The sequence below is a fragment of the Rattus norvegicus genome, chromosome 19 (genome assembly GCF_036323735.1).
Source record: "Rattus norvegicus strain BN/NHsdMcwi chromosome 19, GRCr8, whole genome shotgun sequence".
Classification (NCBI taxonomy): domain Eukaryota; kingdom Metazoa; phylum Chordata; class Mammalia; order Rodentia; family Muridae; genus Rattus; species Rattus norvegicus.
Window position 1 is genome coordinate 69,841,511 of NC_086037.1, and position 71,117 is coordinate 69,912,627.

Below are 71,117 nucleotides of genomic sequence, written 5' to 3' on the forward strand. Positions count from 1 at the left end.
AACTGTGGGTCAGTGAATGTCACCTCATGCCAGTCTTGAGCATGAGCCCTCCCTCCCTTGTGAGGTGTCCATTCCGTGAGAGAATGGTATTCAGCTTGAGGGTAGTGAAGCACTTTGAAGAAAATCACGTAGCCTAGTTGTAAGAGCTGGGGTTCTACTTATTACTTTTTTATGCCTAAGGATGCTTGCATGTGTGTCTGCGCACCCGGAGCATGCAGTGCTCAAAGCAGCCAGCAGAGGGCATTGGAGCCTCGGGAATTGAAGTTCTAAACGGTTGTTTACCATGTGGGTTCTGGGAACTGAACTCAGGTATTCAAGGGTAACGAGGACTCTTAAATGCTGAGCCATCTCCAGGCTGGAGCTGGGATTTGAACCAAAGTGATCCAGCCCCAGGTTTATTCCCTGAGCTGAGAGGAGTCAGCTTCATAGGCAGTGGTCTGGGTGGCTTTGCAGGGCCTCGCACACGCCTTAGTACCTTGCTGTTGCTGTCTTCAGGTATGTCGTGGGTTTTGCATGCAGGGTCCTGTGCTTGGATTAGGCACTGGCCTCCCCCCGTTTCACAGCTGCCGAACTGAGACAACAAAGAAGCTGTAGCTAGAGATGGACCCAAAGCTTTGTGCATGTAGTCAAGTGCTTCACCACTGAGCCACACGCTCAGCAAGAACCAGTTTCTTTCTTTTTAAACCAAGATACTAAAACAATTATTTTGGGGTTGGGGATTTAGCTCAGTAGTAGAGCGCTTGCCTAGCAAGCGCATGGCCCTGGGTTCGGTCCTCAGCTCCAGGAAAAAACAAAAAACAAAAACAAAAAAAACCCAATTATTTTACCTAAAGTGACTAACCCACACTATGTTTTTTTTTTTTAAAGATTTATTTTATGTATATGACTGCACTGTCCTTGACATACCCAAAGCGGGCATCAGATCCCATTACAGATGGTTGTGAGCCACCGTATGGTTCCTGGGAATTGAACTCAGGACCTTTGGAAGAGCAGACAGTGCTCTTTTTTTTCTTTTCTTTTTTTTTCTTTTCTTTTCTTTTTTTTTCGGAGCTGGGGACCAAACCCAGGGCCTTGTGCTTGCTAGGCAAGCGCTCTACCACTGAGCTAAATCCCCAACCCTACACTTTGTTTTTTAAAAGTAGGGTTTTTTTTTTTGTGTTTTTTTGAAAGTGCTGCCATCACCAAATGTAAAGGGAGTAATATCGTTTTGTGTGTCTTCAGGTTTTTTTGATGTTTGACTTAGTGGAGACACCCGTGTTCTTTTGTATCCTGTGATCTGTTGTGAAAATCTGGCCTCGTAATGTATATTGGCAAAGGAAGTGGTATTTCAGTATTCTACTTAGACGGTGGTGACTGTTGTCATTTGGTATTAAGCTGAACATCTTGATAGGGCCAATTTTTTTTAAAGATTTATTTATTTATTACATATAAGTACACTGTAGCTGTCTTCAGACACACCAGAAGAGGGCGTCGGATCCCATTACAGATGGTTGTGAGCCACCATGTGGTTGCTGGGAATTGAACTCAGGACCTCTGGGAGAGCAGTCAGTGCTCTTAACCACTGAGCCGTCTCTCCAGCCTACAATCTTGAAAACTCATTGTTTTCGAAGATTTTTTGTTTGTTTGTTTGTTTGATTGAGACAGAGTCTCACTGTGTAGCCTGTGGTCTGTAACTCCCATGTAGACTGGCTGGTCTCAAACCTCAAACTCACAGCAGTCTGCCTACCATGGTCTACCAAGTGCTGAGATTAAAGACATCGCCCCCACACACAGTTTATTTCTCACTAGGCATCATTCATGCGTGTTTTTGTGTGGGTTTGTGCACATGACTGCACCTTCCAAAGACCATCAGATCCCCACTAGAGATGGAGTTACAGACGGTTGTGAGCAGCTGACCAGGGAACCCCACGCGGGTGCTGGAAAAGAGCAGCAAGTGCTCTTTACCACTGAGCCATCTCTCCAGCCCCTGAAGTAGACTTAAAAACAAAACAAACCGGGGTTGGGGATTTAGCTCAGTGGTAGAGCACTTGCCTAGCATGTGCAAGGCCCTGAGTTCGGTCCCCAGCTCCGAAAAAAAAAAAAAACCATCAATGACAGAAAAAAAAACCCTCAAACAGTTTGAAACTAATTTGTTTAATCAAATATTTCCTACTCTGTAATTTTCCCTGAATCAGAGAAAAGGCAAAACAACCTAAGATGCTCATCTCCGGGCCAGCCTCAGGCCAAAGGGAAGCTCTCTGTCTATCCACAACCCCCACTCCTCTCCCACAGCCTTTTACCTCAGAGCCAGGTATAGCCTCTCCTTTTAGAAGAGGAATCCCCAGTTCAAGTGACCCACTTAAGACCAGGCAGCTGCTTAAAGCAGAAGGGAGAGTGTGGATTGATAGAGTGTTCAAGTCCCCGCCTTTCCCCCTTCCTTCTCCTCCTCCCCCTCTCCCTCCCTCCCAACATCCACACTTCCAATTGTGATGTCACAGGGACAAGGCTGTGACATTTATTGCTAGAAATAATATGGTTCAGTCATCTTCATTCTCAAGATGTCGTTTTTTTCCCTTTAACTCGGTAACTGAGACAGTACGTTTTTAACGATCTGGGGTTCGTATAAAAGCAGACCTCTTCACCACAGAGTAATGAGCAAACGGATGGGGTAGGTGTGGGTCTCAGTGGGCAAGGCCTGCTGTGGCATCTGATGGCAGGTTTGCAGAGTCTGATGATAGGGTGAGATCACACAGAGATTCTGCATACCTGGAACCCTCAACACTCAGGAGCCCGATGCCTGCCTGGAAGACAGCACGCAGGAGGCCAGTGCACACCTGGAACCCAGCAATCTGCAGGCTGAGACAGAAGACAGAGCTCCAGGCCAGCTTGGGCTGTACATCAAGAGCATCTCTGACACACACACACACACACACACACACACACACACACACACACACACACGCACCCATACACCCATGAAGGGATAAGGTCTGAGGGTGAAGCCTGTTCAAGAGCATGCGCAAGGCCTCGGGATCAATCTCCTGAATTGTTAAATGAGTCAATAAATCAGAAACAGTCATTCTGCCAGGCAGGTGTAGCATACATGTAATCGTAGCCCTTGGGAGCTGGAGGCAGGAGGACCAAGAGTTAAAGTCATTGACAGACTAGCCTGGTTTGCATAAAGTCCTGTTTCGAGATGCAGGTATAAATAAGGTGAATGTCACGGTGTTATCTACTAGCTGTATGTTGGTGGGTAGAGCTCGACTGACGCAGGGGCAGGTGTGGGATTCTCAAAACATCATCTCCAGTGGCTTCCTGCCCAGAATGTCCAGGTTGTTCGTTATGAGATGAGTTAAGAGCTGCACGTGAGGGACCTGGATATGCATAGGATAAATAAATCACATGAGCCTGTGAGCACAGCACTGACTGGGAACAGCCAGGACTGGGGTGAGCCTGTTGTTTCTTGGGCATGGGCATGCGGGGACCCAGAGTCCCCATCCCAGACTGGCAGAAGGGCAGGAAATGTTCTGCTGACACAGCCCACTCTAGCCTTCCAGCAGGCTGCAGTAAGTAAGCTAAAGTAAGCTATGATGCCTGCTGCTGTAGTCTTCTTGTTCCAGACAAGTTTCCTCGATATACACATTCACTGTGAGACTTAGAGAGATGGCTCATTGCTTAAGGGCCCCTGGCCGCTCTTCCAGAGGACCTGCGTTTGATTCTCAGCACCCACCTCCAGGAGCTCACAACTGCTTGTCATTCAAGCTCAGGAGATCCAATGTCCTCTTATAGCCTCTGTGGTTACCTGCACACACACTGTGCCTCTCTGTGTCTCTCTTAGTTTGTATCTCTCTCTGTCTCTCCTAGGCACACATACACAGTTCTTAAAATCTTAAAAAAAAAAACAAAACTTTTATTGAGAAATTGGATTTGGTGGTATATACCTATAATCCCAGGTTGGGAGGCAGAGGCAGAGGGGCAGAGGGGCAGAGGGGCAGAGGGGCAGAGGGGCAGAGGGGCAGAGGGGCAGAGGGGCAGAGGGGCAGAGGGGCAGAGGCAGAGCTTGAGTTTGAGGCCAGCCTGGGCTACATATCGAAACTCTATCTCAAACATAACAAAGCAGAAGAAGACTGGGCTGGAGATTGGGCTTAGTGCGTGAAAGGTGTCTGCTGCCAAGCCTGATGACTCATGGAAAAAGGGGAGGAGCTATCCCCTAAAGTTGTCCTCTGACCTCTGCAGATGCACCATGGCCTGCATGCCTGTTCAAAAAAAATATGCTTTAAAATATAATAAATACATATTGAAGTAGGGAGGAGGAGGAGCAGGAAGAGAAAGAGGAGGAGGAAGAAGAGGAGGAAGAGGAGGAGGAGGAAAAGGAAGAAGAAGAGGAGGAGGAGGAAGAAGAGGAAGAGGAAGAGAAGGAGCAGGAGGAGCAGGAGAACTAAAAGAATCAATCCTACTAAAGCCTTGGTTGTTGCCCTTTTGCCTATGGGTATTTTCCCTGCACGTGTGTCCTGTGCTCTGTGTATACTGGTGCTCAAGGAAACCAGCATGTCAGGTGTTGACAATGCTGAGCTGTGAGCTGGGTGCTGGGAACTGAACCCATGTCCTCTGGGAGAGCAGCCATTGCTCTTAACCGCTGAGCCATCTCGCCAGCCTCCTGCTGTAGTTCCTGTCGTTGAAAATCATGTAGACCGTGCCTAATGTCCAGTTTCTAAGGGGCTCACAGCAGACTATCACAGGAACGTACATCACACCCTTCCAAACCTTAGCTGTGTCATGTACAGTCACACAGCCTTGGCCGCTAACTCTTCAGCTCCTGTCCCCATCAACTCTGTGTCCGCTTGGTGCTGGGCTGCTTGTCTGCTGCACGTGCTTCTGCCAGGCTGATAGCCACATACAGTAGGTGGCTTCTGCCAGGCTGATGGCCACATGCAGTAAGTGGCTTCTGCCAGGCTGATGGCCACATGCAGTAGGTGGCTGGGGCGCAGACAACCCAAGTCATAGATAAACCTTTCTGCCTGTTTCTGTCCAGCCCTACGGGCGCGGTCTGCTTCAGTCCTGCCTTCAGGTCTGTCTTGAAACACTGCACTCATTGGCAACATCAACCTTCCCTTCCACCCTCCACCCCAAGCTGTTTTCAAATCCCATAATTCCAGACAGAATGAAAGTTCTTGCACATAGTGCACAACTGGAGCCTTTGAATGTTACCATTCCTCCGAGGTCTCTGGGGCTCTGTCTACTGTTTTGTTTTGTTTTATTAATTTTCAAGTGAGGGGTTCATTGTTTAGTCTTGGTTCTCCTGGAACTGGAACTCGCTCTGTAGATCAGGCAGGCCTTGAACTTGACGGAGATCCGCCTGTCTCTCCTCTGCTAGGCTACCGCCAAGCTTCTCTCTATTCTTAGTATGGTTTTTTTCCCCAGTTGTTTGAACAACAAAGGTCTTATGTGTTTTTCATTAAAACAAGAACACTCTCTGGTACAGCTGCAGTGCAGTAAGAGAACTTGTATGTATTTGATAAAATGTCGCATTTTAAAAGTGTAATCTACAACCTTTATTTGAACTTAACAAGTAGCAGTGATATCTTTGACAGCAAAGTTTGTTTTTTTTTTTTTGTTTGTTTGTTTTTTTTTTGCTGGCTCAGGATCACAGCCTGTTAGAGCGGCTTCAGGTGTGCAGGAGGAGGCGTGTGTATCAAGAGAGTTCAAGATCCCACTCAGCTGCACAACAAGGTGGGAGAGGCTAGCCTAGGCTACAGGAGAGACAGTGTCTCAAAGAGTCAACAACAGAAGGAAGGGAAGGAAGGAGGGAGGAAAAGACAGAAGAGCAGAAATCAGACACCCTTCCCCCCATGCTGTGTAGGTTACATGCAAGTCTACCTCTCTGCCTAGAGCAACTCACACCTGTGTGGTCCCCTGTTCAGCCGTACACCAGACTGACTGAGGACACTCAGGAACCATCCTGGAGCTGACAATGCAGCTCTGTCCTGTTTTACTTTCCGGGGGTTTTGCTGCATCCGTGATGACAGTTCCCACTGTGACAGCACAGGAGGCTCTGTCTCCCTAAAAACCCCAACTGCCTTATCACTCCCTCGCACACAACCTGAAAGCCTTTTCAGGCCAGAGAGCCTTAGTGATCAGGAGGGAAACTCGCCCCTGTCATCCCTGTGTGTTCAGAGCTCACTTTTCGGTGCCATGCTTTCCTCTGTCTGGTTTTGTCCCCTTTAATCTGACCTGGTTTCTTTACCCTCCTATCTTTCGATGGCAGATTTGGAAGAACGTCACGTTCATGTGACGTCAGCTTCACTTTTTGTTCAAGGCGATGCCCCACGTTTATTAGAGAATTTATGTCTGAGAAGTCAAGGTGTCCTTTAATGATCTGGGATTGAATGGGTAAAGTGTTTGCTTGTTAACTGGAAAAAGGCCTGGGTTTCACTCCCAGCACAAGGTAAAACCAGGAATGGTCATGCATGCCTGGAACCCCATTACCTGGGAGGTGGAGGCTGGAGTATCAAGTAACCAAAGCCAGCGTTATTGTCAATATGCACACTGCCTTGAAATGTCCTATAGTTAAGGGAAGGGAGCTGAGGGGGACTTGGGACAGTACAGCCACATTGACATATGACAAAGCTTCAAAAGACCATGAGGGGTTTTTTGTTTGTTTGTTTGTTTGTTTGTTTGTTTTTATTCTTTTGGCTTTTGAGACAGAGTTTCTCTGTGTAACAGCCCTGGCAATCCTGGAACTCTCACTGTAGACCAGACTGGTTTTGAACTCAGAGAGATAGATCTGCTGTCTTTGCCTCCTGGGCGCTGGGACTAAGAGCGTGTCCCACCATGTCCAGGCACCTCAGCCAGAATTCTTAACACTACACCATTTGTGAACCCTTCCTGACACATACAAATTGCTTGATGACTACAGTACTGGGTGTTGCAGGATAGCTGGTCACGCCACAAGCTCCGAGATCGTGTGGTTTACTGGGAAACTCGGTTTCTAGTTGTGGTGTGACTCACCTTAGCTCGCACCTTTGATCCCAACAACGAAGGTAACGTTAGTTTGTAGAAGTGATGTCTAATTGAGTAGCAGACAAAGTGACGAATCAGAGAAAGATCCCACAGAATAGGATATGCCCAGCTCTCACGAGAGGAGAGAGGGAAGCCACTTAAGGGGCAGCATGGGGGAGGGGAGCGCAATTCTATCAGGAGAGTTTTACAGAGAGGTTGAAGAGAGAACAAGCTAGACAGGTAAGGATAGAAGGAACCAGAGAAGGAGAGGGAGTCAGAAGATTAGAACAGAGTGACAGAGTTAGTATGAGGCCATGGAGAGCAATTCAGGGGAGACTGAGAGAAAAGCCAGATTGGATCAGTCAGCTTAGAGAGGAGTTCGATCCAGAACAGCTGAGTTGAACCAGCCAGCCAGAGTTCAGAAAGAACAAGCAAGGGTGAGCTTGTTCAGCAGCAAGTCTCAGAGGCTGACAACATTCTAGGCCTAGGTTGTACAGAGGCTGGAAGCTTCCAGGACTAGACATAGATTAGTAGACAGAGGCAGTAAGTCTCAAGAGACAATTTCATCAGGAGAATAAAAAACACTTTTACAAATGGGTTTCATGAAATATGATTTTAGACGTAACACCACCTAGAACCGGCTAGAGCCAGAGGGATCTGAGAACTTCACCCTGAACTCTGCACCAATGTGCCATTGACTCCTGCCACACATCAGTGCAGTTCTGTCTTGGCATGAAAACCCTCTGGGGTGGGCAGTGGTTAGTGAAGGGTTAATGCAGGCTTGGCTGTGACTGGCCACAGCGATAACACCCGTGAGGCATTTCTAGCAATCCTTCCGATGCCAGTTCGTTTTTGTCAGCTTGACACAAACCCGGACATACTTGGGGAGAGGAAATCATAACTGAGGGAATGTCTCCCTGTAGGGGGCTGGAGAGATGGCTCATTCATTTCCAGAGGTCCTGAGTTCAATTCCCAACAACCGCATGGTGGCTCGCAACCATCTGTAATGGGATCTGACACCCTCTTCTGGTGTCTGAAGACAGTGACAGACAGTATACTCATATACACAAAATAAATCTTAAAAGTTTGGCCTGTAGGCAAGGCTTTATATAAGGTGTTTGCTTGATGTGCAGAGCCCTGCCTACTATGGGTGGCACCATCCCTGGGTGTATAAGTGAGCCAGTAAAGCAACACTCCTTTGTGGTCTCTCTTTCAGTTCCTGCCCTGACTTTCATTGGTGACGGACTGTGATTGGATCATGTCAGCTAAAATACACCCTTTCTCTTCCCTGAGTTGGTTTTGGTCATAGTGGCCCCCCATCCCCCACAGCAATATAAACCGTAAGACACTTCATGGAAAAGAAGGTGGAAAGATGAACGTTAGAGGTGGAGGTGGGGGAGACTGCTGTGAGGTGCCATCTCCTGCTGCTGGAGCACTGTCCTGCCGGGGAGGAGCACTGAATGCTGAGGAGGGGAGCACTGTGTGCTGTGGAGGGGAGCACTGTCCTGCTGGGGAGGAGCACTGTGTGCTGAGGAGGGAAGCACTGTGTGCTGAGGAGGAGCACTGTGTGCTGTGGAAGGGAGCACTGTCCTGCTGGGGAGGAGCATTGTGTGCTGAGGAGGGAAGCACTGTGTGCTGAGGAGAGCACTGTGTGCTGTGGAAGGGAGCACTGTCCTGCTGGGGAGGAGCATTGAGTGCTGAGGAGGGGAGCATTGTCCTGCTGGGGAGGAGCACTGTCTGCTGAGGAGGGGAGCACTGTGTGCTGAGGAGGGGAGCATTGTGTGCTGAGGAGGAGCACTGTCTGCTGAGGAGGGGAGCACTGTGTGCTGAGGAGGAGCACTGTCTGCTGAGGAGGAGCACTGTGTGCTGAGGAGGGGAGCACTGTCCTGCTGGGGAGGAGCACTGAGTGCTGAGGAGGGGAGCACTGTCTGCTGAGGAGGGGAGCACTGTCTGCTGAGGAGGGGAGCACTGAGTGCTGAGGAGGAGCACTGAGTGCTGAGGAGGGGAGCATTGTCCTGCTGGGGAGGAGCACTGTCTGCTGAGGAGGGGAGCACTGTGTGCTGAGGAGGGGAGCATTGTCCTGCTGGGGAGGAGCACTGTCTGCTGAGGAGGGGAGCACTGAGTGCTGAGGAGGAGCACTGAGTGCTGAGGAGGGGAGCATTGTCCTGCTGGGGAGGAGCACTGTCTGCTGAGGAGGGGAGCACTGTGTGCTGAGGAGGGGAGCATTGTCCTGCTGGGGAGGAGCACTGTCTGCTGAGGAGGGGAGCACTGTGTGCTGAGGAGGGGAGCACTGTGTGCTGAGGTGGAGCACTGTCTGCTGAGGAGGAGCACTGTGTGCTGAGGAGGGGAAGCACTGTCCTGCTGAGGAGGAGCACTGAGTGCTGAGGAGGGGAGCACTGTCTGCTGAGGAGGAGCACTGTCTGCTGAGGAGGGGAGCACTGTGTGCTGAGGAGGGAAGCACTGTCTGCTGAGGAGGAGCGATATCTCTGTGGAGAAGCCCTGTCCTGCTGCTTTGCAGTGCGGTCTCCCAGATACGATGTAGTCACTGCACTCATGCACGCATTGCACAAAATCAATTCAAAAGACTCAGTCAACATTCCAGTGGACAGCATAAGTGTACTCAGTGGGGTTGGGGAGGAAATAAAGGGTGGGGGAGAGGAACTGCTGCTGGCGGTGTCAGGGAGGAAAAGGAGGGTGCAGTTGGGGTGGGTATAATCAAAGTATATGTGCATGATATGGCCAAAGAGTATTAAAACAATTAAGCAAACAACTTTAATAAATGAAGTTTTTAGAAAAGGTCATTTTAGGGGCTGGAGAGATGGCTTGACAGTTGCTGCTCTTGCAGAGGACCCAGGTTCCTTTTCCAGTGCCCTCGCGGTTGCTCACAAGGGTCTGTAACTCAGGCTCCTCTGTAACTGGCCTCCTTGGGTAATAGGTATGCACAGGACACACAGACACACATACACACAACACACAGACACGCATGCACGCGACACACAGACACATATGCAGGAGAGACCCTCAGATACATAGGGTGAAAATAATAAAGGAACCCTTTTAAAAGAGCATTGTAGTTTATAATTCTTATATATTTTATTTCTTCCTTTGGAGTTATCTTTATCAAGTCTCAATGGGATATGGCAATACTACATTAATTGTATTACAACATGGAAAGCATTCTTTTATGTAAACATTTTAAGTGAGGCATGGGATTATTATATATGTTAAAATTAATAATTAAAATGTTGAATATATGGCAATGGAAAAATGTTTGGGGGATGTTACAGAGTTCTTTCTTTCTTTTTTTTTTTTTTTTTCTTTCCCCAGAAAGTATCTCACTACGTTGGTTTGGCTGACGTAGAGTTTGCTGTCATATAGATCTCCCCCCCTCTGTCTCCCCAGTGCTGGAATTAAAGGCCAGCACACCCAGCTCTTATGGAATTATTTTTTGTTTTAAATTTTATGTATATGAGTGCACTGTCGCTGTCTTCAGACACACCAGAAGAGGGCATCAGATCTCATTACAGATGGTTGTGAGCCACCATGTGGTTGCTGGGATTTGAACTCAGGACCTCTGGAAGAGCAGTCAGTGCTCTTAACCTCTGACCATCCCTGCAGCCCCTTGTTTGATGATTTTTAAGTAGGTGTGTAGATGTGTGTGTTTGCATGTGTGTTCATGCATTCTTGGGAGAGATGGATCACCAGTTAAGAGCACTGACTGCTCTTCCAGAGGACTCGTGTTCAATTCCCAGCACCCGCATGACAGCTTCCAACTGTCTGTAACTCCATGGATCCAATACCTTCACACAGACATACATGCAGACAGAACATAGAGGCACATATAACAACAACAACAACAACAATAACAATACTAATAAAAGGAGACCAGGGCATTGGATCCCTGGAGCTTGATTTACAGAAGACTGTGAGCCTCCCAACATGGGTGCTCCAATTCATGCCCAGTCGATCTGGAAGATCAGGAAGCCCCGGAGCCATTTCTCAAGCTCTACTGTGGAATTCTTGGTGAATAAGTGTGATCCTCAGGAACGTGTGGTTAGTATGTCACTTCAATGTATATAAAACTGTTAGTGCATCATTCCGGGAATCCCGGATACCTTAAACCCTCAGAGGAAAAGATGGAACGCTCAGCATTTATGCCACTCCTACCTCAGAGTTACGCCGGCAGAGGCTAAAATGCTTGTGTCTACCTTCATCCAGCGCATATATTTAACGTACGTCTTCCCTGCACAGACATGTCTGTGCTGAGTACGTACTTATTGAAATAGCTGGGTCTTATCCTTTCCTGGAACGCTGCACAGAATTCTAACTTAGGGCTTGGTGACTGAGTAGTTCCGTTCAGCAGGTCAAGGGAACTCTCACTGGAGCATCTGTCTATCTGTGCAAGTCACTTTCCACCCTCTTCCCATTAATCATCAACATTATGTAAATGAGGGACGAGAAGCCCAGAGGGAGGAAGCACACGCCCCAAAGCACAGAAGCTTCACTTCCTGGTAGACCCGGGGCTCCAATCAGACCTCCACCACATCTTCCCAGGAAAAGTCAATTCTGTGGCAACGTGGGGGCAGACGTTGACTGCCCCATCATAGCCTTCGTCCTCAAAGATGCCATTAAAACGTGATGTAGGTTTGGAGATTTGAGGGCAGAACCTGACGTGCACGTGACATGCACAAAGCCACGCCCTCTCTCCCCTGGTAGGTACTTGTTGATCTGAGAGGAGGTCGCCACAGCCTCGAAGTCTGCCCGCAGCGCAGGCATGGGGCAACAGTGCTCGCTGCTCAGGCTCCCGAGGCTCATCTGGAGTTCAAGATTTCTGGTGAGATTAAAGGGACGCATTTCATTCAAGTCTCACACCCCAGGGAGGGGTTCTTTCTGTCTTTTTCAAGCTCTCAACAGAACTCAGAGGCAGCTGTGAGATTAAGATCAGATCTTCTCAGGGAGCTTTAATCTGGCTACTGCTGGGTGCTGAGTCAAAGCCACAGTAGGACAGAGATTCCCAAGCCTGTGTACTGGGAACGTGCAGGAAGGCAGGTAGGCAGGCCGCCTCTGCTGGGTGGGAGCTGCTGGAGCCCTGGGCTGATAAACGAATCAGGTTCAAAGGAAAGTTGCCCGGGTAGTTTGTGCTTGGGTCCTGTCGTAACGCAGTCATTCCCTTTGCCCAAACAAGTTGCTTTATTTAGGTATGAATTGGCTTGGCTTGGCCAAACAAAACGTGCTCATCAAACCTAGTCTGGAGTCAGCAGAAGTGGGCTGGGAGTGGAGACAGAATGTAAGATGCAAATAGCTTGATGAATCAAACAAAGGGGCAGCCCTACGCCTTCTCCCAGACCCTGATCAATGCAACACAGGGCAACCATGGCCGGTTGGATCCCTTATGATGAGGCTAACACAGTGGTGCTGCCTATGGGTCTAGGTAAGATAGAATAGAGTTGTTGTAACAGGCCCCAGACCTTAGCACAATGAACTCCATGATGAAAAAGCCATTCGGGCTCTAAAAACTCAGCACGTAGACAGCACCGGCTGCCAAAGTGAAAACAAAGACCTAATCCATCAAGGTCCACAGTTCTGGGAATGCCTCGAAATGTACTAACCCCGTTCTTTGACTTCTGCAGTTCTGCTTCTGGCTAACTGTTCTTGCTAACCGAGGTGTGTCAACCCAGGGTGTGATTTTGTGCTTAAACGCTCACCCTGAGAAAGACTCGGTGCTACACTGATTTCTTTTAAAAGATTTTATTTATTTTATGTGTATGAGCACACTGTCGCTGTCTTCAGACACACCAGAAGAGGGCATCGGATCCCATTGCAGATGGTTGTGAGCCACCATGTGGTTGCTGGGAATTGAACTCAGGACCTCTGGAAGAGCAGTCAGTGCTCTTAACCGCTGAACCATTTCTCCAGCCCCGGCTTCATTGTCTTAAACCCATGTCCGAGAAGTCTTCTCTAGTGGATACCCCACAACAGTTATCAAGCTTTGAAACAAACAAACAAAAAACAAATAAAGAGAACAACAAAACAAAAACAAACCACCACCACCGCCACCAACAACAACAACAAGAATGAAAACCCCTGGGCTTTGAAAACAGACGAGGGCTAGGGCTGTAAGTGAGCAGTGAAGAGCTTCCCTAGCATCCCAAGGGCGTGGGTTTGATGCCTCAGATTAAAGATGATGGGGTGGGCTGGAGAGATGGCTCAGTGGTTAAGAGCACTGACTGCTCTTCCAGACGTCCTGAGTTCAATTCCCAGCAACCACATGGTGGCTCACAGCCATCTGTGATGAGATCTGATGCCCTCTTCTGGTGTGTCTGAAGACAGCGACAGTGCACTCATATGAATAAAATAAATCTTTTAAAAAAAGAATAATTAAAGATGATGGGGAGGGGAAAGACCAGTGTGGACTCCAGGTGTCAACATCCCACATTGGGAGGAAGAACAAAGCAAGATCCATCAGGAAAGCGCAGAGGGACCTTGAAGGGAGGCATCTGCGAAGCAGACAATACATGGGGTGCAAAGAGAAATGACCGGGCAACAAGCAAGCATGCCGAAAAGGAACTCGACCGTCCTCTTCTCCCTCCCGCTGTAGGAAGATCATAAGTCACAGATGCTAGGGCTGTGGCTGCACCTCAGGATGACACCGGGGATCCCAGAGCCCTGCTGGGCTGAACCTAAGTAGCTATGCTCACTCCTCAGTGATTTCTTCCCACACAGCAGCCTTCTTCAAAGACATTGATAGGAAAATCCCTGACTGAAGGAGTCCTCCACCCCAGTGTTGCAGGAAGCAGAGCTGGCTCCACTTCCTGTAAGGTCCCTAGGGCTCTGCCCTGAGAGTCATCAACTCTGTGGTTTTAATGTCACCAAGAGAAAGACTTACATGGGTTGGGGCTTTGCCCCTTCCCTAGAATTCACAGCGAGGCTAATCAGTAAAACAGGCGGTTTTGCAGTGCCATGTGAATTCCAAAGGAAAGGTTGTTAGAGATATAGGCTATTCAGGTTGTAAGCATAAATAATAACGCATATATCACAGGGCAGGCATGGGGGCTAAAAAAGGATCTGTAAGCTGGGTGGCAGTGCTGTAAGCCCAGTACTTGAGAGACAGACAGGAGGATCCCTGAAAATTGCCTCATCTACATAGTGCCAGGCCAGCCAAGACTAAATAGCAAAATACTCTGTTTCTAAACAAACAAACAAACAAAACAAACATAACAAAAAAACCAAGTAGACCTACTGGGTAAAATATGTAATAAAGGTCACAGTGGGTGGTGACAACTTACATTTTCTAGGTATGTACCAGGTGTCTGCCCTACGTACACTTACTTGTGTCTCACCGTGCAGCCCAGGCTGGCCTAGAACTTGTGGCCATTATCCTTCATCCTGCCTCAGCCTTCCAAATGCTGCATTGACAGGTGTGTGTACCCTGACCCCTGACTTCTGCATTTCCTATTTGAATTCACTTTGTCCCTGCAGCACCCATGACGTTCTGCTGTACAGAAATGGAGACACAAGAGAGCTAGAGTAAAACTCCAGAGGCAGAGGTAGAATTTAAAGGTAGGTATTCTGTTTGGAATCAGTTGGAACATGCATAAGTGAACAAGATCAAGTGGAGAGGAGGGAGAACAGAGGAGCCAACGTCTGGATGCGAATCTGTGATATAGAGGGGAGAAGTAAATATAGGAGATGAAATGTTTCGGGCTGATGGTGATGACGATCTGAAAAAAATTAAGGTGAGAATTTCCAGATGGACAGAAATTCAGCCTAAAGGAGACTGATAAGGAAGAACCCAAATCCAGACACAGGCAATGATGGTGACCACAGAGATCTAGAAACTGAATGTGTTCATTTCTCTGTTTTTTTTGTCTTCTGAAAGACCAGGAAGAAAAAGTTAAAAGGCCCAAAGAATATGTGTTAACAACAGCGATAAACAGTCACAGATACTGGCTGTCGGACTAAAAGCAACAGGAGCAGGAAGATGGCGGAGTGATTTCCTCCTAAAGCCCGGACGCGTTGCTACCACTTTGGAACAGTGCGTTTGCACGCATTGGTTTATGATAGAGATTCTGATGCAGTAATGGGAAGCGGAGGAGGATCCAGAGGAGGGGGGCAGCGTGGACGTAAGGAACTCATTTCGTGTGGATGAGCAGGCCCTGAGTTCCATCCTCAACACCGAGGAAGGAAATTCAGATCAAGTAAAAAGAAAATCAGTCAAATCAAATCACACGGAGGTTTGCTCTCTGAACGCAGGTTTTGTTTTGTTTATTTTACTCTCACGACATCTTCTGTGCAAGTGACAAGGGGATTTAAAAACACCGTTGCATTCTTTTATTTCGTGTGCGTGCAGGCATGTGCCTGCCGTGGTGTATGCGTGGAGGTCAGAGGACAACGTGCGGATGTTGGCTCTCTCCTTCCACTGTCTGTGTCTTGAGGATTGAACTCAGGTTGTCCTGTGTGGCAGCAGATCCCTGTATCAGCTGCGCCATCTCACCAACTCCTAATAAAGGCTTTTGTATTCTTCTTCTCATATATTGGAGCCCTGGTGACATTTGTGGTTCAGCTCCCTCAAAATCCTCTTCAGCCATTCTCTTGGCGCACGGTGCCCTTCCTGCCTATTACCACAGAGCTGTAGTAGAGCTGCTCTGACACCAGCCGCTTTTTCCTCGAGCTTTTCCCCAGAGAGCTGGCATGTTTTCAAGTGCTCTTGGTTTCGCTTGGTGAGGTTTTTACTGACACAGCTGATGGGACAGCCTGGTCTAACCATGGTTCCATGTTTTAACTTTTTGAGCCCATTCCCATGTCCCCGGGTCCCCCCACGCCCCAACACACACACAGACACACAGACACAAACACACACACACACACACACACACACACACACACACACACACACACACAGAGAGAGAGAGAGAGCTTTTGTTTTTTTTTTCTTTTTTCTTTTTTCGGAGCTGGGGATCGAACCCAGGGCCTTGCGCTTGCTAGGCAAGCGCTCTACCACTGAGCTAAATCCCCAACCCCCTACACACAGAGCTTTTACAATCCCTGAGACATTGCTTGCCTTCTGGTTTCGGAGCAGTAGTCATGATGGGCGTGGGCAGGCATGGGCAGAAAGAAGAAAGTAGTCTGGTGAGAAGCCAGTTGTGGTAAGATATTTCTTAAATGGCTTAAGATAACTACCCCGGAATTCTATGCCTGGGAGAAAATATCCTTGAACTAGATTGAAACCCGACAAAACATATCACATCTCTCTCAAACAAAACCCAAGAGATCTGGCATGAATAGACCTGCACAGAGGAAAGAATCTGCAGTGTGGTGTTTTTCAAGGAGGAGAAAATAAAGTCCCAGGTGGAAGATGGCAGCTGGGAGAAGAGGTAAGTCTGGAGAGCACTGTGCTCAGTGAAATAAGCCAGGCAGAGAGAGAGAAAAAAAACAATGTGTTCTCACTTGCTCTTGGGATCAAAACAAACCAAACTAAAACCAAAAACAACCCCCCAAAATAAAAAACAAAAACAAAAACCAATTACATCCAAGGAGGGTGAATGGAATGGTGATTGATGCTGCCAGGGGTTGGATCTAGTTCGGTAAGACAGGAGAGGAAGACTGAAGAGACCTAGAGGAGGTGGTAACTGTGGCTGACAGCATCCTATACAGCCTAAGTGTGTGTGACCATGGACATGCTGACTATCTTGCTTCTTTTCAAACAGATTTTTTAAATTAACTTTTATTTATATAGCTGTCTTTAGGCACACACCAGAAGAGGGCATCTGATCCCATTACAGATGGTTGTGAGCCACCATGTGGATGCTGGGAATTGAACTCAGGACTCTGGAAGAGCAGCCAGTGCTCTTAACCGCTGAGCCGTCTCTCCAGCCCTGAGTATCTTGCTTTTAACAAGAATGTAAAAGAAACAACTGAAGAGGAGTGGTTTGAATAAGAATGGCCCCATAGGCTCATAGCTTTGAGTACCTAGCAATCAGGGAGTGACACTATTTGAAGGATTGATTAGAAGGTGTGCCCTTGTTGGAGGCAGAGGGTCATTAGGAGTAGACTTTGAGGTTTTTAAAGCCCATGCTGGGGGCTGTAGACATGACTTTTTCTCAGCCTACTTTAGTAAGGGTGCAACCTCCCCTGTAGCCCACCATCCACCAGAGGTCGTGGAAAATAGAGTTATCAGGACACAGGGGAAGTGGACCTGTTTAGAAATAGTTCTTTGGGGATAAGTCCACTCTTCCGTGTCAGGATATCAGCAGTTCAGTCCATAGCCAACACCTGATACGAGTCGGCGGCTACAGAGCAGTCCACGGGGCAAACGCCACACAGGAACCAGCAGCTGCATCTCAGTCCATATGGCAGACACCATTGAACTGCAAGGGCAGTTCAATCCAGAGAAGAACTGATAGACTCTATAACTGGCTGAGGAAGCGTTAAGAAGCCACGGGAACCTCACGAGAAGTTCTTTGGTGAGTTTCTCTCTATGAAATCACCATAAGCAAAGCTCAACAACAAAATGTAATTGCATGTGTGTTGTCAGCAAAGAATATCGAGGCGGAGCGAACTAAACCAATACTCCGGCTCCCACTGTCTGTGGGGGTCAGATTTATACTCCTTTATCACATGTCCTTTCACGTGTCTGCTGTAGCAAAACATCCTTTCACACGTGTGCCCCATCAAAACATCACTTGACATAACTAACTTTCCAAAGATGCCATAAATTTTCACTTTGGGAGGGTCCAGAGTCTCTCTCTTCCTTCTGTCTGCAGATCAAGATGTAGAAATCTCAGCTGCTTCTCCAGCACCATGTCTGCCTGCATTCTACCACACTGTCTGTCATGATCATGGACCGAATATCTGAAACTTTAAGCTAGCCATGACTAAATCCTTTTTTCTTCCCCATAAAAGTTGCCATGGGGGCTGGAGAGATGGCTCAGTGGCCAAGAGCACTGACTGCTCTTCCAGAGGAACTGAATTCAATTCCCAGCAACCACATGGTGGCTCACGACCATCTGCAAGGGGTTCTGATGCCCTCTTCTGGTGTGTCTGAAGACAGCAATAGTATACTTATATAGAATAAATAAATCTTTAAAAAGAAAAGTTGCCGTGGTCACAGTGTCTCTTCAGACCAATAGAACGATGACCATGACAGACATTGTTAACGGGGATTTCAGAATCGCTGTGACAGACCCGTCATGCTGCTTATTGGCGGGATGTGGAAGTTAGGGCTTTGGATTAGGAAAGCAGTTGAAGACTTTAAACAGACCTTATAGGCCGTGCTAGCAGGAGCATGGGAGACAGCGGTGCTGAGAGCAAATGTGGCTTGTAATGGCTTGGCTCAAGTGACTTGGCTCAAGTGACATAGAGACAGGTCTTGCAATATCTTGCCAAAAAATGTGGCACTTTCTGCCCTTGTCTAAAAAAAAAATCTACCTGAGGCTAAATTGAAGAATTTTGGATTAATGGCACTGGCAGAGGAGAGTTCAAGACAGCCTAATAGAGACTCTGTCATGTGACTATTCACGGTCACTCTTTTTTTTTTTTTTTGGTTCTGTTTTTCGGAGCTAGGGACCGAACCCAGGGCCTTGTGCTTCCTAGGTAAGCGCTCTACCACTGAGCTAAATCCCCAGCCCCTATTCACGGTCACTCTTAATGCAGATCTATAACGGAAAGGTACAAAACGAACGAGGAAAAATAGAAAATGCACCGTTTGAGAAAAGGGACACCAGGAAGTGTGATGTGGGAGCCAAGTACAGGGCTCGGGGGAAGTTAAAGGCTTAGGGAAAAGTCTGCTGCTAGGTAGAATAAAGCGAATGGTCACCTTAGAGCAAGACCTTACCCAGCCAATCCGTGACCTGTGAAAAGAAATTAAGGAAAAATCGTAAGCAGTGAGGGAAACTGCTGCCAACACAAAGCAGGTGCATTGTGTAATTAAATGAGGGCCGTAGTCCAGACCAGCAAGCAGCAGAACTTGGCAGTGTTACTCTCCCAGCTCTGGCTTTAGAGTCAAGGATACGGGCTGGAGAGATGGCTGAGTGGTTAAGAGCATTGACTGCTCTTCCAGAGGTCCTGAGTTCAAATCCCAGCAACCACATGGTGGCTCCCAACCATCTGTAATGAGATCTGATGCCCTTCCCTCTTCTGGTGTGTCTGAAGACAGTTACAGTGTACTTATATATAATAAATAAATAAATCTTTAGAGTCAAGGATACAAAAGGGGTTGTGGAATCTCCCCCTGCAACTAAGGAAAGCCACTAAAGCCAAGCATGTGTAAGGGATGTCCCTGCATGGAAGCCCCGAGAGGCTATTTATTGTGTGAGGCTGTGAAGGTGAAGCCTAGACACCAAGATGTGGGATACCAGCCGAAGAGATCTGAAGAGTGTTTTGACATCAGACATGGAGATGTAGAATTTGAAGTTTGCCCTGCTGGGTTTTGGTCTTGCTTTGACCAGTATTTCCTCACTCTCACTTTCCTCCCTTTTGGAATGGTGATGTGTGCTCTGTGACATTCTGTGTTGAAAGTATGAGACCTGGCTTTTTGATTTTGCAGGGAGTTATAGTTAAAACATCGCCATGAGTCTTGGGAGAGACTTTAAACTTTTAGACATTGCTAAGACTGCGAGATGGTGAGGACTTTTTTGAATTTGGGTTGCATCCATTTTTGCATTATGATATGGCCTATTGGGGGGCCCAGGGAGTGGAATATGGTGGTTTGAATAAGAATAGCCCTCATAGGCTCACAAATTTGAATGTTTAATCATCAGGGAGTGGCCCTGTATGGAAAGGGTCAAAAGGTGTGGCCTTGTTGACTTGTGTCATAGGGGATGGATGATGAGTTTTCAAAAACCCAGACTGGGCCCAGAGTCCCTCTCTTCATTCTATCTACAGATGGGGATGTGGAACTCTCAGCCACTCCTAGAACCCTCAGCCACTCCTAGAACCCTCAGCCACTCCTAGAACCCTCAGCCACTCCTAGAACCCTCAGCTACTCCTAGAACATTCAGCCACTCCTAGAACACTCAGCCACTCCTAGAACCCTCAGCCACTCCTAGAACCCTCAGCCACTCCTAGAACACTCAGCTACTCCTAGAACACTCAGCCACTCCTAGAACACTCAGCCACTCCTAGAACCCTCAGCCACTCCTAGAACCCTCAGCCACTCCTAGAACACTCAGATACTCCTAGAACACTCAGATACTCCTAGAACACTCAGATACTCCTAGAACACTCAGATACTCTAGCACCATGTCTGCCTGCAGGCTGCCACATTCCCCACCATGATGATAATGGACTGATCCTCTGAAACTGTAAGTTAGCCACAACTAAATGCTTTCTTTATGAGAGTTGCTACATCACAGTTTCTCTTCACAACACTAGAAGAGGGGCCATGACAGAGTAATAAAGGGGCATTTTACTAACACGCAGGACACCCTCTGTTCAACTGGTAGGACCTCAAACTATCAGGAAGAAGGAAAAAGAACAACAGAAGCCCTATGTGTATGAGAGAATCCAATCAGTGTTGGTCACCTACACTGATTGTAAGAACAATAATGCTTATGGAATTTGAAGTACACAGAAGTACTTCATTTATGAAGCAACGCCAAACAAAGAAAATGTCTTGAAACGGTCCTCAGGGACTGTCTTGTCCACCAAGAGTGTAAATGCGCCAAGTGCCACTGGAGTCTAAGGCCTCCAAGACTCGTGTTGTACTTGTTAGCATAACTGCTGGTTGAGGGGTAAGGCTGTGTCTGTAATGATTAGAGGCCTGAGAAGAACAGAAAGAGGTGAGAAGTTGTGATGACCCAGGGAGTGGCACTGTTAGTAGGTGTGGCTTTGTTGGTATAGATGTGGCTTTATTGGAGTAGGTGTGCTTGGCCCAGGGAATGGCACTATTAGAAGGTATGGCCCTGTAGGAGTGGGTGTGGCCTTGTTGGAGTGTGTGTGTCACTGTGGGTACTGGCTTTAAGACCCTCATCTTAACTGCCTGGAAGGCACTCTTCTGCTAGCAGCCTTCAGTTCAGCTAAAATTCTCAGCTCCTCCTGCACGCCTGTCTGGATGCTGCCCTGTTCCTGTCTTGATGATAATGGACTGAACCTCTGAACCTGTAAGCCAGCCCCAGTTAAATGTTCTTTAAGAGTTGCTGGGGAAGCAGCTGGGGGTTCCTTGGAGTTTGCTGGCTACCCAGCTTTGCCTAGGTGGTGAGTTCCAGGGCAGTGAGAAACTCTGTCTTGGGCTGGAGAGATGGGTCAGTGATCAAGAGCACTGACTGCTCTTCCAGAGGTCCTGAGTTCAATTCCCAGCAACTACATGGTGGCTCATAACCATCTGCAATAGAATCTGATGCCCTCTTCTGGTGTGTCTGAAGACAATTACAGTGTGCTTATATACATTAAATAAATAAATCTTAAAAAAGAAAGAAAGAGAGAAAGAAAGAAAGAAAGAAGGAAAGAAAGAAAGAAAGAAAGAAGGAAAGAAAGAAAGAAAGAAAGAATCCCAAAAACCAGATGGATGGTGTCTGAGGAACAATACCTGGAGTTGTCCTCTGCCCTGCACATACACATACACATAAACACACAGGCATATGCATGTGAGCACGTGTGTGAAAGCACACATACACAACACACCATTCATAGTGGAGGAAAAGAAGGTTGTGGTTTTTAAAAATCACTTTTTGTGTCTGAGTGTATGTATGAGCATAACTGTGCACTAAGCCTGCAGAGGTCAGAGAGAGCATCAGATCCCATGGCACTGGAGTTCCAGGAGGTTGTGAGGTGCCATGTGTGTGCTGGAAGCCCAACCTGGTCCTCTGGAAGAACAGTGTGCACTCTAATTCACTTGAGGCATGCCCCGGCCAAGAAGGTCTTTCTTTTTTTTTTTTAAGATTTATTTATTAATTATATATAAGTACACTGTAGCTGTCTTCAGACACACCAGAAGAGGGCATCAGGTCTCATTACAGATGGTTGTGAGCCACCATGTGGTTGCTGGGATTTGAACTCAGGAACTCTGGGAGAGCAGTCAGTGCTCTTAGCCTCTGAGCCATCTCTCCAGCCCTAGAAGGTCTTGTCTTAAGAAAACAGTTTAATTTAATACACACACACACACACACACACACACACACACACACACAGACACACACAGAGACACACAAACAGACACTGCATTGGCTGTACAAGATTTATTTGCAACTCACCTGAATACATAGTTTCACTGTTCCCTCTGTGGCCAGGCTGTGCTACCAGATAAAATGTAACAGGACTTTAGTCAAGGTTAAAAGGCAGATAAGTGTCACGCAGAGAGGAGACCAGCACAGCACTGGAGGTTGATAAAAACAGACAGAATGTAAGACAGACACAGGAGGAGAGAAGGAGAGATCACAGACTCACGCACAAGCCAACTTCTTGCACTGCACTGGTCCCCTGGCCAGTGGATATATTATTTGGTTTACTAGGTGACTGTCTGCCCTAGTTTCATGCTGTAGTGAAGGACCCCTAGTCCTCCCCCAACACAGCCAACACAGCTACAATGCAGGAAACTGGAGCATGCCTCAGGGCCAACCATCCAGGCCTGTCTTGATGTAGCTGAAGGGTAGATGGGAGTAAGAGACTGTGTGAGTCTGCCTTTGCAGAGAGAGAGAGAGAGAGAGAGAGAGAGAGAGAGAGAGAGGACACACAGGCACATGACAGGCACACACTGTGGGGGGACAGGGGGATAAGTGATAAGTAGATAAGTCCCTAATGGCAGATTTTCATGGACTTCTCCAAATAAGCAGCCAGTAATAATCCATGTCTTTTCTTGTTCAGTCAGAATATAAAAGATGTGAATGACAGGGAGCGGAGCTGAACTAGAATGTCACCCTTTAAGGATTATTTGGCTACTGATGACTGGTCTTCTTTGGAAGCTGCTCAGGCACTCTGTAACCTTGAATTTAGGAAGAAGCATGGGTAGCAGGTCAGGAGCAGTGATGCATGCTGGCCATGGAGACCAGTGAAGTTTCAATTTGCTAGACTCTGTGAACTTCCTCAGTTCACTTCTGCCCTACTTCCTAGTTAGTATCTGCTCCATAAAAATAGAGCCGCGACTGTAGCAATGTCCATTGTTCCGTGGATACAATCCCTTGAGGTGAAGGAAAGAGCGGCTTACATAAGATAACAGCAAGTGTGGAAGCAGAGACAAGACAGAGTTGTGTCTACAGAGTCTGTAGCTCCCTGAAGCTTACCCAGTGCTCTGTCTGTCCTTGGCTCACTCACACCACCTACTCTGCTGTTGGCACCAGCCACATCTTTGTGTGTTTGGAGCTTGAATCCACAGTCCTGTCTGTGATGGGTTGACCTTCTCCTCATACCACTGGCTAGCCATTGCATGTGGTCTACACTGCAGCATCTGTAGCAAAGGACCCTCAAGGTCCTCCCCTGTTCTGGGTGGCCCTGTAACCACTGTGAAATAGCACCTATTTCCTTTGATGGCGGAGGACGATAGCGGATGCCCCCACCTATTTATTTAGTGTAGGCTTCCCAGTTTCTCCCTGCAACACTATTGATACTCGGAGGTGGGGGAGGGGGGTTGGGCTGGGCTGGGGGTGGAGAATCGTGACGTTTGTCACCTGAGTTGTGAATGTTTAGCAGCAATCTTGACCTTTACACACTGAGTGCTGGCTGCAGGCCTACCTCCCAGTTATAAAAGAACAATTTCCAGACGCTGGAGGTGGGAGTTTCCAGGAATAGCCCGGGTTGTCCTTTTGGTAGGACTGCTAGGAAGACGCACCAGTTTTCTGTTGCTGCTGCAACAATTGTTGCAGACACATTGCTTCATGGAGCGAAGTCTTTCTCATACAGTCCCTGAGGTTAGAAGTTTGAAAATGACACTGAAAGTGGAAGGGCATAGGACAAAGTTCCTTCTTGCTGTTCTCGGAGAGACTGGTCCTTACTTTTCCTCCTTCCAGAGGGTTCTGATATTCCTTGACTTGTGTCCCAACCCCAGTGGTATCATCACTTCCACACTTCCCGTTGCTGACACTCTGGCTCCCTGGCTTTTTCCTCTCCCTTAGGAGGGCATTTTGTAGTTGCTTCAGGCCCGCTGGACGATCCAGGATAATATGTCCACCCCAATATCCTTACTCATCTTTTCAGAGTTCCTTTTGGCACTGGGTTTGGCCACAAGTTTCTGGGGAACAGCATGCGGACATCTCTGGGTATCATTATTTGAATTGGAAGAGAGGGGCTCGGTGAAGAGAGACTTTAGTAAGAGAGCAGCTGGACGAGGTTTCCCACATCTTTAATCTCAGCGCTTGGGAGGCAGAGGCAGGTGGGTCTTTGTCAGTTCAAGGCCAGCCTGGTCTACATGGTAAGACTTCTGTCTTAAAGACAGAGAGAAAGTGGGCAGGAGAGATGGCTCAGTGGTTAAGAGCACTGACTGCTCTTCCAGAGGTCCTGAATTCAAATCCCAGCAACCACATGGTGGCTCACAACCATCTGTAATGAGATCTGATGCCTTCTGATGTGTCTGAAGACAGCTACAATGTACTTACATGCAATAAAAAAAAGACAGAGAGAAAGTTAAAAAAGAGGATGGAGGAGGGGAGAGAGAGGAGGGGGGAAAGGGAGAGAGGAAGTAAGGAGAGGGGAGGGAGAGAGAGAGAGGGAGAGAGAGAGAGAAAGAACATCTGTAGGCAGAACAATCCTAGGTCAGGGAATGATAGCATACCTCAGGTCCAAACGTGTGGATAGGTTACCTCAGTGCCAATATGAGTAAGGGGTGGACCCAGCCAGGCAGGACCAGGACCAGGCTTAGCCAACATGAAAACAAAGTTCAAATAGGCCAGAGCAGCCATACTGAGTGGCCTTGCGACAACTTATACCTTTGCCTTGAGGGGACTAAGTGAGTTACCTTGTGGCGGTTGTGTGGAAAGACAGCTGCGAATTGTGTGAAATGGTAAACAGGAGATATCTACTACTGTGGAACAAACCCCCAAACTAAATCACTCGAGAACAATGCTGCTTTTTGTCTTACTGTAGGCTGGCTGGTGATGTGGCATTCCGGGCTGAGTTCAGCTGGCTGGAATGTTGACCAATGGCTTCAGTTTTATACCTTGCATCTAAGGGTGGGGTGGCTAATCAAGCCTTTCTCTGCCCAGTAAGGTAAGGATTCCATACATGGTGTCAACAGTTTCCAAGAGAGCTGCAGGGGAAAGTGCCTGGAGGTGGGCCAGCCTCATGTTCTTGGCGTTGTCCTCTTACATAGGACAATGGACGTCACATATGGTTAGAGCTGAGACATAGAGGGTGAAAGACTTAGACTCAATTGGTGGAGCCAAGGGAGTCCGATGTAATCCAAGTATGTTTTGAACGTAGAGCACGTAGTCTGAGAGGGTGGTCACAAAAAAGCAACATAGACTAGCGGCTTTAACACATGCTCATGGCCAGGCAGTAGTGGTATACACCTTTAATGCAGGCATTTGGGAGGCAGATGCAGGTGCTTTTCTAAATTTGAGGCTAGCCTGGTCTATAGAGTGAGTTGTAAGACAGCCAGGGCTACTCCAAGAAACCCTGCCTTGAAAAAAAAAAGTGTAAGTTATCTGGGGCTTTCCAGCATGGTCATGCTCTGGTGGTCTCTCTCTGGCTTGCAGATAGACACCTTAGCTTTTCCACATGACCTGTTTTTGGTATTTGTGTATAACAATTTTTATTTTTATTTTTTTCCGGAGCTGAGGACCGAACCCAGGGCCTTGTGCTTGCTAGGCAAGTGCTCTACCACTGAGCTAAATCCCCAACCCCTTATCTTTTAATTAATTAATTAATTAAATTATTTTTAGACAATGTCTCACTATGTAGCTCTGACTAGCCTGGAATTTTCTGGGTAGACCAAGCTGGCTTCAAACTCACAGTGAACTGCCTGCCTCTGCCTCCCCAGTACTGGCAATAAGGGTATGTGCCACCATACCTGGGTTATTTATTATTTATTTTGTTACATTTATTTGTTTTCCTATTATCTATTTGTGTGTGTACACATGTATTTGTGGAGGTCGAAGGATTACTTTCTGGAGTCAGTTTCCTCTTTCCATCATGTGGGTCCTGGGAATTGAACTCAGCCTATCAGGCTTAAAGGCAAGCATCATCTGAGTCATCTCTCTGGCCCTTCCTCTGTTTCCATAGGGCAATCAATCAATCAATACTGGATTCAGGCCCCATCCTCATGACCAACTTAGTCTTCATTATCTCGCAAACGTCCTTGATCCAAATATTCTCACATTGAAGATTAGAGATGCAGCACAATTCTGTGGAATTGCATGTAAACAAAGGGAAGCCAAATATGATGGTGATGAGGTATATGTGTCAATGTGTGTGTGTGTGTGTGTGTGTGCCTGTGCTCACAAGTGAGGTAGACAGATACATAGATAGATACATAGGTAGATACATAGGTAGATAGGTAGATACATAGATACATAGGTAGATACATAGATACATACATAGATACATAGATGCATAGCTAGATACATAGGTAGGTAGATAATTAGATGGACAACTGATAGACATGGATGGATAGATTGATAGATGATAGGTAGGTAGATGGATGGATCAATAGATTGGTAGATGATAGGTAGGATAGACAGATATAGATGATGGATGGATAGAAAGATGATAGATATAGAGATGATAGATAGGTAAATAGATAAATAGATGGACAGATGACAGAGATAAATGGCTGGATCAATAGATAGATGATAGCTATAGATAGATGATGGATGGATAGACACATAGACAGACGAGAGATATCAACTGTCAGAACAGGGACAAACTGAAACAGTGAATGGAGGTGAAGCAGTAGGTTGAAGGATACTTATATTTAATTTTAGACATGCTAGTTTCGAGAACTACATTCGACACTCAAGGAAAGATACTGAATAGGCAGTTGGACCTACATGTCTTTGGGGCTGAAGACGTAAGGTGGGTAATTGTTGCAGTGATCCTTCTGCCTCTGCCTTCCAAGTGCTGGGATTCTGGGTATGTGTCACCATGCCTCCTGGCTCGCTCTTTAATGAATAATACAATTACTGAAACACAGCTGACATACCAGACAATTCCCATAGCGACCAGTGGAAGAGCTGTTAGTAATTCACAGATTTGTGTGACCACCACAGTCAACCTCAGAGCATTTTCACCACTGCAAAAGTAAGCCCACACCCTTTGGCTACCACTTCATGTCTCTCAGCCTTGAGTGACCCTGAGTGACCAGGTTTGCTTATTAAATTACATGTAGTCCTTTTGGACTGGCTTCTTCCAATTAGCTTACTTTCCTCTGTGACACAGCATGAATGACACTCCTTTTTTTTTTCTTTTCTTTTCTTTTTTTCGGAGCTGGGGACCGAACCCAGGACCTTGCGCTTGCTAGGCAAGCGCTCTACCAATGACACTTCTTTTAACTGCCAGATGCTAGTCCATGACAATTGGAGTTGTTTGAATATGCTTGGTCGAGGGAGTGGCACTATTAGGAAGTGTGACCTTGTTGGAGTGGGTGTGTCACTGTGGGGGTGGGCTTGCAGACCCTCTTCCTAGCCATGGTAGGGACAGTTTTCTCCTTTTTGCCTTCACATGAAAATTCTCAGCTCTTCCACACCATGCCTGCCTGGATGTTGCCATGGTCCCTCCTTGGTAATAATGGACTGAACCTCTGAACCTGTGAGACAGCCCCAATAAATGTCCTTATAGGAGTTGCCTTGGTCATGTGTCTCTCCACAGCAATGGAACCCCAGCTGAGACACACCATCTGTCTCCTCACTGTCTGCTCTTTTCTGTGTTCTTGATTACAAGTACCCTAGCAAAATTATTCCCTTGCTAATTTCCCATTGCAAGGCTTCCCTCTCTTGGATGACGGAAGGAAAACATCACTTCATTGACCTCCTGGCGGTGCCTGAAAGTTAAGTCTGTAGGTTGGTACGTGTATGCCTGAAATATGCTTCAGACCCCGTGCAGACCTCGCAAATGCTATGGCTCAAAGGTCAGGGATGTGGCTCAGCAGCAGAATGCTACGTTAGCAGGTGTGAAGTCCTTGGCTCAGTCTCCAGAGGAGAAGGAAGCTAAGGGGGTAACTCAGCCGGAAGCACAGGGTCAGGCCAGGCCTGAACATCTGAAATGTCAGCATAAGAAGCTGAGGCATCAGGAATATGTGAGCTCAGCCTGATCTTACACGGCGAGTTTGGGACCAGCTTGTTCAAAAAAAAAAAAAATGTAAAGACCCTGCCTAAAACACAAAACAGAAACAGAAACAGAAACAAAACAAAACAAAAACCAAGCTGCCACTGCTGTCACAACTCATGTCTGTAATCCTAGCATTTAGGAGGTAGAGGCAGAAAGATTAGTTCGAGGTCTTCCTCAGCTACACACTGAGTTTGGGGCCAGCCTGCAAGATCCTCCATCTCTAAATACTAAACGGTTAAACTGAGCAAAAACCAACTCCCCAAGCTCCCAAACCCAACCTAAAACTTGTCACTCAGTATCCTGATAATTTACCACGACCTCATCCCTAGTTTATGGGATAACTATGTGAAAGAGAAGAAGTCAGCTTCTGAGCACCCCACTTTGTGATTTCCCTCAGCATCTAAACCTATTTATATTTGACGTATCTCCTGTAAAGGTGAGCAGGGGGACGATTATACGGAAGAATAGCAGGTGCCTCCAAAAGGCTTTGGCTTCAGTCAGAGGGACAGAGGGGAGTACGGGGGGGGGGGGGGGACACACGACTGCACTCCAAATTTAAGACAGAGAAATCCTCCTCTCCTTGACTCAGGGTGGTAATGATCTTTTAAAAACAAACAACTGGGGGTTGGGGATTTAGCTCAGTGGTAGAGCGCTTGCCTAGGAAGCACAAGGCCCTGGGTTCGGTCCCCAGCTCCGAAAAAAAGAAAAGAAAAACCAAACAAACAAACAAACAAAAAAAACCCCCAAACAACTGTCTTACCAACACTTGTACCAACACTTTGTGTTTGTGACTGGAACAATAAAACTAGGAGACAGGGGAAGGATTCTGGGAAGGGTTCTCCAGGCAAGGTGCCACAGAAACTGAGAGAAGTTTCCTGACAGAGGTGTAGCTAGCTGGGGCCCTGGGGAGGCCTGGGGTTAGGTACATATGTAAATAAGTGCTGGGAAAATGCCCAGGGGATTCACCTCCATTAAGAACTTTGAGAGGTCATTATTAAAAGTGATGAAACCCTTGCTCTATGGGGAGCCGTGGAAAAACATGTTCAGGTAGCAGAGCCATAGCTGAACCAGGGAGGGGCTGCAGCAGGAAAAGGATGAGTCAGGTACTGGGAGAGAGGCTTTGGGAGTGTCAAGTGTACACTTCCCAGTGTATGGTAAATTAGTATGGACAGTGAGACCATCCCCGATCTTTATCTTTTAATAAACCATCAACTGCTGCCCTGGAATCTGGGAGGACATTAGAGTAAGACATCAATATCTGAGCGCTCTCCTCTCTCTCTCTCTCTCTCTCCTCTCTCTCTCTCAAAGCATGATCAGGTCCCATTTGTTTTTTTGCTTACGAGTGTGTCTCATGCATGCATGCATGCATTGAGCATGTGTGTGTGTGATCTAGAGGAATCACAGACTATCATCTTAGATCATTCTCCAGCTAATAACTGAGGCAGGGTCTCTCACGTGAACCTGGAGTGTGTTGGCTAGTCTTCCCCAAGATCTCATCTTAGCTCTTCCAGAAATTACCGGTGGGAGGCTGCACCCACTACCTGGCATTTACATGGGTGTAAGGCAAGAGCGTTACTCACCTGCTCACTTCTCACTTCTCCCTTCCCCACGGTATCTTTGTGTGTGTGTGTGTGTGTGTGTGTGTGTGTGTGTGTGTGTGTGTGTGTAAGAGAGAGAGAGAGAGAGAGAGAGAGAGAGAGAGAGAGAGAGACTTTTCAGTTTTTATAGTCAGGTCTCTCACTAGATCAGAACTTCCCCACCTGCTAGTCACAAAGCCCCAAGGATCTGTGTGTCTCTATCTCCCCAATGATGCTCTATGTGCATTCTGGGTGATACTTGGGTCCCGCATGCCCGCAGGCCAAGTACTTCACCTACTGAGCAATCCCTGTAGCTCCCACATCATCGTCAATCAAAAAATAGTGGAATACTGGTGTACTGGCTGGTTTCCTGTGTCAATTTGACACAAGCTGGAGTTATCACAGAGAAAGGAGCTCCCTTGAGGAAATGCCTCCATGAGACCCAGCTGTAAGGCATTTTCTCAATGAGTGATCAAGGGTGGGAGGGCCCAGCTATTGTGGGTGGGGCCATCCCTGGGCTGGTGGTCCTGGGTTCTATAAGAGAGCAAGCTGAGCAAGCCAGGGGAAGCAAGCCAGTACATTCCTCCATGGGCTGGAGAGATGGCTCAGCGGCTAAGAGCACTGACTGTTCTTCCAAAGGTCCTGAGTTCAAATCCCAGCAACCACATGGTGGCTCACAACCATCTGTAATGGAATCTGATGTCCTCTTCTGGTGTGTCTGAAGACAGCTACAGTGTACATGAATACATAAATAAATTCTTTAAAAAAAAAAACATCCCTCCATAACCTCTGCCTCAGCTCCTGCTTCCTGACCTGCTTGAGTTCCTGTCCTGACTTCCTTTGGTGATGAACAGCAATGTGGAAGTGTAAGCTGAATAAACCCTTTCCTCCCCAACTTGCTTCTTGGGCATGTTTTATGCAGGAATACAAACCCTGAATAAGACAATTAGTGAATGTGAATAGGCTCAGAACTCACAGAAACTCAAGAGAGTTATGTGTCCAACATCCATCTGTTGTTGCCCAATCCTTCTGGCTTGTTGCAGATTCAATGGTGACAGCTTATGGTCTGTTTTTGAGCCAAAAGACATTTTGGAGGCTACTGAGGTCAGAAAAACTCTTCTGTGATGCTGTTGTGGCCTTGACGTCACTGCCTAATTCTAGGTATATCATTCCTTAACTGTCTCTGTTCTTAAGTTAACAAGAACAGACTGTGTGACTAAATGTCTGTAATGCCCATGGCTCAACTTACTCAAGATGCTGGGCTTGTGTTTCTATTATTAGCTTGTGTGCTAATCTTAGTTGGGTACGGTTCTTTAATGAAGGGCTGCTGGAAGCCTCGAGGGTATGGTACCAGGGTCCATGGGTCCAAGGTCTAGCTAGGTGAGGTAGCATTTGCTCAAACAACAGCTTGGCGGCTTAACAATGTGACCAAACTTTTCTATCTATCCTAAGGCTGCTGCTTTTCAATGACCTTTCGAGGGAGGCATGCTAGACCACCCTCATTTGACAGAGGGGGAAACTGAGGCCAAGGCCAACACCTCCTGGTGCCACGCACTCACCACAAGCGGAGGGCATGCGTGTACGTACGAGGACCACACAGGGCAGGTGAGCACTCAACTGCTTGCACCACAGTCAGGCACACCGGAAGCATGTGCGGCTAAGGGAGCGCGCCGGGTACGTACACAGACGTTGGAGAAACTTGGACACAGACCGGAAGTATGTGCGGCACAGGGAGCGCGCGGGGAGCGGGGCCGGAAACCTCCGCTGCTGCAGGAGCGCGCCTGCCCTCATGCCCGCCACAGCGATGGGCGCACGGACCGGAAGTGTGTGCGGCCGAGGGGGACTCCGCGGCGGACGCAGCTCCCGGCTGAGGCTGCGTGAAGGCTCAGCTTCCGGGCGGTGGCCTACTGGGATCAGGGCGGTCTGCGCTGTCACCACTGGCTCTGTCCGCGCTCCGCAGTGTCTGGCGACGGCCTTTTGCTGAGCTGACCCGGCGGCTGCGGTTCCTGCGCTTGCAAACCGAGGCCCCGCGGTCATGAACGGCAAAGAGGGTGCGGGGCCGGCGCGTGGAGGGGCTGGCTGGGCCTGGCACTGGTGCTCTGCTGTCACCGTGCCCGTAGCACGCCCCGGGGGGGCCCTGCCGACCGACTTCGAGCGCAGCTCCATTCTTGGGGTCTGGACCTGCGCTTTGTGCGACCCCTGCACCAGTGCACATGTTTGGGGACCCCTGTATGGTTGGGGATGTTGGGTCCTGCGGGTAGGAGCGTGGGGGGAGGGGGGACGAAGGGGATAGTCTGGGTTGTGCTAGCGCGATGTAGCAAGGGCGCCATCCAGCTCTTCTTTTCTACCTAAGGACCAGGAGGGTTCAGGAAGAGGAAGCATGATAACTTCCCACATAACCAAAGGAGAGAAGGGAAGGATGCCAGTTCGTCTTCGCCGGTGATGCTGGCCTTCAAATGTAAGTTTCCAATTCGGAGAACTGAAGCCCTAGCAATCGTGTCACTGTAGTGTTGTGGGATGGGGTGGGGTAGGGAGCATTTAGGGGTTGTTTTGATGCAGTGCTGAACACTGAGCCCAGAGTTAGCGCACGCCTGGCGAGAACCGATGGAGTTATATAGCCCAGTCCTCTTGTGCCATTGTCAGTGTTAGGGACTAAACATTGAGAGTGTTACAGTGAAGATGACAGTGAGGTAGTTTGCTGTATTCATTTACAGACCAGTGCCACTTTAAAACCCCCAGGGATACCCAAGTTCTGTGGTTTTGCACATCACAGGTAGGATAGCGTTCAGTTACTCCGCTTTGACTACAGCATGTTGCATCATGCATTCTTTCTGTTGTTCAGCTGAGTAAAGAGTATGCATGCTTATGGTATCATGATGTGTTCTAGCGTTTCAGCAGGAGCTGGACACAAGACACGACAAATATGAGCGACTTGTGAAACTAAGCCGGGATATTACCGTGGAAAGTAAGAGGACGATTTTTCTTCTCCATAGGATCACAAGGTGGGTAAATGTTTGAAGTTTGCCACTCGGAGGGCTGCCAAGATGGCTTAGTGAGTAAAGGAGCTTGTGGCCAAGTGTGATTGCCTGAGTTGGGATTCTGGGCCAGTGTTGTAAAAAGAGAGAACCAACTCCTGAAATTTCTTACCTACACACACCCTGGAACAGGAGAGCATGTGAATACATACTCACATACTCACATGCACTCACACTCACTCTCTCTCTCTCTCTCTCTCTCTCTCTCACACACACACACACACACACACACACACACACACACACACAAATAGGCTTCTGACGTCCTTCCCCCCATCCTGGAACATGAGAACATGCATACAACACACACACACACACACACACACACACACACACAGAGAGGCTTCTGACTTCCACACACATCATAGAACATGAGAGCATGCACACACACATTATAAATATGATTAAAAAATTAAAATTGATTTTCTGATACATTGTAGCTATACCTTTTATATCTCAGCAGCAGATAGTAGCAGATATTAGAATATATTTTGGATTTTAAAGAGTATCAGCTAATCCTAGCAGCCACGTTTTAAAAATTAGGGGGTTTGGGGCTGGAGCAGTCTCTGTGGTTAAGAACACTCAGTCCCCAGCACCCGTACAGTGGCTCACAACCATCTGCAGCTCCAGTTCTAGGGCACCTGATGTTGTCCTCTGGCTTCTACAGACACCAGGCACACAGATGGGGCAGAAATGTACATGCTGGAAAAATACTCATAAACACAAAAAATGTTAAAAATAATTCTGTTTTTAAATGTGTTTGTGTATGTCTGTGGGTATGTGCACAAGAGTGTCACATCCTTGGAGCTGTGAGCTACTCTACATAGGTGCTGGGAAGTGAACTCTGGTCCTCTGTCAAAGCAGTCTGTACTCTTAAGTGCAGAGCCATCTCTCCAGGTCCCAAAAGTAACATTTTAAAATAGGAGGGAAAGTTCTTCTATCCTACCTAAGGACTTCATACTGTGTTTGGATCATTTATTTATACACATGCGCATGCGCACGCGCGTGCACGCACACACACACACACACACACACATCCTTATACATATGTATGGTCTGAGGAAAATATGCTAAATTTTGGATTATGCTCTAGAACCTCTTACATTAAAGTGTCAGTTTACATAAAAATTAGATGTGAAACTATGGTGAGTTTCTCATTCAGTTTTCCACTCAGTGTCATTGCAGTCTTGTGTGTTTCTGGTTCTTGTACCTATTGTAAAAGTGTGTCTGCTCTTGTATTCCTACAGCGTGCAATACCATTGACTGCTTGGTTCTTTAACAGATTCTCTTGGAGCCTGTGCTGTTGCTTGCTTTTCACTTTCTCTCTCCAGGGGGCCATCTTGGTTTTCTGGGGAGGTTTCCTCTGGTGACCCTGGCCTGAACAGAGCAGGCAGCGGGTTAGAGCACTGAGCATTCAGGGATGCTCACACCGCAGAGCATTTCATCTCACACTCTCTCCCCGAAGCTTTCTCCTGGGTCAGCCCCTCCGCTCTCCATCCTGTGTTGGGCAGAGGGTGTGTGTGTCATCTCGTGTAGGATGAATTCCAGGCGCCTCCAGAGGGGTGCGTGTGTCTTTGTTTAGGGAAGAACAGATGATATTTGTTGCATTTTTACTATTCAAACTATTTTGAAGCATTCTGTTCCAATCACGTGTTAGTCTTTGATTTTCCTGTGCTGACTGGGCCCAGGACCTTGAAGATACTGCCAAGTGCTATCTTATTTTACCACCATTTCATTTCTGGCTATTGGCTCCCCTGTTCATCGATTTTCTTTTTTGAGACAGGATCTTATGATCCTGTGCCCACCTCCTAAGTGCTGTGATTAGAGACATATATACCCACACCAGCTTCCTTTAAAAACAAACCAAAACAATGCATATCTACTTTTAAGTTGGATTTCTTGTTTCTCTTACATTTTAAAAATCAATCCCGGTAATTTATGACAGCTGGTGGGGGCGCTTACAAGGTCGTTTGTTTAGTGATGGGTCTGGATTCTCTTTCTTTCTTGCTTTGTCTGTTTCTTGTCCTTTGTCCTTTTGTTGTGCTGCTTGCCTTACCCTCTGAGCCTTCTTTCCAGCCCTCTGTTGTCTTTGGAGCCATAGTCTCTGTAGTCCAGGCTGAACTCAGGGTTCTTTTTGCCTTCTCATCTCTTGTGGTGGACCTGTAGGTGTGTGCCACCATACTGGCTTCTGTCTCACTCTGGATTGAGTGTGTCTGTTTGCAGGTGCACATGGAGGGTGGGTGCTGCTTCTGATTCTTCTGTTCTCTGACTTAGACTTGTTTTGAGATAGGGTTTTCACTGAACCTAGAGCTTGCTGCTTTGCCCAGACTGGCCCTGAGCTGCAGGCATCCGTGTGGCTCCTCTGACCATAGGAATTAAAGATGTTCAACACCGTGGCTGGGCTTTTACTAGAGTTCAGGGGGTCTGAACTCAGGCCTTCAGGGTCCCATAGCACGTACTTCACCCATTGAATCTTATCCCCAGGGTCTGAACTGACTATTCTTACTGTTTGTTTGTTTTAGTTTTTAATGATGGAAACAAAAAAAAATACCTAAAATTGAAACTTCTGGAAAAACCATTTGTTCTTTCCCGTCTTGTATCACTCCTCAAACTTGACCTTGGCCTCAAGCCTGGCCTTGCATTTCAAAGCTGGGTCTCTGAACACATCCTTGTTGACAACAGTTTTGTCCAAGGGGATATCCCCAGAGTACCTTGCGGGCATGAGGTGGTTGTAGTTAAAAACTTTCACGAAGGACTTGATCTTGGATCTCTTGGCAATCTTTTTGCCCATGGCAGCTGACACTTTTCAGCGATAGTGGTCAATTCCAGCCACCAGGGCATGGCTGTGAGGGTGTCTGAGGTACCATCATCAGTGATCTTCAGGATGACGGCTTTGTGTCTGGAGTGCTGTCCAGCCAGGACCAGCACTAATTTCCTGGGCTTCATGAACTTGCCCATTTCGACAGCAAGCAGCTGGTACCAGAAGAAAGGAAAAAAGGACGTTTTTTTTTTTTTTTTCAGGACAGGGTTTCTCTGTGTAGTCTTGGCTGTCCTCGAACTCACTCTGTAGATCAGGCTAGTCTTGGATTCAGATGTGTTTGCCTCTGCCTCCTGTGTGCTGGGACTATAGGCCTGTGTCACCACCAGCCAGCAACTGTTATCTGTTTTAGAATTATTTTATGTGTTATTTACCTGCATGTGGAAGCCAGGGGATAGCTTTGTGGGGTACATTTTCTTATTCTGCTTGAACCTGTGTCCGGAAATCAACTCCAGGTATCTAGGCTGGCACAGCATCAGTGGCCCTGGATTGGATATTTTTTGTACCCCTGTGTGTGTGTGTGTGTGTGTGTGTGTGTGTGTGTGTGTGTGTGTGTGTGTGTGTTCGTGATTGCTTAATTGAGTTCGATGTGTGTCTCAACAGTCTGGATCATCTCTCTCAGATAGTACTGGGTAACTGGAGCTTATGGAGACCAGACTCACTTAGGTGCTTCTGTATGGCAGCTAAGGTGGTGACTTCAGGTCTGTGTTGAGGTGCCTGTCAGCTCTTGCACTGCCCTGGAGATAAGGGCTGCTCCTGTGTCGCTTTACCGCAGCTGCACGGCTTAGCATACAAGGAGGCTTCCTTTCCCTCCTACCCCAGCTTTCTGGGCCACCGTGGCAGTTCTGTCACCTCTGTTCATCCTACCTGCAGGACACCATTCATCCTACAGATGCACAGACACACATTGGCCCTGCAGTCACATGGACCCCCATGCCCATCTGGGATGAGTTTCTCTGTGCCTGAAGGACTCGGTTCATGCACATGCAGTGTCCTGCTGATGAGTGGGCTCTTCCCGCTTTGGAGGCTGTGGGATTGTTCTGCCTGTCTGCCTACCCACTCGAGTACCCGGCCACTGCAGCAACCTGTACTCAGTCGGAGACTTGGGGAGTCCCTTACAGTGCAGTGTGTTAAAGCACTGTCCTCCCGAGACTCTCCCTTGCTCTCTGCCCTGCCTGTTCATCCATGACCTTAGTTCGTGACCTCCTTAAACTTTCAACTTTTCAACTCAGGACTTTGGCTCTGCCTAGGTTCTTCCTTCCTACCTTGTCAGGAGGAAACTTCTCCAAGCCTTGACTTGGACATTGGGTGTGTCTTCAGGACCCTGATTGTTGTCCTGTCTGATGTCCGCGTGCTTGGGTGCAGTGTTTGAGACCTTTGTTGGCACGCTCTATTAATTTGAGTTGTTTTAGGTGGAAGCAGCCAAGTCCAGAGGCTGATTGCTATGAATAGGGCTTTTCTTATCATTTTGATCACAAGGCCGACGTTTTCAAGGTTCCTGATCTCTTTCCAGTGCTCCTGATATGGAGGAGATTCTGACTGAATCAGAAAGTAAGCTGGATGGGGTCAGACAGAAAATGCTGCAGGTAGCCCAAGAGCTCTCAGGAGAAGACATGCACCAGTTCCATCGTGCTGTCACCACAGGTGAGTCTGAAGGAGCCCTCGTGTGCAGAGGGAAGAGCACAGCTTGTGGCAACTGGTTTTTCCTTCCACCATGGGGGCCTCAGTAATTGAACTTAGGACATCGGCTTGGTGGCAGGTGCTCTACCCACTGAGCTATCTGCTGATGCCATGCAAAGAACTTCACACACACACACACACACACACACACACACACACACACACACACACACACACTGTGTGTGTGCAGTGCTGCCTTACCTGGCTGTACAGGGAAGTGCTGAACAGAAGCAGCAGTGGCACCTGCTCTCCAGCTCCACAGGGAGCTGCATCTGTGACTGTGAAAGTTGCTTCAGTTGCACTTAGGAAAAGAAACGTATGTATAGTGTGGATGGCAGGAGGCCATGAAAAGCTGCTGGTGTCATTGGTAACTGCTTGCTTTGCTGTTTCTCCGAAAGGCTGTTCTTTTGACTTGAAGATAAAATAGGTCTGGCTTTGAACTAAGGAGTTTTGTGCTTATTAAGCACAGTGCTGGTAGTGGGGCACGGTGTTTCCCTGAGAGGGCTGTGAGCACAGACAGCTTCATGGTTCAGCAGTGCACCCGGGCTGAGGCAGACTGAACTGTCCAAAGGCACAGTTGGACAAGTACACGCCCACTAACTGCTTGGAACGTAAGACGTTTCCATGACGTCTTCTGTTGTTGAGAAGTTAACAGGTTGGGGAATGTCCTGCATCTTAAACAAATTTTCATACTGTTTTAGCTTAGTCTACTCACTGATACTTACCATGTTTTGAGATGTTTACATGTGTAAAATAAACTGCTTAACTCCTAAGTAATGTAATTATTTTATTCAAGAGTGAATGATGGGTTAGATGAGTGTCTGGTCACCTAGAGGTGGGTGTTTTCAAAATAGGTAATTGTCTACATTGCTTGCCCAGCCTTGACACCAGTGCAAAGTGTCCATTCTTCTGCCTCAGTAGTACTGTCATTGACACGGGTACAAAGTGTCAATTCTTCTGCCTAGGTGGTATGTGTCACTGACACGGGTACAAAGTGTCCATTCTTCTGCCTAGGTGGTATGTGTAGTTGCCATGGGTACAAAGTGTCCATTCTTCTGCCTCAGTGGTATGTGTCACTGACACGGGTACAAAGTGTCCATTCTTCTGCCTCAGTGGTATGTGTCACTGACACGGGTACAAAGTGTCCATTCTTCTGCCTCAGTGGTATGTGTGGTTGCCATGGGTACAAAGTGTCCATTCTTCTGCCTCACTGGTATGTGTCATTGCTGGGCGTTCTGGAGATTGTTTACACAGAGTCATTCTTCCACAGCTTTTGCTTTTGTGGTCCCCTAAATTATTTTTTTACCTCTTCTGAGTAAGGAAATGGAGGCTTCAGGAGTGTTTTGGCAAAGCTCATCTTGGTCTTTTTGACATCTTTGGTCTCTTTTCTTCCAGATTCAGTTTAACCTGCTGACTTGAGCATCAGATAAAACCCAGCACAGGACTAACACTCCCTGAGGCCAGCCTCAACCTGGGAGTAAAATAGCTACAATTTCAAATTGTGTTTAAGTGGGAGATGATGCAGTGAGCACTTTGGGGACTGTCTTAGCGTTTCATTGCTTTGAAGAGACCATGGCAACTTTTTTTTTTTTCTTTTCTTTTTTTCGGAGCTGAGAACCGAACCCAGGGCCTTGCGCTTACTAGACAAGCGCTCTACCACTGAGCTACATCCCCAACCCGGACCATAGCAACTCTTATAAGGACAACATTTAATTGGGGCTGGCTTACAGGTGCAGAGGTTCAGTCCATTATCACCCAGGGAGGAACACGGAAGTGTCCAGGCAGGCATGGTGCAGGAGGAGCTGAGTTCCACCTCTTGTTCCAAAGGCAGCTAAGAGAAAACTGGCTTCTAGGCAGCTAGGATGAGGATCTGACAGTGACACACTTCCTCCAACAAGGCCACACCTCCTAACCGAACTACTCCCTGGGCCAAGCGTATACAGAGCACTACAGGGGTGTTCAAGTACAGTACGTTTGTTCCATGCTACAAACCTCAGTAGTAACTACTGCGAGCTTTAGAAGAACTTTGTTAAGCATTTGTACAAAACCCCAGTAGACTTGTTTTCTAGACAGATGTCTGGTGCGTACTAGTAGGATGCCCATCCGCATGAGGGTATTTTAGTCCAGTTTCTCTCTCTTTTCTAGACATTCTTTGCATTTCTGAAATCCTGTTTCAGCAAGTTGACATTCTATTCTGGACTCTGTTGCACTGTGTTGGTCAGGATGACACTGGTTCTGAAGGAAACCTAGCAGCCCTGAATTCACTGCTTCTTTGGTGTCATCTCATCTGCACGGCTCACACAAACAGGATTGTGCAGTGTCTGCCATGTAGATGATGGTTTCAGGGTTTATCTGTGTGGTGGCGTGCACCAGTACTTTGTTTTGGCGTGGTCATGGACAGATAGACGGCACTCTGCCGGCCGTCCACGTGGTGCGCGTTGGAGTGTATCTACCTTTGGTTCTCGTGAGGGATACTGCTGTTTACATCTGCCCACAAGTCTTTGTATGAGCACAGCTCCTGGTCCTCTGGGGCTGATACCTGTGGTAAGCAGTTTTCTAAGGAAAGCATTAAAGTCCTGCAAGGCAATTTGAACTCTCAAAAGTGTTGGCCCTCGGGCTGGGTTTGCCATGGAGTCGGGTTGAGTGTGTGGGGCTCAGGTACAGTGAGGATGAACGTGAGGGTCCGAAGCCTTTAGGTGGTTTCCCCAAATCTGTCCTAACGGATAAAAGGGAAAAGGACAAATTACATAAAAGCAACCTCCAGAGTTCTTTGTTACTGGAAGCTGAATCTGTAAATAATTCCTTTTGGATTTCCTCCAAGGTAGACGCACAGGGAAGGCATTGTTCGGAGTACGGCAGTGGGCTGAAAATTTTCACCTTGGGGATTATACTCTGAAAATAACGGATGTCCTTTCATTAAGTTGAAACATAGCTTGTTTAAACATCCTCTCACCTACATGAGACTGAGTGCTGTGCAGTGTCTGGGGCCAAGTGGCCTTGAACTCCTTGTGAGATGGCACAAACCGTAGCCAGTCAGCCCCTCTGTTTCTTTCTTTCTCTCTCTCTCTCTCTCTCTCTCTCTCTCTCTCTCTCTCTCTCTCTCTCTCTTTCTTTTTCTGGAGAGCGGAGTGGGTCTCATGTAGCCCAGGCTGGCCTCAAACTCAAGATACAGCTGAGGAACTTCTTGGAACTTCTGATTCTCTTGCCTCTCTCTCTGAAGAGCTGAGAACACAGGCCTGTGCCCAGTGCCCCGTGACAGGTCTTGTTGTTTGTTTTTCTTTTGCGATTGAGACAGTTTTGTACTACAGGTTGGCCTGAACTTACTGCATGGTGGAGGCTGGATGAGAGTTTGAGGCAGTCGTGCCTTAGACTCCAGAATGTTGGAATGGCACCCCTGAGCCACTGTGCGTGCCTAGGAGATCTCTTTCTGGTTTTTCTGGTTTACAAAAGAGCTGGTGTTTAAAGTAAATGCAGCATATAGAAGCCTGGGGTGCAACGCAGAGAGTGCTGTGGGGGACTTGGTGGGTGTAAGTGCTTGGGCATAGGATACATGACATGAGATTGACCAGTTTAACCATTTGTACATGTTCGACATTTGTGTGTTCACAGAGTTGTGTAGCCATCACTCCTCCGGCTGCCTTCTGCCATGTTCTTATTTATTGTGTGTCTTTCCCAAAACCCAATTCTTAATTATTCTGCAATGTTTATAAGTCCCTCATTAAATTATTTTATGCTTGTTAGGCCCAAGGCACATACGTAGTAGTGGTTAGGACATGTGCCCAGGTCACCACGCTGACTGCTATAGGAAGGGGTTGGGGACATCTTTGGTCCACAGGCCCCGAGTGCTTGTGTGCTTGCCTCAGCTCACACAGTCTGCTTGGCGTCACCACACTCTCACCCTGCGAGGTGATGGTCAGCTGCCTGTTCTGTGGCGACACTCGTAGTTTGGAGCTTGTTCCTGGTAACCTCCTTTGTTGTTTTCCAGGACTCCAGGAATACGTGGAGGCTGTCTCCTTTCAACACTTCATCAGAACCCGATCCCTGATCAGTATGGAGGAGATCAACAGGCAGCTGACGTTTACAACAGACGACAGTGGGAAGGAGAGCAAGGCTGTGAGAATCGGAAATCCTGTCTCAGTTTTACCGTGGTTCATACAGCAGCATAATGGTTGGCGGAGACTCTGCCTTCCTGAGGCTGGGTTTGTAGGGCCTCAGGGAAGCTAGGTCCAAGTGTCTCCACTGGTGACAGAGCCAGAGGCATGGCTGTAGACGGGAGGACGGCAGCACATTGCATCCGAGCAAGGGTTTAGAGTCCAGTCTGTGCACTCGGCATCCCTGGTGCTGCTTGACCCCAGGTGTGCGCAGGGACCCCGGGGTGCACGACCTCAGAGCCTTTATGGGAGAGTTCAGCTCGCAAAGGGTTTAATGAAGCAGTGCTTACTTAGCAGGGTTCATTGTTAAAGTGGCTGTCACAGGGCGAGAGCCAATTACCTCTCACAAAACACTGCATGCCTGCAGACAATCGCCCAGCTCTTCCGAGTTGAGGAGAGAAACCTTTTGCATTTTGACCTTTAAGAAGTACTTCTTTCCCCCTTTGGATTTGAAAATATGACATTCAGGCAGCCAGGTGGCTTCTCTTCATATGTTAGGATGAATAGTGTTTTTCCATTTTCTCCTTTTATTATTTTTGAAAAATATGACTCAGAGTCAGGATAGGTGTACAGAGGAACTGTCGGAAGTCAAGGTGAAATGAGATGTTAAATTGCCTAACAGCTTGCTGTGGCCTGGTAGGAGCCCTCCCTCTACTGAACCCGGCCGCTCAGCTGTTCACTCTGTTAGGGGCCGGATGAGACCCAGGCCATCGTGGCTTTGCTTCATTCACACGGTCACGGTGGAATCATAGCAAGAGGTGGCCAGCTTCCTGCGAGCAGCTCCTCTGTAGTCCAGGGAGAGAGAGGTGGGGAGAAGGCAGGGTGAGTGTGCGCTGCTCAGGACTTTGGAGATTATGACCCAGGTACACATCGGCACTATGAGAAGCTTCAGACAGAAATGTGGAGAAGATGATATCTGGTGAAACATTAGAAACAGCGGGGTTAACGGTCCCTGTGTTTGCCTTGTCCCAGCAGTTCTGGCTAATTCATTTGAAAGTACATTAACGATATACTCCCAAACACTCAAGTGTCCATCTCAAAACTTGGACTTTAAGCAAATTTTTCCTTACTAATAATTTTGAGAAAGCAGAATTTATTTTGACAAATTTTAATTTAAATTTGTTTATGCTTGTTTCTCTAAAATCAACTTATAACCATTCCTCCTGTGTAATAACAAAGACCATTATTTCTTCTCAGAGACGGTTGGGCCTCAGGGTCTCTGAAGGGGCTTGAGCAGGACTAAGATTTGTGCTGTGGATGCACAGCAGCCAAAGTAAAAAATGGAAATTCGCCCTGCCACTTCCTTAATTGGTTCTCAGAGACTCCACAACCTGGAGTGCAGATTTCTCTGCGGTCTCCCGCCTGCCTGCCCGCCTGTCTCCCCAGTCTCCGCCTGTCCTACTCTAACGTGCCTTCCTTAGTTCCTCAGACACCGCATGGTTCTCTCCTGGATGCCTCTGCAGGCCCACTGCCCAGAATGGCTTAGAGTCCACCTAGCCACATTCCACACACAGAAATCACAACTCACGCCTTGTTGCTAGAAAGAAGCTGTAGGTAGAGAGAGCCATGATGGTGGCGGTGACCACAGCAGCTGGCTTTTACGGAGTGCTTTCTTGTCAAGAACTTAGTGAATATTGTCTTATTTAATCCATAAAAGACTTCTGTGGTAGGTAACACAATTCTGTTTACAGAGGAGGAAAGGAGGGTTAGAGAGAGATAAAGACCTTGCCAAGAGGCGAGTGTCTTATGAAGCAGTGTCCTGGGAGAGGTGGGAGGAGAGTCAAGGTCATTCGGAGGTTAAGTTCACGCAAGAGGAGATGTGACTTGCCCTTTGACATTGGAGGATGGGAGGTTAAAGATGGGTGTGGTGGCTGTCATGCAGGGGAGGTTACTTTGATTGTAAGAAAGATGACAGCCACATAGGCAGTGCAAGGTGATTGGCAGATGACTGGATCTGTGAAGCCAGCTCGATTGTTTCCTGAGACTGAAGAGTTTGGGGATTGCCTAGGGCACAGAACAGAGTACCCAAGGCTTGGAAGAGTATTTGAAGACATACATGAAGGCACAACATTCATACACATAACATAAATAAAACCACTGCAGCCTGACTAAAATGACTGGTGAATAACCCATGTAGGCCAAACTCCACAGTCTGTATGTAGTTGTAATTGCTGTTCCTCAGCTCACTCGGTCTTGGCTGCTCATGTAGAGCTGACATGGAGACCTGGGCACTGATAGGATGCTTGGCGGTGCTGGCAGGAGCTGGCCGTAGGTGCAAGCTGATGGGCAGTGCGTGGTAGGGAAGGAGATGCCGGCTGAACCAGGAGGGGTAACAGCAGACTGATAGTGATTGTCACACAGTGGAGGCAAGTCTTCCTTAGCACGAGTCTGCTGTGCTTGGCGGGGGAAGTTGGACACAGCTGGTCTTACATTGGTGGAATTTGATTGTCCTAATCCAAGTCGCCTGGCTGAGCTCCTCCTCCCCAGCCTATGGTGACTCCTGGGGAAGATCCGTGTGCCTGACCTGCTGCTGACTCCAGTTCTTTATGGTGTGGTGCCTGAAGTATTCACTTTATCTCAGTGCTTCATGTGTGTGGCTTTCCTGTCTTTTGCCAGCCTCCCGCTGATGGACAAGACAAGCAGCTGGTTACCTGGAGACTGAAGATCACACCGGTGGACTACCTGCTGGGCGTGGCCGACTTGACTGGAGAGCTGATGCGGATGTGCATTAACAGCGTGGGCAACGGGGACATTGACACCCCCTTTGAAGTGAGCCAGTTCCTACGCCAGGTTTACGATGGGTTCTCCTTCATTGGCAACACTGGGCCCTACGAGGTCTCTAAGAAGCTGTACACCTTGAAACAGAGCCTGTCCAAAGTGGAGAACGCTTGCTATGCCCTTAAAGTCCGGGGCTCTGAGATCCCTAAGCACATGCTGGCCGATGTGTTCTCAGTGAAAACGGAGATGATTGACCAGGAAGAGAGCATTTCTTAAGCAACTCCGCTCAGTTCTCTAAGGCGTGAGCTCCTGGGGGGCTGTTGTGAGGCTGTTGTGAGTGTGCGTTTGACTTTATTGTGGCTTCTTAGACGTGTCCAGGTGTACTAGTTTGAAGTGTGTACAGCTGTATATAAGTAGTCCACAGGGACGTTTCTTACACGCGTGCATTTGCATCAGTGTTTATATGTGCTTACACTATTGTTGTGTGAACATGCTTCCGACTGCTCTCTCTGCCACACCTACTTTAATTCACTTTGAACTTGGAGTGACATTTTGGGTGGAAGGAAGTCTCTTAAGTGGGTGATCCTTTGTATGGAGGGAAAACGGTGTAGCGAAGCCTCTGGAGTGAGCTTCCTGTTTCAGTTCCTCGGCAGTGTCATGGCAAGCCTTCAAAGTGGGCCTAGCACACGGAACAACAGTTTTAACGTGCAAGCTATCAGTATTTTTTAAGTGCAAATTTTGGTGGTATTGAGAATTCACTTAAAGTTTTGGTCAAGTTTAGGCCATTTTGAATTTATATGAAGCAGCTTTCCTGAGGAATTGATGGGTCCAGATGTTCCTTTCTCAGAGATGTGGGAAGGAGCTGACATTGCTCTTCCCTGGTGATGCTGAGTATCTAACCACACACTTGTCTGTAGGGTGTGAGCAGCCAGGCCCTTCGTCATGTGTTAGGTGGACTGCACTTTCCTACCCCAGCCATCCTGGGACCCACAGAAGGGCAGCCACAGTGCTTGGAGAGCTGACAGCCCAAACCTTTACACTTGTCCCTTGGTGTTAGCTAGTGATGTTGCCAAAGAAAATGACTTGTGTATAACTCAGCAATAAGACAATTTCCAGCTCAGGAGGGAGTGCTGGGAGTGAGTTCACCTCCCCAGTCAGTCAGTCAGTCAGTCAGTCAGTCAGTCAGTCAGTCAGTCATCCATCGTGGTGAGAGCCTGGCTTGAGCGTCGCCCGCAGCTGACACCACCACATGTTTTCATCTAGTTTTGTGAGTTTTCAGGACTTGGATACTGGGTTTTATTTTTTGGAAAGAATATCTACTTGTAAGGCTGGTTCTTTGAAAGTGTAATTTTCCAAAACTTGTCACGGACAGGAAAGTGACGTGTGCACATGCCTGCTGAGTTAGCTGTTTGTCGTGTGATGAGGCTTTGTCTTCCCTGCAGTAAGATAGATGCTAAGTTTCAGTCAGTCCTGTTACCTGCTGTCTGTTTTTCAGCTACGTCAAGTTGAATTTATAATGTTAAAATAATGGATTGAAGAATGTTTTACAGAAATTTAAAGCAAATTTTAAATAAAATATTAAAATACAGAAACTGTCTGGTTTAAAAGTTTAAGTTAAGTTATATTTCGTGCACAGCAGTGTGTACAGAGACAACGTGTGTAGCTTGGCCTTTCCTTCCACTGTGTCGGTGTTGTCAGGCTTGGGGGGAAGGGACTTCTCCACTCTAGCCAAGCCATCTCTGTGGTTCCAAGGGTCTATGCTTTGATAGCATTTAGAAATATGTAGTAAATCTAATAATGTAGTTTTTGGGTAAGATGGGAAATCAAAGATAGACTTGGGTAATGTGGAAGGCTTTTTGTTTCGTGTTTTTCCCCTTAAGCCCTGAGATAAGGAGGCACCTGAGTGGTGACTTAACCTGAAATGTAGTCCAGGACTTCCCCTCTGCCTCTGTGGTATTCATACCCTCAGTGACTCCCTTGGGGTTGCCTGGGTTTTCAGGACTGGTAGGGATATTCCGACAGAAGTGGACTTCTCGTGTTCTCTCAGGTTAAAAAGACGTCCTTCACAGCACTCAGACTGAGACTAGATGATGTCCCCGCCTCTTTAAGCCAGTTCCTGGAAGGGAAGATAATACTAGCCTAACACCCTAATTGATTTGTGCAGGGCTTACAGAAACGCTAGGAAGCCAGACTGTCAGAGGAGCAGAGAAACGGCCTATGGCATAATCAGCAGCGCCCCCTGCAGGCGACTGAGCACCACTGCTCCCGCTGTGTTCTTTGTGCAGGGCTGGTGGGGGCCTCAGTTTAAATTGTGTGTTGTGACAGCATCATCTGCTTTGGTAGGCTCTCTGTTTATCACAAAAGGAACTGGTTCCAGGGCTGGCAGGATGGAACCTCACAACCAGCATCCGATCCCTGAAACCCACAGGGTGGGAGGAGAAAAACTGATCAGAGAGCACCATGGCATGGTCCCCTCCACCCCGTTCCCCTCCCCCTCATCCCCCGGCCCCTGCAAACAAAATAAATACAATTAAAAAGACAATAGGAGAAGCAAAGGAGGTCTCATGGCAAGTTGGCAACTGGATTTTGAAATGAAAATGGATTATTTCTTTTTAGTTATGATTTCCTGTGTCTCTTACATTAGTGGTTTTCACAGAGAACCCCAAAGCTTTGGTCCCCCTCAGAGAGGATTGATAAAGTGAGAGATTGGCGGAATGGCCCCAAGCTCCGTTCTGTCCAAAGAGACTCATGTTAGAGACAAAGATACGTAGACTGAGGTAGAAGGGTGGAAAGACACTCCATGCAGATGGGAGCCAAGAGAGAATCTGATTGGTCTCTGATAGCAGATAAATAGACTACTAGCTTTTATTTTGCTGCAGGCACAGAATAGCATTATATGATAAGTTCAGTTCAATAATTATATAACAGCTAAAAGGAAGAATGCTAATAAGTGGTGTGCCTGTGTGTGCCTGTGCGTGTGTGTGCGTATGTGTGCGTGTATGTGTGTCTGTGTGTGTGTCTGTGTGTGCGCCTCTGTCTGTGTGTGCGCGCGCGTGCGTGTGCGCGCGCCTCCTTTTAACTGTCATTATAGGGTATGGTTTCATTTAGACTTGGAATTGTAGGGTGTCAAAGGCAAACTATTGTCTTGAAGGAGGAGTGGGCACCATAGTAATGGACCTAACAGGTAGAGATCCCCTTCTTGTCCCCCCTTCCCCCCCATTGCATCAGGGACAGGTGCAGACCTCATTGGTAAGTACAGTATGCTATTTAGGAGCTCCACTGTCCACCAAGTGTGTGAGCACAGAAGACCAAGTTGGTAGACTGTGGTGGCGTCTGTTGGTTGGTGTTAGCCCCTTCCAGCTGTGTGACTCGCTTGCGTCCCGTGTTTTACCCACATTCGAGCAAAGGGACCCCAGACAACAAGGGCTGGCATGAGCAGATGGCATACGTGAGGGCTCGCAGGAGCGTCCATTCTGCTGCTCACCTGCTCAAGCTACAGGCAGCAGAGGTCATGACCTGGGTTTCCTGCAATTCCTGCAACCCCCTGACTTCCTGCACTTGCTGGCTGCGATCCCAACCTTCCTTTCCTCCAGTCCCTCCACTGTTTGGAAGCACCTGTGGTCCTTTCCTGAGCGGGGCTGCCCAGAGTGCCTTCTGTTTTCCTAGGCGAACATGACAGCAGGCTGCCCTTGTCGGACTGGAAATACACACGGTCTTAGGCACAACCAGGAAGATGCAGGTTTCAGGACTCGGTGTCCCTGTATCAAGTGTGCCAAGATTTGATGTTCAAGAGGCCACGTAGATGTGAGAAAATGGGCTCTCAGTGAACGCCTCACAGGTCGCACCGTTCTCTGTTTCCCATCTTCATGTTGGGGTGAAAACAGCTTATCTGACCTCATGCCGACGGTCTGCACCTTGCGGAGCACAGGACCCTCACCGTCTGCATACGGACGAGCACAGTACTCGGTTCCCAGTTGAAGTGCCAAAGAGTCAGAATCCCACTTGAGTAAAGGTCGGTGACTTCAAAGAGGATACGAACAGGCAGACAGACGAAAGCAGGATGTCACCTCGAGACCTGTATAAGAAAGTCAGCATCGTGGGTGAGAGAGTTATCGAGGATATTGAGATTTTGAAACACACACACATATGCACAAGTACACATATGAATACATAGATGCAGGCACATACACATTTACACATTTGTATACACATGTACACACATACACATACACAAATGTACAGATACATATTTACACATTAATACACATACATAGACACAGATAAGCACATACATATTTCACATACATGATATACATACTTAGATACACACACACACACACGTATCATGATGGAACAGGTCATCATGATGATGGGCAGAGCCTGTTCTGAGGATTTCTCTCCCTCTCCCCATCTCTTCAGAAAAGACTGTCGTTAACCTGATTCTCACTATCTCTGGAGGCTAAGTCCGCTCCCTTTGCAGCAGTTTTCTGATGAGATTGTCCTCCTTCACCCAGCCACGTATATACTGTCTGTGTTTACATATCCTAGATACATGTAAAATATGCATGCACACGCACAGTTATACACAGAAATAGTTACTGCCAATTAGGGATTAGGATTTTGTACTAATTTTTTTCGTGGATGGTACCATCAGAACAGAATCACAGAGAGATTAATTTACATGGTAATGAGTGTGTTATACAGTTGATGTTTAATATCCCAGGCGCTGTGAAGCCGCTGGATCCGCTGTAGCGTGTATAAGTGTTATACAGAATTGTTTGTTAGCTCGTGCCTTTAATCTCTGCACTTAGGAGGGGGAAGCAGGAGGATTGCGAATTTGATGCCAGCCCAGGCTAAAGAGTGAGACCTTGTCAAGAACAAGCAAAAATCAGTTAATAAAAAATCCGTACCATCGTAAACAACTCAGACATTCTCGTAACCTCTTCTGACCTTATTTTCTTGGCATAAGTCACTGAGAATACAAAATAGCCAGGTGACCCAATGATTTTGTTATCTAACTGAAAAACTGGATTTCTTCTGAAAACTTGAGCCAGTTTCTCCTTTTTAAAACCATTGCTCCCCAGATAAGTGTTTGCAAGTAAGCGTCTCTTCCCAGAGCTTTGGGAAGCCCTGCAGCTTCTCCTTGCTGTTGGGCCCTCACCAGTTAGTCAGCCCTTCCCACTCCAGGGAAGCCTCCCACGTGCCCCGAAGCATCAGTACGTGCTCGGGAGGAGAAAGGCTCCTCATGATTACTTTCCAACATGGGAGGGAGAGCGTGTATCTTAGACTATGGGCACCGTTTGCCAGCACCCAGCCCCATCCTGACTAAAAGGAGTATGGGATTAACAGATGTGAATTGCTTAAACTTCATCAGCACAGTGTCGGGTGACAGTGTCACCTCAGGGGTCATTGGAACCGAAGCACAGAGCCCTCCTGGCATGGGCCAGTGGTGGAAAACAGTGCTTCAGCCTCGAGTTCCACACGTGGTCTGGTCTACCCAACAGTCCCTCAGCTGTTCAGAGACAGGCTGCACCAGAAGCCTGTGACATGGAATTGGTACACCCCAGCATCTTGTGGAGTCCTCTCATTTGCAGTTAATAGCTCAAAGCTCTCTAGCTTAAAAACCTTGACAGGAGGCACGAAAGGCTCCTCAGCAACTTGTTCATCTTGTGCTGGATGTCTTGTGGCATTGTGGTTGTAATGATTGACAGGCGTGCAATGCATTTATTCTCAGATGCTCATGATCATGCATCCAGGAGGAAACACCACAGAACGCTGTTCAGTAACAATTTTAAAGGTTAAAAGGAGATACCTGCTGGGCCTAGTGACACACACCTTGAGTCCCAGCACTTGGGAGGCAGGGACAGGCAGTAGGTTTGAGGCCCAGGGTCTCACGCATGCTAAGCAAGCACTGAACAATGTTTTTGCTCCTATTTTCTTGATTTACTCAGGCTCTTGCTAGGTAGCCCGGGCTGGCCTTGAACTTGCAATCCTGCTGACTCAGCCTGAGTTCTGGGTTTGCAGATGCGGACCACCACGCTTGGCTAAGTCTCACTCTGTTCTAACACGGGCTTGTCTTTTTTGGAACAAGGGTCTTGCTTTAGGACTGGAGAGATGACTCTGAGGGTAAAATGTTTGCTGGGCAAGAACAAGAACCTGGATTTGTGTCCCCAGCACCCACATGAAAAGCCAGGTAAGCCTGCTCGTGTATAAGGACAAGAGGGCCAGAGGAGCTCACTTGCAAGTCAGTGTAGTGGAAATGGCAAACTCCAAGTTCATGAGAAATCCTGTCTCAAAAAGCAAAGTGGAAGATACATTAGCATCAACTCCTGGCCTGTGCATGTGGCTGCACAGATGGGAACTTACACACACGCACACACACATACACGTACACAAACACACATGCATATACACACGCGCCACACACGTGTGCACACACACATACACGTACACACAAATACATATACACAAACACACATGCATACACACACGCGCCACACACGTGTGCACACACACTCATCCACACATATACACACATATGCACACATATACACATATATACACATACGCACACACATACACATATACACACATACACACAAATACACACACTCACACATATGCCCACATACATACACATATACACACATATACACATATCCACACACATCCACACACAAATACATACACACAATCATACACACATCCACACACATCCACACATGCATGCAGATGAATGCTTTTCATAAGTACAGACAAAGAATAACATGCCTTAGTGTCTTAGGGTTTTGCTGCTGTGAACTTTTGTGGAAAAAAGAAATGGTGGTTTCTTTTATCCCATGCTGGTGCTGGGACTATAGGGCCACATGGCATCTGCAGGATATTTTCATCTCAGTCAGCAAAGTGTCTCACCTGCTAAGCTCCGTCCCATCTCACACTGCCGACGGCTACTCTCTGAGCCCGGCAGCAATCTCTCTACCCATCTAGTTCCCAAGGCGGGTCGCTGCCACACCAGTTTCATACACATCCAAATTCCATGGCAGCCCGGTGCGTCCTGCCACCACACTCTCTCTTGAACTCAATTGACTCACCACATGAAAGAACACACCACACACTAACCTCTGATCCAATTGATAAGGTATGATTTGCCCATCCAGACAGCACAAAATCCTGTACACACCCATCCCTTAAAAACAGTCATAACATCCTGTATCTATGCTGAGAGAAGAATTTTAACATCTGCCGCCATGTTCTCCCAGCTCCTTCTTCCTCTCCCGCCCTTCTCTCCTCTTCTCCCCACCCTTCTAAAACCTCTCTTCCCCCTCTCTTCCTTTCCGTCCAGTGACAGGCCTCGTTTCATCTTGTCTGCAGTCACCTGCATAATGGCATCAACCTACGGTGAACAGACACTAGGACCAAACCAACTCTTGTAAGGAAAACATTTAATTAGGGCGGCTTACAGAGGGTCAATTTTTTTTTTTTTTTTTTTTTGCTTCTTTTTTCGGAGCTGGGGATCGAACCCAGGGCCTTGCGCTTCCTAGGCAAGCGCTCTACCACTGAGCTAAATCCCCAACCCAGAGGGTCAATTCTTGATCAAGGCGGCAGCATGGAAGTGTCCAGGGAGTCATGGTGCAGGAGATGCCAAAAGTTCTACATCTTCATCTGAAGGCCGCTAGGAGGAGACTGGATCCCATATGGTTAGGAGGAGGAAAGTCTCATTGCCCACCTCCACAGTGATACGCTTCCTCCAACCAGGCCACACCCACTCTGACAAAGCCACACCTCCTAATAGTGCCACTCCCTGGGCCAAGCCTATTCAAACCACCACACTCACTTAGGCTTTGTGTGAAATCTTCCAACCTGTACACTGGGAGCTTCAGACTTAGCTGCTAACAATATGTGGTGAGAAGAACAGGTAAGACACACACTGCATGGATTTGGAGCCGGTACTCAAGAGTGGTCCTGTTGTTCAAGGTACAGAACCTCTAAAGCACGGCGAGGCAGAAGCCTCTCTAGAGCGTCTCAGCCGGGTGACTGAGTGTTGAGGGACAGTGTGGGGCAGAAAGGCTGGGTCAGGAGCACCTATAAGTAAGGGCCGGGAAAGTGCCTAACCAGGCCCAGGGACACTGGGAAGGCCTCACACAGAAGGGCAGAGGGAATCCTTCTGAAAACGGGGGTGGGGGTTAGCTCCGTCTCTATGGTGCTTTTCTTGCAAGCACAGGACTTGATCCCTAGACCCAAGTGAAGAGAGACAGCTGAATTTAATTTAATCTCAGCACCAGGGAGATGGGGGCTGGCGACTCTGGGGGTTCGCTGGCCTGCTAGCCTAGCTGTAGCTGCTTGTGATACGAATGCTAATTTTGTTTTCCCCAAAAACCATTTGCAGGAGAGGGTCTGTGAGCAGCTTCCGGGAACCGTCCCAGTTGGCTCTGATTGGTAAATAAAGATGCCAGTAGCCAATAGCTGCAGGGGACAGACAGAGGCGGGGATTTTAGGATTTCCCCAGCTTGGTACCAAGAGGAGAAGGAGATCAGCCATGTTTTGGAGTGTGGAGAGAGGCGAGAAACAGAGTCAGCCATGAGGTAGAGAAGCAAGGAGAGTGCTCTGGATGCTCGGCCCAGAGGGCTGACTGATTGGAGTTAAAAGCAGCCAAGATAGAACACAGAAATCAGTAAGTAGTAAGTCGGAGTTACGGTGGGAGGTAGATTCTAGTAGCTTGGAGTCTCCCTGCTACTGTGCACCTTGAGGCATACATATTAAAGACTGTGTGTGTTTCATTCGGGAAACATCAACCATTGAGGCGAGAAGCAATCCTGCGTTGGGATTTATTAATTAATAAGTAATACTACACCTAGCCCACTTGGCAAGTTCCCTCCCGGTCAGTGAGGGACTGTCTCAGAGGGTGGACAGCCCATGACAAGTGACATGAGGTTGTCAGGCACACCTATCCCTGCATTTGCACACACAATGAACATGCACACACATGTATAAACTGTGTTGGTTAGTTTTATGTCAACCTGACACAGAGTAGAGTCACAGGGAGCCTCAATGAGGAAATACCTCTGTGGGGCTCAGCCCTTAAAAGCACTGAGGTTCTGTGTTCAATTCCCAACAACCACATGGTGGCTCACAACCATCTGTAATGGGATCTTAGCCCTCTTTTGGTGTGTTTGAAGACAGCGGCAGTGCACCCATTTATTTAAAAATAAGTAAATAAATCTTAACAACAACAACAAGAAAAGCACTCCCCCACCTCCCCAATACTTCAGAGGGATCTGGCTGTACGCAAGCCTCTAGGAGCCTTTTCTTAATTAGTGATTGATGAGAGAGGGCCCAACCCATTATGGGCGTTGGTCCTAGGTTCTGCAAGAAAGCAGGCTGAGCAAGCCATGAAGAGCAAGCCAGTAAGCAGCACCCCTCCATGGCCTCCGCATCAGCTCCTGCCTCTAGGTTCCTGCCCTGTGTGAGTTCTTGCCTTTAACGCATTTGATGATGTCAACTGTTGTCTTATGAAATATAAATTAACCCTTTCCTCCCCAAGTTGCTTTTGGGTCATGTTTCATCACGGCAAGAAGAACCCTGACTAAGACACGCACTAAAGAGTCATCCCTACAAAGCTGACATAGAGGTCGACCTGAGGCTAGGACACTGAGCATGCCCATCCCCCACCACAGCTGCCACCGTCACTTGGCCCTATACTTCCAGGAGGCAGACAGGGAGACGTTGAAGAATGGCTATCTTCCTCTCTCTGAGCCCTAGCTTCCCCTCTGCACATCTTCTTCATCCTGTGCTAGCCTGGGTCTCAGAGCTAGGACGGTCAGCATGCATCCCAAGTAGAGACAAACACTGTTCAGATCACAGGGTGTGGAGCAGCCGGGTGTGGGCAGGAACGGTGGGGAAGATCTATAACACACAGAGAACAAACCTGCGAACCATAATTCACCTGTGCTGTGCCAGGTGGTAACAGAGGCGAGAGTCGAGGCTCACAAGGACACTTTCTCAGCATGAGGCTGGCTGCCCAGAGGACAGCAAAGTGTTTCCTAGTGTCAGATAGTCGCACCGCAGGGCCTTTTGTTTGGCCTGGAACTCACTGAGCTGTCAAGGCTTCAGGTCACGGTGTTTCCCACTCAGTTTTTGGACGTTCTGCCGTAAGTGTCCAGGCAAGGGCTGTTTTAGATTAGGCAGAGACAGTTTTAGGCACAAGGGAGAGAGGGCACGCTGACTGGGCAAGGTTTGCAGGGAGCTGTCGCCCTCAGAACTTCCCTTAGATGCTGGGATCCCCTGCCTTCTTCCGTCACGTGCATTGCATATGAAAAGCCCAAGCAAAATGGACCACTGAAGGTTTGGCACTGTTTTAGTCTTTCCAAGTTAAAGCCATTTGGATTTATTTTAATAAAAGACAAAGGTCACTAGACGCTGCTGGAGAAGGACAGCTGGGTTCCCAAAAGCCACCACCGGGGAGCAAGGGCTTCATCCTTCTTCATGATTATACACCTGGTCCCTAGGTGTGGTGGCATCCTGGGTTCCACAGCCAGAGCATCCCAAGGAGGCAGCTCGACTGACAGGGCTTCCAAGAACAGGCCGGGGGTGGTTTTGGACGGGGTGGTTTTGGACGGATCCCAGGAGACCCATTCGTGTGTAATCTCTGTGGTCTGGCTACACAGAGATGAACTTCTGTGTAGGGTATGCCTGGATGCTTGCCCAAATTGGTCAGTCCTGACTGTGACTTCTGAGAACGAATGATTTCTAACAAGACCAAAAGAATGGCCTAGAGAGTTGTGGTGTGGGCGGGTCAGAGCCTGGCCTTGTAGCCGCTAGATAAGGTCTAATCTGCGCTCCATAAAGTTTAGCGAGTCTGCAGGAAGAGAGTGTAGAATGTCGATGTCCAAAGATGATTACAGAATGGTCACCAGTGAACATAACCAAGTTTAACTATCGAAGACTTGGTAAATTTGGAGTTCTAGGGAGAATCCAGAGGAGACATGGACCTGGACAAAAAGCTTCCTCAAATACTCTATGACACGGAAGTTCAATGCTTGTGCAGGTTTTTTTTGTTTGTTTGTTTTTTTTTTTTTTCTTTTTTTCAGAGCTGGGGACTGAACCCAGGGCCTTGCGCTTCCTAGGCAAGCGCTCTACCACTGAGCTAAATCCCCAACCCCCGTTTTTTGTTTTGTTTTTTGTTTTTTTTTTTCTTTTTTTCGGAGCTGGGGACCGAACCCAGGGCCTTGGGCTTGCTAGGCAAGCTCTCTACCACTGAGCTAAATCCCCAACCCTTGTGCAGGTTTTATACTACAGAAATACCTAGAAATACCTAGAGGCCTGGCCGGGGTGTGTGTGTGTGTGTGTGTGTGTGTGTGTGTGTGTGTGTGTGTGTGTGTGTGTGTGTTTGTGTGTATGTGGTGTGTGGTGTTTGTAGTGTGTATATGTATGTGTGTGGTGTGTATGTGTTTGTGTGTATATGTGTATGTGTGTGGTGTGTATATGTGTATGTGTGTGGTGTTTGTGTGTGTATGTGTGTGTATGTGTGTGGTGTGTGTATGTATGTGTATGTGATTTTTTTTTAAAAGATTTATTCATTTATTGTATATAAGTACACTGTAGCTGTCTTCAGATACACCAGAAGAGGGCATCGGATCTCTTTACAGATGGTTGTGAGCCACCATGTGGTTGCTGGGAATTGAACTCGGGACTTCTGGAAGAGCAGTCAATGCTCTTAACCACTGAGCCATCTCTCCAGCTCCCTTGTTTGTTTGTTTGTTTGTTTGTTTTTAAAGTCAGAGTCACAATCCATCTGCCCCAGCCTTTTGAATGCTGGGAGTACAGGCAGGGACCACCACACACAGATCCTGCCCACTCATGTGTGTTTATGCATACATGTTTATACGCATATGATAGGTACAAATGAGTCAGCCAGAGGTGGTTGCTGGGACCTTTGTTTCTTGTTTTGCTTATCTTTTTTGAGACAGGGTCTTACTATGTAGCCCTGGTTGTCCTGGAACTCACTCTGTAGACCAAGATTGCCTGGAGCTCACAGAGATCCTTGAGTACAGAAATTAAAGACTGCAGCACCATCTCTGGTTTAGGCCCTTGGTTTTGTTTTTGTTTTTGTTTTGTTTTGTTTTTTTAGATGAGATTTTTTGCTGGCCTGGGGCTGTCCAGGTAGGCTAGGCTACCTAGAAGACAGATCCACCTGTCTGTCTGCATAGTGGGGTTACAAGCGTGATCAGCAAGATTGGCGTTTTGTTGTTTTTTTTTTTTTTTAATTTATTCATTTATTATATATAAGTACACTATAGCTGTCTTCAGATACACCAGAAGAGGGCATCAGATCTCTTTACAGATGGTTGTGAGCCACCATGTGGTTGCTGGGAATTAAACTCTGGACCTCTGGAAGAGCAGTCAGCGCTCTTAACCACTGAGCCATCTCTCCAGCCCAAGATTGGCGTTTTTTGTTTTTGTTTTTAACATGGTGCTGGGGGTGGGGCAGACTCAGATCTACATGCCTGCACAGCAAGCACTTTACTAACAGAACCAGCTCGACGCTCCTGCCCCTCCGCCATCTTCCCATCACTCCTTCCCCCACAGTCCTCCAGCTCCTTATGAAAGGGAAGAACTGCTTGTATGTATAAAATCCTGGAGATAGCTCTCTCTCTCTCTCTCTCTCTCTCTCTCTCTCTCTCTCTCTCTCTCTGTGTGTGTGTGTGTGTGTGTGTGTATGTGTGTGTGTGTGTGTGTGTGTGTGTGAATTCACACTTTTAATCCCAGTACATTGGAGGCAGAAGAAGCACGAGGATCCCTATGAATGTGGGAGGCCAGCAGGGTCTACCTAGCTAGTTCTAGGTTAGACCTTCTTGTCTAAAATAAACAGCAACAAACATAACCTTCTCCCCTTCCCCCCAACCTCCCAATCTGAAGGTACAGTTGATTCAGAGTTGTCCGATGGTGCCTCTAATCACCCTGCAGTTAACTTTTCTGAGTAAGGAAGGACAGGAAATGAATGTGTTCATACGAACATCCATTTATCTCTAACTCTATCTGCCTTTTCCGTTCACAAACACCACCTCTCTGCTTGGGGTCTTGACTAAGCCTGACCAGCCAGCCTCCTGAGGCACAAAAACCCTTTCTTCTCTGCATTTGCTGGTTACTGTGTAGTTTTAAATGTATCGTTTAGGGCTGGAGAGATGGCTCCCCGGTTAAAGGCTAGGCTCACAACCAAAAATACAAATGTATCGTTGAGCAGCCGAGGGGTTACAAAAAGTTCAAGATCCTTACCCAGTCAGATGGAGGTCCCAAAGGAACATGGGTGTGTCCTGCTTGTCCTTGTGCTCCTCCTGACGTCACAGCCATAGGGGACATACAGAAGTGATTTCCTCTTGAGTTTCTGAAGCCAAGTACTGAGCAACAGCCCTAGCCTGTCAGGAAAGGGATGGTGGCACCCACGTGGGTAGGCCCAGTATTAACTTAAAAGAATTTTCTACGGCCCCGTGATTTTTCTTAAAGATCTTTAGAGAATTGTTTTCTAACATAAACTGTGAGAGCAACTGCAGGTCAGGAATACTTAGCATGGTGGCGAACTGCCTTAGACTGAGGAAGAAGCCAGCTGGGCTCTATGTGAGTCTCACGTACCAACACCAAGCCATGGGGAGCAAGATTCACAGCCCCCCCCAGGCCCCCCAGCTCCTGGGACACTGAATCACAGCTATAATTAAGAAACACAAGGACAAGAGACCAGCAAACGCTCACATCTGGTTTTTATCTTAAGTGTGTTCCTTTGTCTCATCACGATGGAAAAAAAAAAAAACAAAACCGGAAAAATCTTGAAAGCTGGTTAGCTCCAAATTTACTTTAGGAAAGAAGGCCAAAGAGTTTTGATGTCCAATTTCTTGGTTCCAGTTGCCAAGCTGGTCTTTGACCTCTCTAATTAATTTGGGTATCATCTCTTTGCACATAGGCTCCTGTGTTTTCCTGGAATGGGGCCTGCTCCTTCAGGTTTGGGAAGCCCTTACCACCTCAGAGAAGCCTTCGAGTGCCCCGGGGGATTCCTCCATCCCTACATAGCTCAAGCCTCTGAAGCCAGCTGCTCACCATCTCTAGACCCTTTGGAAGGAAGTGTGCGATCACACGCATTTCCCTCCAAATTAACACGTTCGTTTAAAAGAAACTCGAATTTCCTGCCCAGTTTTTATATTTTAACACATGCACTTTTCTGAGTCCTTATCTTTCTTGTTGTGTTTAGGGATTTGTTAAGTCTCAGTTCAAGATGCTGAGGCAGGATCATGACTTCAAGTATCATTTAGGAACTCTGTGTGTGTGTGTGTGTGTGTGTGTGTGTGTGTGTGTGTGCATGCATGTGAGAGAGAAATGGAGACAGAGGAAGACAGAGAGGCTTTTTTTTTTTTTTTTTTGGCTACAAGTGAGACTTGTATTGCTCACTTTACTTGGAAAGATCAGCATGTGACTTAGGACTGGGAGGGAGTATTGTGAGTAAAGTGTCCGCTACACAAACTTGAGAATCCTGTGTTTGGATCCCCAACATCCGCCTAAAAAGCCAAGTGTCTATATCCTAGCTCTGAGGGAAAGTGAGTGGTAAGTGCTTCCCCTTGTCAGCCAGTCCGGCCAAATAGAGAGTGGTGAGTTCAGTGAGAAACTCTGGCTCAAAAACCACAGACATCACACATCTCACATACACACACAAATCACATACACACCACACACATACACACATACTCATACCACACACATACATACACACACCACACACATATCACATACCATATACCACATACACATCACATACACATACACACACATCACACATACCACATATACATACACACACATCACACATACCACACACATATTGCACCCACAAATCACATACACACCACACACATACACACATACTCATACTACACACATACATACACATGCCACATACATATCACTTACCATAATCACATACTATATACTACACACACATCACACACATACACACACATTACATGCACCACACACACATCACATAACATATACTACATACAATCACATATCATATACCACACGAAAATCACATACACCACACACACACACACACCACATACCATATACCACACATACCACACACAAATCATATACACACCACACACACACACTTACAACACACATACACACACTCACAACACACATACACACTCACACCACACACACACACACACACACCACACACACACTCACACCACACATACACACACCACACACACACAACACACATACACACACTCACAACACACATACACACACTCACAACACACACACATTTTGACTTAGTTCTCCCTTGCTCTATTATAATCACCATAAGTTTCCTGTCAGCAATGTCTGTTTTAAAAGTAGTCAAGTAGATTTCTCTAAGTGTGTGTTTGTCCCTGCCATGTGCAGATGCGGAGGTCAAAGGACAATGTGTAAGAATTGGTTTTCTTTTCAGTCCTGGAGCCAGAGCTCAGGTCATCAGACTTGGTGACAGTGCCTTGATTGGATAAGTAGTGTCCTGGGCCCTCTGGGGGCCTTGCTGCTGTGTGCTGGTTTCTGAGACTAGATCTCGCCATGTAGGTCCGGCTGGTACTTGCTATGTAGCCCAGGGTGGCCCGAAACTTAAGGCAATCCTCCTGCTTCAGCCTCCCAAGTGCTGGGATGATAGGCGTAATTTATGCCCAGCCCGCTATACCTCAGTATATCAAAGCAAAGTGCTTTGGGGGAAGATGGAGGGACTTCAGTCAAGAGCTTGGGGGGGTCTCTGGGTCCTCATAGTTCCTGGTCAGTCTTCCATCCTGTCAGGTGCAGGGGACCTTTTCAGTGACAAGCTGTCCCTGGAGCTCACTGGCCCATTCCCTGTGCTCTGTGCACACAGAGCCGCAGAAGCCACGGTCCAGCTGGCTCTGTAAGCTGCTGGCCTGATCTTCACCAGCTCCCGGGGTCTCTCAGGTTCTGGAGCCTACCCAGGGAAGCTCAGGAGTCTTTCCATGCAAACAGCAGCAGAGGACACTTTACTTTTTTTATTCTTTACCAGAAAGTCAGGTTTCTAGAAAGTTTTTATTTTTTAATTAATTAATTAGATTCAATAAAGTTTTATCTCCCCAACTGTGCAGCCGTTTGAACCTGTTCAAGCCTCTTCGCCAGCAGCTGGGGCGTCGCCACGCTTTGTGTTTCTGGTGTCAAGTTCTTGGGCTCTGTGCTTTGAAACCAGCTTCCTAAGTCCTTTACTCCTGAGGGGCTGCCCTGGCCACGGACCCTCGAATCGCCAGTCTCTCGGAGACCGCGGCTGGAGTCGTAAGGTATAGGTGGGGACTTCCTTACAAGGTTTGTCATACGTAGCTCGGTCAAACAGGACGAGGTTGTTCAGCTTGTCTCGAACTTTGCCTTGGGACCACTTCTTTTTAGCCTCGCCACCAGATTTATTTACTGGGTCTTTCTTGGCTGACTTCCCAGCATTCGTCTTCTTCTCATCATCTTTCGGCGGCGTGGCGAAGCTCAGAGAGGAGTGTGGGCCACTGCAGCCTCACTAAGGTATCAGGGGAAAAGCTGTTTATTTTTTGTTTTTATTTATCTTATTACTTATTTATATTATTAATTATTGTTTTAATTTCATTCTTTTTTTTTTTTTTGTTCTTTTTTTTCGGAGCTGGGGACCAAACCCAGGGCCTTGCGCTTCCTAGGCAAGCGCTCTACCACTGAGCTAAATCCCCAACCCCTTAATTTCATTCTTAATTTTACTTTTTTTATTCTCTATTAGAAAGGCAGGTCTCTACTGGAAAGGATGGCTTGCGACGTCTTAGGAAGCAGAACTTTGTGCTGTGACTGTCGAGAAGTGGGGCTCTCATGGCAACAGCCTCTCCTGCCTTGCCTTATTCATGAACAATTTATTACAGACCTAAGTTTTGCAACAAAATATGAACATTGTGACTTTTGACATAAAACAAGTAATCTTATAAAAATGTTTAGAATTATCTTATTTCATGTGTTCCCCCCCCTCCCCGCATGTATATATGTGCACCCCATGCGTGACTGGTGCTCAAATAATCAGAAAATGGTATTGGATCCCCTAGAGCTGGAGTTTTGGATGGTTGTGAGCCACCATGGGGAGCTGGGGTTCGAACTGGGTCCTCGGCGAGAGCAGCCAGTGCCCTTAACCACTGAACCACCCCTCCACTCTCAAATCTTTATTGTTTGGTTTTGATTTGAAACAGGGTCTGATACCACAACTGGGTTCAGCTTTCAGCAATCCCTCTGCCTCAGTCTTCCGAGGACTGGGATGACAGGTGGGAGTCACCATACCTTCCTTATCTTGCTAATAAGGAGCAATCTTTAGTTAGTGAGTGACGTTTTAATGGTTCATTTGGAAATAATTTTTTTTCGGTAGTGGCAACCATAAGGCCCAGAGGTTCTGATCAAAAACAGAACAAACAAAACAAAAAACCCAAGTAGGCCCTGAGCTACATTTGTAGCTGGCATGTCAACTGGGAGTTGAATTCTTGGTAAAGGCCATCAAGACACCATTGATTTGTTTCTAAATTTCATATTGGCACACATTAACAGAAAAGCAATATTCTGCTTGGTCAGTTACCTGCAACGAGGCTGATATTCATATCTAAAAATGCCCAAAACTTTCTCACTTGAGAGAAGTTGTGCGTGTGCCTGTGTATGGGTGTGTGCACATGAGTGCAGGTGCCCCGAGGGGGCCCTGCAGATAGAGCTGCAGCCGAGCCAGAGCCATCTGCATGTGGGGACGGGAGCCAGACCTCAGCCCAGCACAGGGGTGGCAAGCACTCCTAGCTGCTCAGCCAGCCAGCCAGCCCCTGATTTTCTTACGTTACCAGTTTTTGAAGGCTTTTTGGTATTGGTAGTGATCTGATCTTTAAATTGGCATATTGTAATCCTACTTAACCAAGCATTTAGGGTTGTATTTCCACTTTTGTGGGCTTTGGGGTTTCTATTAAGATATTTTCTCAGCGGCCTGAGGGAGACAGCTCAGTTGGCAAAATACGACAACCCGAGTTCCACTTCTAGCACCCCTGTAAACTCCCAGGATTGAGCTTCTGTAATCCCAGCATGGGGAAGGTAGAGACAGGAGGACTGGTGGCTTGCTGGCCAGCCTGGGTTACATAGTGAGTTCTAGGACAGCCAGGGTTATACAGAAATGCTGTCTCAACAAAACAAAACAACAGCAAACAACAAATGAAGAAAAACGGTGCCGGGTATAGTACCACATGCCTGTAATCTCAGCACTCAGGAAGCAGAGGCAGGAGACTCTCTGTGAGTTTCAGGCTAGCCTGGTCTACAGAGCAAGTGCCAGGCCAGCCAGGACTACATAGTGAGACCTTGTCTCAAACACAAAACAAAACAAAAACAACAAGTAAATAGAACGTTGAGAGTATTTGAGGAAGGCACACAATGTTGACCCTCAGATTAAATGTTTAGGAAGAAATTCCTTCTGGGCTGCTACTGTTTGCTTTTCTGACTTAACATGCCTTCGTTTACTTGCTTGCTTGTTTTGGTCTCCATGTTTTTATTCATGAGACACTGTGTCCCAGCAGGAGGTGTGAACACACACTTAACCTGTTTTTATTTTCTCCGTGTCTGCCTATGAGTCCCAGGCTGCCCTGGACCTCAAAACCTCCCTGCAACTGTGTGCCACCCCTGAGCCTGGCTGGTTTCATTTCAGTTGAGAGTTTGCCCATTGTGTCGCTTAGGGAATACCTAAGGACTGGAAAGTTTCTTTTTGCCCACTTTGTGAATGTGGATCTGGGGACATGTCGAACTCGGAGGTCTTTTTTGAGCATCTGCTGTATACCATGGCACGGACCAATGTGCAGAAGAGATCTCCAAAGTGCAGAAGTTGGCTAGCTTCTCTTTCCCACATTGCCCTGCTCTGGAGGAAGAGCCAGGTCGGTCTCTCCCGGTTGTCTTCTTTGTTTGTGGTATTGGAGTCAGTACCTGAAGCCTCTCTGCTTATGTGAGCCTTCATTACCAGCCGTTTACCTTCAGCCTCATTCTGCTCCCCACGAAGGCGAGACATTGATGCTGAGCTCTGTCTGCACAGACTGAGAGAGCCCGGGCAGTGCACGCAAAGGTCTGGAGGCCAGGTGCCCGCACATGAGGAGGACCCAGGAAAAGTCAGGATCTCTGTAACTTATCTTTGCCACATTGTGAGTTCTTCTTTGCATCTTGCTCTGTTTTCTTTCACCATTTCAGTCCCCTAACACTGGAGAAGAGAGGGAAAAAATAGAGAGAAAAGGAGAGAGACCCCTGAAAAAAGTCAGGGGTCGGAAAGGGGCAACATTATCTCTAGACTGCTTCCTGCTAATTAGGGGCATTAAGCTCCCTGGGGCAAGTTTGATCTTCCACATCCGGATATCTAATTTCTTCTTGTTGCTTCTTCTTTGCACTCAGCTACTTAACAAACCCCCAACCACCACCACAAACCAACAACCCAGCCTGCCTCTCGGGCCCTAGCATTTATAGACCTTCTTTTTTAATCCAGCCAATCTTTAATCAGAAAGAGCACGTTCTCAGATTTCATTACAGATGGTTATGAGCCACCATGTGGTTGCTGGGAATTGAACTCAGGACCTCTGGAAGAGCAGTCAGTACTCTTAACCGCTGATCCATCTCTCTGGTCCTTATATACTTTCTTAAAGTCTCCAGAATTCCAAACGTCACACAGTCTTGAAAACTATGCACCTGACAAAATCACGCCCCTTCTAGAGCAAGGGGCAAATCACAGTCAGCTGCTGTGGATGATACGAAGTAGCCCCATATCCCACACCTGGGGTTAAAAAAAAAACACGTTCTTATGGTATTTCTGTGATTTTAAAAGAAAACCAAAACTCCAAAATATCACTACACTCTCCCAGCAACTCCTGTAAGGAAAGGTCACCGGTGAGGACGCCACCCGATGCAGGATTTTTTTTTTTCAGTCAACTTCTGCCTCCTTGTGGCTACTTCTGAGAAACCCTGTCCCTTTCATTCATTTAAAAACATACTTTTATATAAGCAGAAACCGAAAGAAGATTGTATTTGTTAATTCATGTTTTCTTTTAAAATGTTAAGAGGGAAACAACATCAGGAGAACAACGTCCTTCAGGATGACTTTTGGGGCAGGCCCTTACATTTTGGTCTGTTTTCTGCCTTATTTGAATTTTGGAAATGATATCTGAGTGTAGTCGCTCACTCTCTTAGGTCCAACACACGGACGCATAAATAGATGGACTTCTGTGGGTTCCAGACCATCTCCCTGCCCCCAAATAAAAAAGCCTGCACTGAGTATGTGAACTAGCAGAGGGTCAATTCCAGGTTTCTCCCACTGTCTCCCTTCACTTTCTAGACCTGGGCATTTAATCCCAGTGCTTGGGAGGCAGTCATGGCCTGGGACCCAGTGTGCTGTCACAGGACCCAGTGAGGTGCCACAATTGACTTTGACCTCTCTAAAAGCCTCGGGGAATCTCATGACCCTGCCAGACCTCTCAGGAAAGGTGTTGAAACGAAAGGGAACCCTAGTTACCCTGACTGAGAATTTTTGAGACGGGGTTTCTTGTAGCCCCGGCTGGCCTCAGACCTCCTTTGTAGCTTAAGGTGACTTTAAACAGATCTTTCTCCTTCACCTCCTGGAAGCTGACCTAACGGTGTGTGCGTCACTGTGCCTGCCTTGTGCAGAACCAGAGTTGGAACCAGGGCTTTGTCAGACTTCCAGGTGCAAAGTCTTGATTGGATCGATCACCTCTGAAGGGAGTTGTCTCCTAAGCCCCAGGATATCAAAATACACCAACAGGATGGGGTAAGCTGGGCTCCTCTCAGATGGCTCAGATGATGGGGACCTGGCTGATCATGTCCCCACCACCTGTCACGGCATCAGGCTACAGTTCAAGTCCATGACACCCAGCTGCCTCGGGATGTGTGACGTAGATGGGTCTCTGACCTACATTTGTGCCTGTGTGTCTCAGTGTCATCCTTGGTCATATCTGAGACCTTCCCCAAGTAGTTAAGAAACCCTCCAACAGCCGGACAAAGTCACTGTGGTAAACCGAGGCAGAGATGGGCAAACAAAACATTGGGTATTGCATCTCTGTGCAGAACAAAGCTCAGAAACTCTTCCCCAGCAGCCTGAGCCATTTGGTGACATCCACCCATTCTAAAAGGAAGTGTCAGGCAGAGCCTGGACTGGGGAGTGGAATGGGTCTGGGGGCGGGGGGTCGGGGACCGAAATGGGTCTGGAGTCCCAAAGCCTCCTCCAGTGCATCAGGTTCACCTTCCTGAGCTGGGTTTCTGACGACATTACGGGATGGCTGCTTCGAGATGTGTTAGCTTAAGCAGGCATGGTGTGGCTGTATATGATGCTTTTCTAAGTGGGAAGCCGCTTCCTCCTTCCAGGTATTCAGAGAATCTTTATTCTTGCTGCCTATGCTCTTTCCTGGGTTGAGGATAGAGTACTCTTCTCCAATTTATTCAAGCTTCTTTTGTTTTCTCTCTCTCTCTCTCTCTCTCTCTCTCTCTCTCTCTCTCTTTCTTTCTTTCCTTCTTTCTTTTAAAGAAAGGATCTCCTTTCGATGATTAAATTTCCCAGAATTGTCTAGGCCTTTGCCATTGTTCTCGAGTGGGGCTTTCTTACAGCAGCCTGGGCCGTGAGCTGGGAATGCCCCGGGCTATCTGTCTTTGGACCGAGGAAGCACAGGACCCTTGAGGGATAATAAATCTGCCTCGGATAACAATCCCAATTTAGCCATCACACTCCTACAGGCTTCATCGGGAGGCTGCCGGGAGGAAGAGGGTGAGAGACTTCTCAAAGAGTTTAGATCCCAGGAGGACAGTAAATTTATCACCTGCCAGGCCTGGCTCTCACCACCCACCTTGCCTCCTCCCCTTATTGAGGGACACAGCCAGGGGGAGGGGATGCTACACAAGAAGATGCAGGATATAAAAGACTGATAGGCCTCACTATAGAGAAGCAAATGTCATTACTGTCTAACTCTGACAGTGTATCCTGCCGGCTGGGCCCCTACCTTCCGCAGCCTGACTGCCTGGGTCTGAAGCTCTGTGTTACAGTGATTGATCTGAATCCAGGGGCACCTGCCCAAGTTTCCAGGTGCTTGTGCTTCGGGGCAGAGGGCTGCACCAGGAACACGGAGAAGTAGAGACGGTTTGTGCCTGAGAGGCAGGCAGTTGGTAACAGGAACCTCCCCGATGACCCCATTCGAAGCAACCCTGTGTAAGAAGCAGAGAGCTGTCTCCTGAGAGTTGTTCTCTGACCTCCACATGCGTGTTGTAGCATGTACATGCCGTGACAACCCCCAAACAAACGAATGAGTGAATAAATGAATATAAAGAGACAGATGAAGGAAAGACAGCACACCCATGAAAACGAGAGCAAACTGAAGAAAAGCGGCAGCCGTGACGCTCGCGACCGTTCCTAGGTTACGCTTTCTGTGTGGCTGCTCATGTGTCAGGTTGTTGGCACGCGCTGTTTGCCGTGTGCCGTGAGGTGGGGAGGAGTGTCTAGTCTTTTAGTGTCAGCTGGCTCTCTTCATGTGCTCTTACGGGTCCTTCTCTTTCCAGTCCCTACTCTCCGGCCACACATGCTGCTGTGCCTCTCACAAGAACTCCAGTAAGCTCTAGGCTCCTGCCCCAGTTGTCTGTAAAGGTGAAACAAATACAACAAGCTTGATCTATCTGGTCTGGGTAGAGCGAGCAGTAAGGTGCTCAGCCAGGGCACCCTGCTACCTAACGCCTGAGGGAGTCCTGCATTCTCAGACACGATTTTCAAACTTCATTGACTTGCAAAAGAGTTTTACGTCTTGTCCTCTGAGCTCCTGGCTTCTGGCTGCGGAGGCACACCATAGATTTTAGTGTGCACAGTCCATGCAAATACGATGTGTGGATATGCAATTTCTATACACAGAGCAACTGCGGACTTGGCCGATAATGATACAGACTCTGGGCTGTGGCCTTACTTATCAGTCAATCCTTTAAGGCTGCCCCATCTTTGCTCTCATGAAGAAGAGAAAGAGCTTCCCGGCAATGTTTAAATTATTGACAGAGCAATGATCTCCTTTGTGTGGAGACATTTACACACCTCAGTATCCAGAACGAGAGTCGAAAGCAGACGGAATTGAAGGCGTCCCTTGTTTGTTTGCAAGTAGCAAGCTGGGCTGGAGAGATGGCTCAGTGGTTAAGAGCTCCCCACTGCTCTTCCAGAGGTCCTGAGTTCAATTCCCAGCAAGTAGCAAGCTGGCCCTCAGCGTGGCATTTAGTGTGCATTTTAGGATAGCTGTCCTGCTCACAGAGGGCTCCATGAACTGTAGGCTCCGGCTTTCACTGGGCCCAACAGGATCTCATTCCCGGAGATTTGGAGCTGGCTCCAAGCGGGTCTCCGTTTGGCCGGATTAGAAACCAGTGAGATCAGCGGTAATGAGAAGCAGAACTTACCAGAAAAGCAGCCTCAGTGTGGCTGCGGGGGCCTCTGGCATCCTCAGGCTGGCCCAGGGCTTTGCAGAGTACCAGCTTAGTCCTGCTTCCTGCCTCCGTGAACTTCGTGGATCCTCAGCAGAACTCCTCGTGCGTGACTTGGATTGTACTGGTTGTGGTGAGTTGCAGTTAAGAACCTTAATACAGTGTCACCCATCAGGGGTAGGGGACCACCACAACACTGGCTGTCAGGGCACAAGAGTGTGAGGTAGGGGCTGGAGAGATGGCTCACTGGTTAAGAGCACTGACTGCTCTTCCAGAGGTCCTGAGTTCAAATCCCAGCAACCACATGGTGGCTCACAACCATCTGTAATGAGATCTGATGCCCTCTTTGGGTGTGTCTGAAGACAGCTACAGTGTACCTATATATAATAAATAAATCTTAAAAAAAGAAAAGAGTGTGAAGTAGGACACGCACATGTTGCCGATGAATCCTCACAGGTGAACAGGAGTGGCCCTCAACTCCGGCTCCCAAGAATCCAGCCTGTCACACTGGATGATGATTTCCGGAACATACCAATGACCCTACTAGGTACTGTACTTTCCGGGGACTGTAATGGTCTCAACCAGTCAACTGATTTTAAAACACACAAGTCCAGACTGGCCTTGAACTTGTGGTAGTAAGTCTCCCAAGTGCTGGGATTATAAGGCATGAAGCAGGGGCCATGGGATTTGGCATGAATGTCCTATGAGAGAACACATTTTAATAAGGTCACAGCTCTGCCCCTTTGCTGATGGATGAGGTTAAAGTAAGGAAGCAGCCACCAGGGAGCAGTGCTGTGTCGGAAACTCTGCTGGCAGCACAGCCACAGTGGCTGCTGCGGCCTGGTGGGCGTGAGTGAATAGAGATCTGGTTGGCAGAGCTCCCACTGCCACATCCATCCCATAGCTGCCCTGGCCACCATGTTCACGAGCCCATGGGGGTCACAACAGGGCAGCTGGAGAAAGAGGTGGGCTGCTATCCCCAGAACACGCCATCTCTCTGAGGCCACCTCCTGGTGAGCACTCACAGATGAAACACAATCTCCATTTTTATGCCTGTGCACCTGAGGGCGTGCGTGTGCACAGGCGCTCACTAACAACATGGTGACCAAATTAAAAAAAATCTGATTCTGATGATATTGTAAGTTTTAAAACTTTTATTTTCATTTTGTGTATGTGTCTGTCTGTCTGTCTGTCTGTCTCTCTCTCTGTGTTTGCGTGTGCGCGTGAGAGAGAGAGAGAGACAGACAGACAGACATGGCCAGACGAGGGTGTTTGATCAGACCTCTGGAGCTGCAGTTACTCAGGATAGATGCTGTGAATCTGAACTCTGGTCCTCTGCAGGATTCTGCAGGACCAGTATGTTCTCTCTCTCTCTCTCTCTCTCTCTCTCTCTCTCTCTCTCTCAATTATTTGTTTATTTTTTTAAATATTTATTTATTATAGATAAGTACATTGTAGCTGTCCTCAGACACACCAGAAGAGGGCATCGGATCCCATTACAGATGGTTGTGAGTCATCATGTGGTTGCTAGGAATTGAACTCAGGACCTCAGGAAGAGCAGTCAGTGCTCTTAACCACTGAGCCATCTCTCCAGTCCACAGTATGTTCTCTTAGCTGTCAGGCCAGCTTCCCGGCCCGTTTTAAGACAGTTTATGTTATGTATTCAGAGATATTCCTAGCGATCCTTGGGTGCAAGTCAGAGATACCTGAGAGCATTCAATGGCAGGCTGGCCAATTCATCTGCATTTGCTATGGAATACCTCTTGGGGGAGGAGAGGGTTAATTTTAGCTTACCACTTGATCACAGGCCACCACTGAGAGGAGCCAAGGCAGGAGCCTGAAGGCAGGCCTGCTTACTATAACACACAGCATTAACCTCCAACCAAGAGCTCACCTCACTGCCAAGCAGGTACAGCAGGAACCGCAGAGGATGCTGTTTGCCAGCTGGCTCATAGATGGGCTTCAGTTCAGTTAGCTTTCTTGGTTAGTTCAAGACCTAGGTAATGGTGCCGCCCACAGTGGGCTGGGCCTTCGAAGGCCAGTTAACTGTCAAGACATTTCTTACAGACACAATCTGCCCTAACCCTAGCCCTGGGCTGTGTCAAACGGACAGGTAAAGCTAACTAGGACACTGACAGCCCCTTTTCCAACTGGATTTTCACTAAATCCAGACTCTCTGCTCATGTCTTTATCAACTTCAAGCCCCATCCACCCATGCTAACGTTAAGGCTCCTGGTAACAGGCAACTGGCTGCCCCACCTCTCCAGGGCCTTGTCTTCCAGTGGTCACAGGTTCCTCACTTCCTGTAGAAACTCTCCCATGCTTCTTCCTAGCGTCCCACTCCTCCCCCACGTTCCACCCACAGCCAGGCCTCCTGGCTTCAGGCTGACTACTCCCCACAGTTCAGTTTTGTAGGTTTATTTTTGCCTCCGGGTCCAGAGGGCCAGGTTACCCGTGACTGGCACTTCCTGGACCCAGTGTCCTGTAGCAGGTGCTTTGCTGGAGCAGCCAAAGGGAAGGGATGGTGGAGGTGAGCCAGCTGCTAGGAGCTTGGCACAGGCTTGTGTGCTCCTGGCCAGCCCCGCGCTGCCAGCGATCCTCAAGTCATTTTTAACAGCTGCTCCCACCCCCCAACCTGTCATCTGTCACTTGGTAGGAAGAAGTCCCTCTCTTGTCCACCCTGCCTTTTACTCCCAGGGTCGGGGAAGCGCCCAGTTTTTCGGTCCCTGGTCACCCTGCCCCATCACACTTCCCCTCCTTGGTTTCCTTCAAGTGAAAAGCAAAACTTTCTGCGCGCTGCGGTCTGGGAGCCGCGAGGGGCGGCGCGCGTGTGCGAGGGGGCCGAAGCTGGAGAGGAAGCGGCGGTCCTGGGCAGGAGGAAGGAGCCAGCCCTCGGCTCGGCCCCCTGCCCGTTTCCCGCCGCCTCCGCGGTCGCAGTCACCACCGTTGCCGCCGTCCGGAGCGCAGCCAGCCGCACGATGCAGGGCGCGGGTTCCCGGGGCGCTTGGATCCACAGTCCGAGCCACTGCCCAGGTAGGGCCCGGGGTCTGACGGAAGGCGAGCGCGGCCTGCCGAGATCCGGGCGCACCCCGGTGCGGGGGAGGGAAACCGAGGCAGGGAGCGGGGCGTGCCGGGTGCGGGCTGTCGCGTCTCCGGCTGCCACTGCAGCTCCCGTCCAAGCGCGTCCCCGCTGGGGGGAGCCTGGCGGCCTGGGGCGCAGTCGGTGGAGGGCGGCGTCCGCAGCGCCTGAGTGCAGCTCGGTCCTGGGACTCTCTCTCGCGTGGCCGGCGCGGACCCTGTGGGGACGCAGGGCGAGGTTGGGAGAGGTGTGGGAACTGCAGCCCGCACCTCCCGTGGGGCTGCTCGCCGCCCACTTCCGAGTGTGGACTGTGACGCGCAGGGCAGCGCAGGCTGAGGGGACCCACTCCATTTTCCCCCGTCAGCATGGGCCACCTACCAACCCTAGTGATGACAT

General features: G+C 47.9%; 2 protein-coding genes, 1 long non-coding RNA gene and 2 pseudogenes across 15 annotated transcripts in view; 3 read left to right on the top strand and 2 right to left on the bottom strand.

Annotated features, from left to right (window-relative positions):
- The first annotated feature begins 246 nt into the window (after positions 1-246).
- On the top strand, positions 247-15,510 carry LOC102549918 (uncharacterized). The gene is made up of 3 exons (XR_005497003.2): positions 247-495; positions 14,458-14,538; positions 14,858-15,510. It is a non-coding gene; the product is annotated as an uncharacterized LOC102549918 (long non-coding RNA).
- A 16,189-nt stretch (positions 15,511-31,699) lies between these two features.
- Tsnax (translin-associated factor X) lies at positions 31,700-45,734 on the top strand. Its single transcript, NM_022262.3, has 6 exons — positions 31,700-31,795; positions 32,098-32,202; positions 32,632-32,746; positions 37,111-37,241; positions 41,263-41,390; positions 44,045-45,734. The coding sequence occupies exons 1-6, from the start codon at positions 31,780-31,782 to the stop codon at positions 44,420-44,422; spliced, it is 873 nt and encodes a 290-aa protein (NP_071598.1). The 5' UTR covers positions 31,700-31,779; the 3' UTR covers positions 44,423-45,734.
- LOC134483406 (large ribosomal subunit protein eL27-like) lies at positions 33,879-37,113 on the bottom strand (annotated as a pseudogene).
- Positions 45,735-59,933: 14,199 nt separating the features above from the next.
- Positions 59,934-67,659, bottom strand: Rps25-ps3 (ribosomal protein S25, pseudogene 3; annotated as a pseudogene).
- A 2,378-nt stretch (positions 67,660-70,037) lies between these two features.
- Positions 70,038-71,117, top strand: part of Disc1 (DISC1 scaffold protein) — a 209,423-nt gene continuing 208,343 nt past the window's right edge. For 5 of the 13 annotated variants that reach the window (XR_010060008.1, XM_063278077.1, XM_063278078.1 and 2 more), the window contains exon 1: positions 70,042-70,675. Coding sequence is in view for 8 of the 13 variants with exons in the window: in XM_063278077.1 (XP_063134147.1) it covers positions 70,621-70,675 (55 nt within the window). In the remaining 5 variants the exon portion in view is untranslated. Of the gene's footprint in view, positions 70,676-71,117 lie in introns of all 13 variants that reach the window. The other 8 variants (XR_010060006.1, XR_010060007.1, XR_010060004.1 and 5 more) reach the window with 5 other exon arrangements.

Excerpts from the sequence above, each read along its gene's own strand:
- Tsnax (NM_022262.3), top strand. Across the intron at positions 37,242-41,262 it reads CCATCGTGCTGTCACCACAG|GACTCCAGGAATACGTGGAG; the intron begins GTGAGTCTGAAG and ends GTTGTTTTCCAG. Across the intron at positions 41,391-44,044 it reads GTGGGAAGGAGAGCAAGGCT|CCTCCCGCTGATGGACAAGA; the intron begins GTGAGAATCGGA and ends GTCTTTTGCCAG.